Genomic DNA, 72,089 nt, shown 5'->3' with positions numbered 1-72,089 from the left:
GACATGGTAGTTTTTTTTTTGAAGAAGAGCATCCTTGGTTTTGAGAGTTGGACTTAGGCAAATGATGATTGGAAAGGTGTTGATGGCTGGTCCAAGGTGGATATTGGCTATGATGGCTTTGAGGGGGTGTAGGAGGATAATTTGTATAGAATGGATGAATGAATGACACAATATGAGGCGTCATAGCTGGATAGGGTATATTGGAGAGAGGTTGATAGAAGGGTGGTGAGATATGGGGTGGTGAAGGATCTTGCTGCTCCACGGACTTTAAATCATGTGCCTTCTTCAGCTGCTTCAACACGTCTTCCATTCTTGTTTGTCTTTCCGTCATTTGATCTAATTTTCTTTTCAATTCATCCACTTCATGGCTCAAATTCCTTGCATCAGATGCTTTTTGGATTCATGTCTTAGTTTGAGTTTGCAAGAGTTTTGAGATGTAAGATTTGAGGGATTCAAATTTTTCAAGGAAAAATAACAGTTCAAAAGTTTTCTCACTTTGACACACTTGTCATTATGAAACACTTTTTATTTGACAGTGAACTAATGCCATGAAAATCACTATTTTTTTTATTTTTTTTGTATGAAATGAAATCATGATGAATGTTTACTTATGGTATTACTATTTCGTTTTTGAGCTTGTCGGAAAACTGCTGATACGTGTGTTGCATTGATGTGAGTATCATTATTCATTTCAAGACCGTTTCTCAGAACGTCACGTTCGAAAGTACTAGGTCATATAAATATAGGATCACAAGCAAAACATCTTTGTTGAGAACTAAAGCATATTACAATCATTTCATAACAAAATACAAACGTTCTCTAACAAAATACAAGTGGTTATATTCATGCACTGCTTCACATGCCCCCACTAACCAATTGTTTCATTTCCCTAACCAAATCTTTGCAATGATCTATGAAGTCACAAATCTCCATCGGGGTGCTGAGGGGATTTACCATCATGTCGGCCATCTTCAAAAGATCTGGAACATCTATGATTGCCCTATTAGAAATCTTGACCAAATTTGAGAAACGAGTCATCCAGAAAGAAACATCTTCTCTAATCTCAGTAATGACTGCTTCTTGCTCTTGAATATGGTCTCTTAACCTTTGCATGTCTTCCTGCCCTCTCTGGATCACATCCTGATATCCGGCCACTACTTCTTCCATATGTTGTTGTATATGGGCCGCTTGTCTTAATGCATCCTTTTCAGCCGCTTTACTGCTTCTAAGTGACTTCTTGATTTGTTGGTTTTCAGCCAGGGCCTTATCCCTTTCTTGCCCTCGAAGTCCCAATTCCTTGTTTGCTGCTTTTAAGCAATCCTGTGTTTTGAGCTTGAGGTGTTCTTCATTTCTAGCCTTCTTATTAGTCCTTTCAAAACTATGGTCTCTCTCAATGTTTTTTTGTTCCAATGCCCGACATGTTTGCCTTGTTTCATCCAACTCTTGTTCTAGCTTCTTTTTCTCTATCTCGACCTTCATCAACCTAGCCTTCACTTCCTTCACCTCTTCATCTTCAATAGGTTCGAGAATTGGTGTTTTGCTGACCACAGGAGTTTGGAATGGTAACTTGACTTTTTTAACTCGGTCTTTAACCCATTGACGATAGTTTTCTTTGCAATCACAGCTTCTTACCCCCAATTCTTTACCCTTTCGTACTACCTTGTCCCACGCATTTTGAACCCTTCTGATCATTGTGGTATTCTCAGGGCTCAGATCATAAAGGAGGAAAGGAATGGTCATGTCTTCAGTAGGAGCCTCTTTCATAGCATAACCAAGTTGTCGTAATGCCAAAGATGGATTGTAATTTATACATCCACGAGTACCTTGCAGAGGCACATTGGGAAAATCCCCACATTGGTAAACCAAAGCTTCTATTCTTGCCCATTCAGGATACCATCGAACACTTTTTCCCTCAAGCTTGGCTAAAGTTTCCACCCACTCGCGACCACTTTTGGCTTTCAACTGATACATCCGAAAATCAGCGATCGGGCACACCGCTTTGTATCCTCTGTTAAACATGTGAGCAGTGAGCCATATGAACAACACTAGTAAACAACACAAGATTCGCTTCCCTTTCCTTTCATGACAAAAGCTCAAGGTATAGTAAACATCAGCAAGAATGGCTGGGACTGGGTTTTCACGTTTGAATTTGCGTGCTACAAATACATCAATGGCTGCAAAGTCCACAAATTCATCAATATTAGGGAATATGAGAATGCCATATATAGTGAGGGCCAACACATCAATGAAAGTGTCCCATTCCCCTTCTTCTGCTAAGTGGTGAAGATGTTCTTCAAGATACTTTCTCGGAAATCCCTCAGTTTCATTCCGAATTTGCTTCCTTTCTTGTAACTCTCTCACCTGAACTTTCAAGATCTCAGCAACAACGTGCATGGAAGGATAATGCCCAATGTAACGATAGGGTTTCTCCTCTTCTAAAGATAACCCGAAGACTCGCTCAAATTCTTCCAATGTAGGGGCTAACTGAAAATCTTGAAAAGTAAAGCATCGTAGAGGTGAATCATAATACTGTGCAATTGCAGTGATTGCCTCAACTTGAACATCCACCTCCAATAAATCCAGGACATTCCCATAGTTTCTAGCGAGGGTCAACTGTTGCGATTTCTTTAACATGCGGCCCAGAACCTTCAAACTTTCCGTTTCAGGTTTTTTAGCTTTGAGATGCAGAGTTTTCCTCAACATTGATGATTGTGTCTCACGGTGATTTGATCCCATATTTATAATAATGATACTCACGATCAAACTAAAATTCAACAGTTTCGTAACAAACTTTCCTGAAATAGTGTAAGATAGATAATGTGGGTGAGTGAGTACAAAGAATGATGCATGATGTTTTATTTTTGAAATTTTTTTTTTTTAAAAAAAAATGACGAAGATAATATTGAGTGAGTACAAATTTTTTTAAAAAATAAAATTTTAAATTTTTTTTTATGTCATTGTGCATTTGCATGAGTAGTTGAAATATGAATTCATGATGATTAGGAAATATGTAGAAAATAAGAATAAGAGTAAGAAGGAGATATGCTCCCTTCACATCATCAATTTCTTTTGAGTTGCATTACTCTTATTTTGCAGGTCAAAAGGTCTTACTAATGTGTGAGACCTCTCATTTTGGTGGTTCTATAACTACGGGAACCTTGGTCTCTAGAGCTAAGATCTTATTTCGAAAACATAGTCAAACAGGACGTACGTCCAAAACGGCTATAATCCCGAAATAGTCACGCTCTAGATGAGGCTTTCATGATAACCAAACAGGATGTACATCCAAAATGGATACCACTACACAACCTCCTTTCTATCTTAAGTTCACTCAGACCCGGGTATAGGGCCCCACTCGTAAGCGTGTGTGAGTTGTGTGCTAGGAGTATACATACATGTACATCCTAAAATAACTAAAGTCTCAAGGCTGCAAAACAATAACAAGGCCGGATATATACAGAGCAAAAATCGTCTACCCTGAGGTTAAAGTCAAACAAGATACATACTTTATGCAACTATATATACCATCAACACATAATGTTCAATAATGACACTTATTCAAAAGATATAAAAGAATACAAAAAAGATGGGTGAAACAAAATAAATAAAATTTATGAATAATTTGCACAATTAATAAAATAGGCTTGACTCTCTGAAAAGTCCCCAGTGGAGTCGCCAGCTGTCGCAACCGTATCGCGACGTGACGGCGCAAGAATATTGAATGGTTAAATCAATGGAGTCGCCACCAAAGTTTATTTAGGAAAACATTGGAAAAACCTTTTTTAAAGACAACTGGTCTTTGAAAACAAAAGAAATGGATTCGGGAGTCGATTACGAGTAGGGAAGGTATTAGCGCCCTACACCGTCCTTTAAAAACGGTTACCTTATATTAATTGTGCAAATTATTGATAATATTTTAAATATTTATTTCACCCTAAATAAATAAAATTGATCGTTGGAAAAGAAAACTAATTTTGAAATTTTATTTTTGTGCTTGACGGGATGAGTCCTGCTCCGACGTATCCCTCGGTACAATAGGGAACTCAAAGCTACGTCGTTCTGTAGAAAATATTTGTGTGTTGATTGATTTTAATTTTGAAAGTAGTTTTAGAAACAAATAATTTGAAGGTTTTGGATTTGATGGTTTCGGAATATCAAACTGTCGCAGTTAAAATAATCCGAAATGATAATTGCAGGATTAACAAACTGTCTTAACTCAGCTAATCCTTTCTTTTAAAAGAATAATAATATTCATATTATTAATTTTGTTATCGTACATTTTATGATAAATTTGATTTAATTTTGAATCACCAAGCCGTCACGGCAAAAATGAGTCAAAACAAAATGTGTGGGGTTAACAAGTCGTCACGGCTCAGCTGACTCCCATTTCAATTAATAAAAAAAATTAATTTTTATCTTTTTTAATGAAACCAAAATCAATAATTTTAAATAAAAATTATGATTTTTTTTTACTTGTTTATTACTACTAAACGGATTAAAATCACCGGACTGTCCCAGTCGAAATGATTCTAAAAAATATATTGATAACCATCATCAGAGAGAAAAACCATTTACTCTCAATTCAAGAAGGATTTCAGTTTTTTTCCAAATAAAATTATAACAAATGCAATGGTTACTACGTACTAAACCTACAGACATTGGTTTGACAATGCTTTTCATCAAATATTTTTTATTGCTTTTTGCATTTTTTGAACATTATTTTATTCTATTCCAAGAATACACCAAACGTGCTAACAGTGATAATGGTGCCCAATCTTTTTTAGTCTTCATGTAAAGCTACGTACACCTCAAAGTCGTTTACAAATGATAAAGATATAAAACCAAAACCAATGGATTCATGGAAAACGATAATATGTGAGGAGTTTTACCATATGTGCACTTCACTTTACTATTATTTTTATCTTTGTCCAGTCCATTTTATTTTGGTGCACTGATGTATTCGGTCAAAAAATAAAAGATAGTCAATTGAAAGCATAGCGATAAACAGTCATAAGATATTTAAAATCTAAAGTATCAACACAACATAAGCTAAAAGTTAAATTTGCACACTAACCTGGGAGAGTGCACAATAACTAAAGGGAATTATTCCACAAAACTGAGAGGTGCCTTTAACATGGGCGACTCGCGGATTGGGGTTGTGCACGACGGTGGGTGGAGTCTAGGTGGCAGCAAACGGTTGACGACTCACCACGATGGCTGCTGATAGCATGTTATTTTTTGACCAGAATTGGTTTTTTTTATCAAGCTCCAGCTTTCTCTCTTAATCAGTGTGTGTGATTTTGTTGTATTTGTGCCTCACCTAATGCATGTAGTTGATTCCCTCCTTTTTTACTCTCTTAGTATGAACCCTTTTTATACCATGGGTTTGGCGGTGTAACTTTTTCTGCTCTTCAAAAAAATATTTTTTTTTTTAGATGAACCCTGCAACTCACTCTACTCTATCTCTGCTCTTCTGTTTCTCAAAACTGACACAGCTATTGTGTTGCACAACATTGACATCACGTGGGATGATTAACAAAGTAATAATGAGTGATGGGTATGTGGTTTGAGAACCGACCTCCCCTTAAATGTTTCTTTGTCATTAAGAAGCCTATTTTTCTTTTTCTTTTTATATTTTTTTATCTTCCTTTTTACTTTCCTTTTATTTTATATTTATATATATATTTTATATATAAAATAGTAATAATAACAAATATGTCCCAAAATGAATGGTCCATGTTTTATTTTTATTTTCATGTGAGGACAAAATTGAGTGATTACACTACGAAATCCAAGTTGACAAACTGAATTGGTACACAATTTCCCAATTAATTACCTCAATCTACTATAGTACACAATTCTATCTGGTGCTAATATATATCATACAATAAAATAAACACCTCATGGTATGTATCACTTGGATTTGCTCATTTTTTTTCAGTTTGTTGGTCAGTTCTTCTAGTTCTAATTCATCGCTATATTTAGGTGTAAGATAGTTTAACTCTGCTGTCTTAAAAATAACGAAAAGAAAGGTGCAGGTATAAGGAGAGCTCGCTTAACGTGTATCATCAAATAAATGTGACACCAAGAATTTTTAGTAATGCAATTTCACACTATTTTGTTGCCTTATCTTTGGCTTAACTCCTTGTTACTCTCTTTCACCATATTGAACCTTGATAGATAGATGCTCCGCAGAGTGTCTTCAGAAAATTTTAAAGGAAGAACTTAAATTTGGAAACTAGTACAAAAGATAAGAGAATCCATGCAAGATCAAGATGTAATCAGTAATTGTTTTCTAACATGGTAAATTCAAGACCAAATTTAGACTACGAGGGGCACTCGTTTGCCTTTATTTTAGATTTATCTGCCCCATTTGTTTTCTCTATGAGGAGCATTCATTGATGTCTATTTAACCAGTTTTGGATAAATTTTTTTTTTTTGGGTACAGGGGAGGGGCAAAGCCCCAACAAAGGAAGGAGAAAAAACCAAACAAACAATAGCAAGGGAACCTAAAATCAAAGCAATAGAGATAAAAATAGAAGTGCAGAGAAACAAGAGACGAAAGTAATATTGAATAAATCTGTGTGTCAAAATAGCACAACGAAGACTATATTATATATAAAGCTATTGTGTACATACAACTTGAAATATATACATGATGTGGGACTAAGTCCCTTATACTACTTCTATTATATACAACACTCCTCCTTAATCTGGAGCGTATTAATTATAAGCACCGAGATTGTTACATATATACTCTATTTGAGGACCACTCAAAGACTTAGTAAATACATCTCTAATTGATCATTAGAGGTACAAAACTGGCCATAATTTCATAGAAATGACCTTTTCTGAAACAAAGTGACAATCTATCTCAATATGCTTGGTTCTTTCATGAAACACTAGATTGGAAGAAATATGTAGTGTTGCTTGGTTATCACAAATGAGAGTTGCTGGTTCAGTGTCTCCAAACTTGAGCTCTCCAAGAAGTTGCTTTAGCCAAATGAGCTCGCAAATAGTAATAGCCACGGAGCGATACTTTGCTTCTGCACTTGATCTGACAATTACATTATGCTTTTTACTTTTCTAGAAAACCAAGTTGCCTCCAACGAAGACACAATATCCAGTAGTAGATCTCCTATCACTAGGACAACCTGTCCAATCAGCAGCAGAGTATCCGATAACTTTAACATGACCTTTATCTTTATATTCAAGACCTTTTCCTAGAGATGCCTTGATATACTTGAGAATACGAATGACGACATTCCAGTGTTCTTGACATGACGAATTAAGAAACTGACTTACCACACTAATTGCAAATGAAAAGTCAGGCTGAGTGACTGTGGGGTACTTCAGCTTTCTAACCAATCTTCTATACCTTTCAGGATCTGAAAAAGGCTCCCTCTGATTTGGTAGAAGCTTGACATTTGGATCCATAGGGGTATCAACAGACTTAGAATTCAACAAAACAATCTCTTCAAAAAATATTCAGAGCATATTTCCTCTGAGATATCATAATTCCATCTTTAGATTGGGCCACCTCGATTCCCAAGAAATATCGAAGTTTCTCATTATCCTTGGTGTAAAAATGATGACATAAGTGTTGCTTCAACTGAGTAATCCTATGAGTATCACTATCTATGAATACAATATCATCAACATACATCACCAAGTAGATAGACCCGAAAGTTGAATGACGATAAAAGAGGGAATTATTAGCCTCACTCCGAGTCATACCAAATTTTTGAACAACAGTGCTAAATCTGCCAAACCAAGCTTGTGGAGATTGCTTAAGACTATATAGAAACTTACGGAGACGACAAACAAGACCCAACACCCCTTGAGAAACAAACCCAGGAGGTTGCTCCATATAAACTTCCTCAACAATATCACCACGAAGAAAAACATTCTTAATATCAAGTTGATAAAGAGGCCAGTGGTGGATAACAACCATGGCAATGAAGAGGCAAACAGAAGACATCTTCACCACAGGGAAAAAAATGTCACCATAATCCAGTCCAAATACCTAAGTGAATCCCTTCGCCACCAAGCGAGCTTTAAGATGATACACTTTTCCATCAGGACCAACCTTTACAGCATAAATCCACCGACAGCCAACAATCAACTTTCTAGAAGGAAGAGGAACCAGATCCTATATGCCATTATGCTGAAGAGCACATACCTCATCAATCATAGTATGTCTCCAGAATGTGAAGAGCTTCACCTGTAGTCTTAGGAATAAACACAGAAGACAAAGAAGAAAGAAATGCAAAATATAATGGAGAAAGACGATGGTAGCAAATATTAACTGAATACCTGGCCGGAAGGAGGGTATCATGGGTACCTTTACGTAAAGAGATGGAAAAGTCACTAGTCGAAGGTGGGATCGAAGCTGAGGGAGAACATACAGTAGGATGTGAGCCCATAGAAACATATGGAGAAACCGGAAGTAAGGAAACAGGTTTGAACTCAACTGGAGACGAGGTGACCGAAGGAGAGTCAGACACCCGGACCGGTGAAGGAAGAAGGTAGTCAAAGAAGGCAACAAGGAGAGTTAACAAAATAGAACCAGAGTCCTCAAGATCAGAAACAGAGCCAAAAAATGGAACTGATTTAAAGAAGGAAACATCGGCAGAGATAAAATATTGACGTAGAATCAGAGAGTAGCACCAGTACCCCATTTTAGATGAAGGATAGCCCTGAAAAGCGTATTTATGAGACGAGGGAGCTGGTTTATCCAAGCCAGAACTGAGATGATGAACAAAACACGTAGTATCAAAGTCATATGGGGCCAAAGGATATAAAAGTTGATGAGGGAACAAAACAGAGTGAGGCACCTGGTGATGAAGAACAGAAGAAAGAATTCGATTAATGAGATGGCATAAAGTAAAGATAACATCACCCCAAAATTTGTATGGAACATTGCCATCAATTAAAATGCACGAGGAGTCTTAATAAGGTGACGGTTCTTGCGCTCGGGTACACCATTTTGTTGAGGTGTATGAGGACAAGATGTTTGATAAAGAATGCCATGAGAAGAAAATAATTATTGAAATTGATGAGATAAATACTCACGGGCATTATCACTATGAAAAGTACAAATAGGAACATCAAACTGAGTTTTAATTTCATTAAGAATAACTGAAAAACAGAGAATAACTCATAATGATATTTCACTAAAAATAACCAAGTACAGCTAGAATAATCATCAATAAATATAACAAAATACTTAAACCCCAAAGAAGAAGGATGACGACTCGAGCCCCAAACATTAGAATGGACCAAAGAAAAAGAGGACAAAGCTCAATGACTAAAACGACATTGGAACGTACTACGAGTATGTTTTCCAAATTGACATGACTCACAATGTAAACTAGAAAGAGACGATAAATGAGGCATCATCTTCTGAAGCTTGGCAATACTTGGATGACCAAACGAGCATGGATAGTGAGGGTAGAATCCACATTAAAGCAAGTTGAAGAATAAGGGAAAATTTGATAGAGACCGTGAGACTCACATCATCTAGTAATCACCTTTCCCTAATTTCGATCCTATAAAATGACATAAGCTTTAGCGAAGGAAACCACAGAATCAATGGATTTAGTCAAACATCTAATGGAAAGTAAGTTAAAAGGGGAATCAAGAACATAGAGAACATGATCAAGAGATAAAGAGAGGAAGAGAAGAACTGTGTCAATCCCACGGGATTGGACCAAAGACCCATTTGCCATAGTAATAGTAAGGAATGAACCGGTAGTACAAAGAAAGGTGAATAAAGACTTATTACCATAAATGTGATCAGAAGCCCCAGAATCAAGAGTCCAAGGGCCTATAGATTGTAACTGAGAGATCCCAACAAAAGAATTGCCAGATAGAGCAATAGAAGCTGTAGAACTAGATGCTTGCTTCTTAGACCACCAAGTAACAAATTCATTAAGAAGAGCTACATGAGGCTATGCTACAGAAGAAAACCCTGGATTAGGATCAATGGAAGGAGCCTAAGCAACATGATCAATTCGAGGAGGTTGAGGTGACTTGCCATGGAGCTTCCAACAACAGTCAATCGTATGATTGGTTTGATAATGATGTGTGCAAAGTAAATGACCCTTAGAGGGTTTATGTACACAACCAGAGCCTTGGGCAACAAAGGTACAAGAGTCAAAAGAGTCAACCGAAGAGACATAGGACATAACAGTAGAGAGCTTAAGTGGAATCTTAAGCAAAGTAGACAACACAAAATCCAATGTAGGAACAGTAGAAGAACCCAAAATCTAATTCCGATTGGCATACAAATGTGGAGGTAAACCATATAGAATCAACAACATAAAAAGATTATTACGTTGTTCCCACTCCTTAGCAACATCACCAGTAAAAGGCAGTAGTTCATTGGGACCATGAAGTAAACTTTGAGCTTTCCCTAAGTACTCATATATAGGACAATCAGAATTACGAGGAGTAAAGGTAGACATCAGCTTCTGACACACACCATAGAGCCGCTACGTGTCATTGGTGTACAAGGCCTTTGCCTGACGCCAAATAGCCTCACAAGTATTTGCAAGTCGAAATATCTGCTTAATAGAGGGGTGAAGAGTGGACTTGATGAGACTGCACAATTGAGCATCAATCATTTTTCAGCATGTGCGTTCAGCAACCGCAACATATTCAACCTTGGTAGTGAGATGAGATGTATAATTCTGCTTATCCAACTAAAATTGGAGATATGAAGACCAAGAGTCATAATTCGAGCCATCCAACTTATCCACACTTGGCGGAACAAGAATATAATGGATAAATATAGGTGGATCCGACTTGGAGGACGCCAGAGTCTCATGAGAAGTAGCAGAGATAGGAGTATCCATTGGTCACAAAAAATGAAATCAGAAATCAACCAAAATACATCACAAAACTAATCAGAATGGGAGGAGATATGAGCGGAAACCAAAACGAACTCTAAACATCAATATGAGGAAGATCTGGAACTATCGTAGAGAGGGGGGAAAAACTCAAAAAATCGCGATTGGGAATGACCCTCTACATACCGCCACGTGTCGGCAATAGAGGCGGAGGTAGCAAAGCTTTCTCAAGCACACAAGGGCGTGTCCCTGCAGATTTGAACCTGAAACTTGGATAGATGAGACCGCCTTGGTGAAATGGTTCGAACGACACCTGTTTCGTCGGAAAAGGTCATCAAAAAAAGGTTCGGCCGTCGATGAACAACGTCAGTGCTGCAATCGACGACTACAAATCACGAATAACAAAACAAGAACTGTTGGGGCAGAAAAAAGGGGATCTAGAAACTGATAAATGACACAATAACAGTAAAAATTTAGATCGATAAATAATGGGTTTTCGGAGAAAAGATGCAAATTAGTGTTCCTCTTGTTAGGCTTTGTTACCATTTAGAGTAACAAGAGACGAAAGTAACATTGAATAAATTCGTGTGTCAAAATAGCATAACGGAAACTATATTATATATAAACTACTATGTATATACTACCTAAAATACATGACGTGGGATTAAATCCTTTATACTACTTCTACTATATACAACATGAACATGAATAATAACAAGAGAGAGAGAGTAGAAAACCACTTTAATAACAAAGAACAACAAGAAGAATAACAGTTCTATCAAATTACCTATTTGGTCAATAATTTCCCTCTGCAATTATTCCGGTTTAAGAAGATCGTTTGCTTGTTTAAATTAATTTATTTTAGGATAAAAAAGATTAAAAAATGTTTTTTATTTTGTGGAAATAAAAAAAAATTTAAAATAGTCGTCCACAAGACGCCATCTTAAATCTGGAAAAAAATTTCTGTGCACTCGATGCACCTACGTCTTGTCCATAAAAAGAAATTGAGGTTATAGTTTGGTTTTAATATTTCTATATAGAAACTAGATCAGTTACTTTCGCTCTTAAAATAATGTTGTTTTAAGTTAAAAATTAAAAAATTATAATGAAAAGACTATTATAACCTTAAAATAAATTATAATTACAAAAATATATTAATTTCTGTCTTAAAACGATTTCGTTTTAGGCTCAACGTAAATAAATTATTTATATTGATCACAAAAAAAACGAACCCTTATAGTTATTACTTAAATTTTTTTACAATTCTTATTATTAAATTAATTTTTATTAATTTAACAATTATAATTTATTTAAATTTAATAATTAATTGATAAATATAATCTAATAAATTATATTCACTAAAATCAACTATAATTAATTAAAGGTTTGTTTTTTCTAAAGTTATTTTAGATAACTTTATTTAATGTTCATCAAAATCACATCGTTTTGGAACGAAAATCATGGTATTTTTATAATTTTAATTTATTTTAAGGTTATAATAGTCTTTATCATTTTAATTTTTCAACCTCAAAACACGTCGTTTCGATGAACATTGGATAAAGTTGTCTAAAATAACATTATATATATTTTTTTAACATTAATTTAATAGCAAGAGGTAACTTTAACCTCTGCTTTCCCTCGTTATCATACGATGTTGTTCGAATGTACGGAGTTTATTAACGTTACATTGTTTTTTTTGGGGTGAAATCGAAGAAGCTTAGAAGAAGAGAAAGAGAGCATTAAGATGGTAAGGTTGAGATCATCAGCGAGAGCAAAATCTGAGTATGAAGCTCTCAGAGACGCTCGCTTGTTAGAGAATCAGGTATCCCTCTCTCTCTCTCTCTCTCTCTCTCTCTCTTTGATGGGTTCTTTTGTGTTGAGTTGTTGTGAATGAATGAGTGAATGGAATTGTATTGTGCAGGCTCGTTTGGAGTCTCTGGGTGTTCTGAATAGCATTTCTCAGCTTCGACAAGCCTCTGCTCAACGCAAGAAACCTCGCAACAAAAGGGTTTACGGTCTCACCCCCTTGCGCCGCTCCCAGCGAATCACCGCCGCCACCGCCACGGCCACCGCCAACCACCTTCCACCGCCTTGCTCACACCCTTTGAGAGACAGTTCCACCCACCCATTGTCCCCAAAACAAGGTTTTCACCTCAATTTTTTTTTCTTTTTTTTTTCTTCTTTTCTCTCTGTTTGGTAGCCACGAAATAATGGGGGGAAAAATGTATTTAAAAAAAAAAAAGTTTCTCACCATGCCTTATTATTATTATTATTATTAAACACTCATTTTGATTCTCCAATAATATAAATGACATGACATTTGTCTACATTGGTCCTCCATTTAAAAATTAATGTAATGAGTTTTCTCTATAATAAGGATTAATTTGACATCCTTATCTATTTTTTGAATAAGTAACATGATATATTTGTAAATGAAGGAACATATATATGTGTGTGTGTGTGAGAGAGAGAGAGAGAGACTATGCATGTATATTAGTCTTTCTTTCAAGCACTGCTTGTTTTTTGTTGATTTTGGTGTGGATTGTGATGGTTTGCTGCATTTTTGTGACAGAGAAGGTGACTTCATGTGAAGGGGAAGAAGAGAAGAGGGTTTTTGTGACAGAGAAGGTGACTTCATGTGAAGGGGAAGAAGAGAAGAAGAGGCCTGCCAATGCACCGCTTGTTAAATTGAGAGATCTAGAACTTCAGATTTCAGCAGAGAGTTCTGCTCAGCACTGCCAATGCATAGTGTGAGTGTATTTGCCTCATAGCTAATGATACCTATAAGGACAAAAAGAATATGGCTAATTCTTTAACTTATCATTAAGGAATCTTGTCCACCTATTCATACCTCTCTTTAGCCATTAAGGAGATATATTTTACACATCCATTATAGAGCTGATACCCTACTAAATTCTCTCTACACAGAGCCACCATGCCGAACACAATATTTCCCTTGATTCTCAACCTTCTTCCGTGACACTACTCACTATGACTCTTTAGTGAACATAGATTTATACCTTTATTTTGTAAATCAACATCACATTAACATACTACACCCGAAACAACATCATCTCCATCACCCAAACCAAACAGCTAAAGTAACACGTAGTTAAGCTAAAGATAAGGCAACTAAATTGGGTGAAATTGCATTAATAAAAATTCTTGGTGTCACATTTATTTGATGATACACATTAAGTGAACTCTCCTCATACCTGTACTTAGAGATCATATTTGTTATAAAATAGTAGTTTCCTTTCGTTCTTTTTAAGACAGCAAGAATTAATTTATCTTACACCTAAAGTTTGTATCTTCAGAAAATTCTAAAGGTGGAAACAAGTACAAAAGATAGGAGAATCCCAACCAAGATCAAGATGTAATCAGCAAATAATTTCTAACTTGGTAGAATTTGCCTTTATTTTAGATTTGTCTTCCCCATTTGTTTTCTTTATGAGGAACAACTTTCATAGATGTATATGTAACCTGTTCTGGATACTCGAAGCTATACCAGTCTAACTACACTCTTCCCAAATCCCCAAAGGTAGAAAACCACTTTACAGTGGAAAACTCTGCTGATTAAACAGTTTTTAACAGTTCTACCAAATTACCTCTTCGTCAATAATTTCCCTTGGCAATTATTCCTGTTCAAGAAAATCTTCTTGCTTGTTTAGATTAATTTAATTTAGGATAAAAATGTAAAAAAAAGGTTTTATTTTTTGTGGAAATTAAAAAAAAATTAAAATAGTCATTCACAAATAACTGTAAACGTGGTCATCTTTTCTATTTTTACACAAGAAAAAAATATTAATTGATAGTCCTAGTTTAGTTTAAGATTAACATGTGAATTATGTCAGCATTTTTCCCATTATCATAGGATGTTGTTCGAATGTACGAAGTTTATTAATGTTAGATTGTTTTTTGGGGGTGAAATCTAAGAAGTTTAGAAGAAGAGAAAGAGAGCATTAAGATGGTGAGAGTGAGAGCGAGAGCAAAATCTGAGTATGAAGCCCTCAGAAACGCTCGCATGTTAGAGAATCAGGTATCTATCTATCCCCCCTCTCTCTCTCTTTGATGGGTTCTTTTGTGTTGTGTTGATGTGAATGAATGAAATGAATGCAATTGTATTGTGCAGGCTCGTTTGGAGTCTCTGGGTGTTCTGAATAGCATTTCTCAGCTTCGACAAGCCTCTGCTCAACGCAAGAAACCTCGCAACAAAAGGGTCTACGGTCTCACCCCCTTGCGCCGCTCCCAGCGAATCACCGCCACCTCCACCGCCAACCACCTTCCACCGCCTTGCTCACACCCTTTGAGAGACAGTTCCACCCACCCATTGTCCCCAAAACAAGGTTTTCACCTCAATTTTTTTATTTTTCTCCTTGCTCCTCTGTTTGGTAGCCTATAAAAATGGATTTAAAAAAAAAGTTTCTCACCATGCCTTATTATTATTATTATTATTAAATAGTCATTTTGATTCTCGTATAAAATTTATGACATGACATTTGTCTACATTGGGCCTCCATTTAAAAATTAATGTAATGAGTTTTCTCTATTTTAGGTATTAATTTGACATCCCTATCTATTTTTTGAATAACTAACATGATATATTTATAAATGAAGGAACATATGTTTGTGTGTGTGTGTGTGTGAGAGAGAGAGAGAGAGAGAGAGAGAGAGAGACGATGTGAGTATATTTGGAAGACCAAGTGACTTTTTTATTCTTTCTTTCAAGTACTGCTTGTTTTTTGTTGATTTTGGTGTGGATTGTGATGGTTTGCTGCATTTTGTGACAGAGAAGGTGACTTTATGTGAAGGTGAAGAAGAGGAGAAGAGGCCTGCTAATGCACCGCTTGTTAAATTGAGAGGTGTAGATCTTCAGATTTCAGCAGAGAGTTCTGCTCTGCGCTGCAATAGCAAGGGCAGAGGTAGTATCTACAATCCAGTTCTTGGGATATGCTGCCATTTTTGCAGGTCCATTCTCTAGCTCACTCTCCCCCCATTAAAAACCAGAGTTTAATTTAATATTTTAGTTTTTATTAGAGAGATGTAATATAAAACCATTAAAGGCACATCACTTAATGACTTGAACTGTTGGGTGAGATGGTTGCTTATTATGGTATCAGAGCCTCCGTAACCACAGGATCACGAATTCGATCCTTATCGCCACTCACTTTCTAGTGGAATTAAGTCAGTACAAGGTAGAACCAAAAAAATAGGTCTGTGTGATATCCACACTTCAAGCCCAAAGAACTCTTGCTAAGAAGTGTGTTAGAGAGATATAATATAAAACCATTGAAGGCTCATCATTTAATAGCTTGAGTTGTTGGGTAGAAATTGTTGCTTTACAGTTTTGTTTGGTCACAAAGTTTGTTATTGGAGGTAGAAGGTTCGCAGTTTGTGCTTCATAGAAGCTACACTTTCAAAATGATGATAATGTGTTTGGTCATTTCTCTGAAATTTGGCATGTATCATATCTGGTCAATATTATATCAGAAGACGAAAATGGAAGAAAGATGATTTTATTAATGGTATTACAGAAGATATTACAAGAGGAAAACCTCTTCTAAAGAGGCAGTCCCCTCCCTTTAAGAAACTCTGAACCGAATTCAATTTTTATTTTTATTTTTTTTCAAAAAGCCCCCTTCTACAGTTAGAGCATTCCATTTATACATCAGGCTAAACCTCTCCCCTTAAGGCCTAACTAAATAATCACCTAATTACAAGCCTAACTGCCTGATACATTAGTTACGACTAACTTGGGCCACTTATTAATACCCTTAACTAACTACTCCCTAATATAGGTCGTTACAACAAGTGCATTGTATTTGGAATAAGTGGTGTGTGTGTGTGTGATTGTGTTTGGTATAAGTGATGATGACATTGCATTGCAAAACACAAAATGCAGGCAAAAGAAATTGTGTGGCGAAGAAGACTGCAAAAGATGTGGCAATTTTGATGTGAAAGAACCATGCCTGGGTCAGATTTAGAATGGTGTCTTATTTTACATTCTTTCTGCACTAGTTCCACAATGTTTTAACAGTTTCATTCCTAACAGGAAAGACTGATTGTTCAGTCTGTCACTCTAGCACTGGTGTTTTTTGCAGAGCCTGTCTCGAGGTTCGGTACGGCGAAGGTAAGGAGAAATAGTTAAGCCAAAGATAAGGCACTAAACAAATTAAAATTGCATTAATCTTGAGTCAGCTTTTGCATCAATTAAGATCAGCTCCCTCCCCAGGCAATCTTAAGAGCATGGTCTCACATGTATTTGATGTTAGATATATTTAAGTGAAGATATATTTAAGTGATATAATCTTGGTTGTTCCCTGCACCTTGTGGTCAGATTTGTTATAAAACGATGGCTTATTTTTCATTTTTTTAAATACAGCAGAGGTAAACTATCTTATGTTCTAAAATTTGTTTCTTCAGAAAATCATAAATTGTGCTTTGAACTCAATTGTGATATTCTATAATAGAGCAACACTTATTAAAAATTGCTCACATTGATAATTTGAAACTGTTCAATTTGGTCCTGTTTCAGAAATAGAGGAGGTGAGAGAGAACAAGGGATGGATGTGCCCACATTGCATAGAAGAGAAAGGAATAAAACCTTACTGGATATGTAACAGGTAGTGCCATTAAATTTTAGCACCTGCTTAAGTTTTTGGGTTTGGATACTGTAAATAGTCATGCATTGATTGTTTATAGAATTCCTTAAAGAGGATTTTTTAGATCTGATTCAAGATACTATTTTCTTTTTACCTTAATTCATATGTAGCTCAATATGCCTGAGGAAACGAAAGATTCCTCCAACTGGAATAGCAATATATAGAGGTTAGTCTTTCTGTTGTCACTTCATTTTTCTTGTTATGTTGTGATTGCTATTTGATTGCAAATGTCTTTGTAGTGAGTCTTGTACGTTTTTCTTACTTCTTTTCTTTGGCTGAATGAACTGAAGCTCGGGAAATGGGATACAATTCAGTGGCACATCTACTAATGGAAGAACTTAAACGTGCAAACTTGTACAAAAGATATGGGATTCCCATGTAAGATCAAGTTGTAATAAGCAGTAGTAGAGTTTGCCTTATTAATATTCTAGACCAATGTTAGACTTCCAGTGGCACTCATTTGCCTTCATTTTAGATTTGTCTGCTCCATTTATTTTCTTTGAGGAACAACTTTCATTAGTTTATATGTCACCAATATTGGATCTCTATTAGTCTCACTATACTCTGCCCAAATTCCCAGTATTTTTAGATGCAAGTGAACAGGCACTGTCTGTCCCAGCTCTGAAAGATTGTTCCATGAATGATTTCTTGCCATTGACAAATAACACGCAATCAAAGAGTGACCTAATGAAATGAGACCAGATACAAGAGTATATACAATTATATATTGTTTAACCTGTAGTCTTATATATATATATATGTTGGTGGGGTGGGGTACAGGCATGAATAGTGAATACAGCATCTATAGTATAACTTCTGTCTTGAAATATACGATATCCGCGATTCCTATCAATTTTTAATCCATTTTTAATCCAATATACAAATGGATTGGTTCTGTTATGTTAGCTATATGTTGTGTATTATGAACGAGTTCTACAGAAGGTGGTAAAATGATGTCTTGAGCAGTTACATATCCACATCCCAATAGGGGCGGCCATATTTGTTCAATTTATCTCTTTCAACTTGGATACCGTGAGGCGGACCTTGGAGCGTTTTAATATAAGAATTAGGTATTCGCAAATCCTCCAGACGTAAAGCGTGCAGGGCCTTGAACAAGTAAGTGTAATTCCCCCTAAACAATAAAATATATTGACATGAGGAGGAATATATTTACTAGTTATATTGTCGGCAATCGACGACGTTCTTCAAACCAGTCATAGACTTTATTGAGATAGGTAAACCAATGAACCCCCCATAGAGCCGTATACGAGAATTTAGGTGTTCTAACTTTTTTAAAATCTTTTTACACATAGATATTTAAATTTGAATAGCCTAGACAAAGTTGAATTAATGAGTTCAAGTAACACACCTAATCAATTAGATTGACAGTCTTTAACTTATTTTGCAATTTTCAATCAAGTTATCAATCACACAAACATACAAGTGTTACTATTTTACTCAAGGTCCCTATATGTCAAAAATGAATTTCGTAATTATATACGTAGCTACAAACTTTCTTACACAAAAAGTAAAATAACTTACGTCCAATAATCAAAAATCAGTTTGTGTTACAACACTTATATCAGAACAAGTAAACCTATTACGACACTTTTAATACAACATAACAGAATTGTTAAACCTGTTGCAACACAATTATAATACCATAAAACTATTACGACACTTTTTAATTCAATAGTAAACATCTATAGCAGTTTAAATCAGAACCAGTGTTACTTTCAATCTCTATGCAGAAAATTAAGAAATCAAATTAGAGAGAAAGACACACGATATATCCTGGTTCACGCCCCTTAGTGCAATGGGATGCTACGTCCAGACTGAAGTACTTGTAGATATTTTATTGATCACAAAAATAATGTTATACAAATACGCATCTCACACACAATTAATAAAAATACCAAAAACTATCCTAGTGCCTACATTGCTCGAAGCTCCAAGAATCCTCTCAAGCCGAACCTAGGAGTTCACTAACTTCTCTCACACAAGAACTCTATACTCTCTAGTGGATTCTTGATGCTGCAAGTCTTGAGAGACACTCTCAAGCCAAACAAAAGATCACCAACCCTCTTGGTTGCACCCAACACACCTAGGACAGAATTCTCACACACATAGACACACCACTTTAATACATAATACAATATTAAGATTTATCACAAAACATAATATCCAAAATTACAGTGTCCTATCACACTAGACATATACATTAAGCACAAATCAAGCTCTAAAAATATATGTCAAATGCAAAGATTCAAGATAATGATGTATGTATCAAAATCTTTAAAATTAATGCATCAAGGAACTTGGATATCTCACAAGAAAATCACTAAAACAGTACACAAACCAAGAATTATAAGTTTCAAGAATATACCGCTAAAAATCCCAAAAATCATGTTTGAAATGGTTACTCAAGAATCCTCAAAATTTCAAAACAATGAATAATAGAGGAGTTTGAGTTTTTCAGAATATACCATAATAAAGTCCCAAAATTATTGTATCAAAGAATCTCAATTTTCAGCGAAAAAACATATTGGTGTGATAGGGCTCTTCAACTTTTGTACCATGAAACTTGCTTCAAATGCTTCAATCTTGAAGAATGGTGAAATGATTTCATATTGCCCCAAGCACACTAAAAAATCGAGCAAAGGAGCAACAAGAACACCAAGTGTTTAGGGTTCTTGCTAACAAGATTGTTGATGAAAAGATTAGGGGATTTTTTGGGTGGAAGATGATTAGAATAAGAGATTCACTATCACACACTCATAGATCTTAAAAGGAACTTCAATGATTCAATTTTTGGAAGATGAAGATGGTTCTTGAAAGAAGGTTTTTTGGAAACTTTAAAGAGAGAGGCTTTCTTCGAAAAGAGGGAGTGATTTCTAAAAAAGCGAGTGAGGAAAGAACTGAGAAATGTGTTTTAAAAGAGTCACAACCCTACTCGTTATAGTGAGCTGAGCAGCGAGCTAAAAACATCATCTCGCTATAGCGAGGGTTCCAACGAGCTGACCCCTTAAACTTGCTAAAATAACTTGCTATGGCGAGATAAATAACGAGCAACAACTTTCAACTTTTAAATCCAATTTTTAAAATACTCAAAACTCTCAATATGAAATGAATTAAATGTATGTTATGCATTGGAGCTTAGAATGATACTTAGTGGTATAAAAAATGTGTTATAAAGAAATCTAAAAACCTAACCAAATACTTTGCTTCACATCTTCAATTTGAGATCTTCTAAACTTTGGCATCATCAAAACTTTTTTCTTGTTGTTTTTCTACTCTATGAGTAGGAGATCCTTCAATATATAATGGTGGTACTGAGATTTGAAGTTATGATCTCATGCAGATTATCAAAATTCGTTACACTAGACCAATCCTAATGACTTTGCATATGGATATTATTATGCTTTAGCTTTTCCTATGAAAATTTAAGGTAATGCCTTGGAGAATGAATGAATATTAACGAGTCAAGAATGAATGAATGAATGAATTGGAGAATCAATTTTTAATAATTATAGAATGGGGACTTTTTGCATCTTAACATAATTGAGGATGATATTTTATCATAATATCTTAAATATTATATAGGAAGAGTAGAAATAAGAGTAAGTCCCGAGGCTTATGCATTTATAATCTTGCTAGATGTCATGATTTGTTTATTATATAAGCGGTACTAAGGCTTTTAAAAAGAAAATTTTAGTCGTATTTCCATTCTTCTTTCATCACTCCATGTCTGTATAAAGCGACAGAATTGAAGTTTATGTGCATGGATAAAATATTTAATTAAAGAGAAAAGTGTGTATCATTTTAAAGGACATAAAGTTGTGTCATTTTAAACGAGAGAAAGAGATAAATCATGAAAGAGAAAGTGGAGGGAAAAAGTTTTAAAAATATGAGTCTCACCTTTTTGTGATAGTGAAATGATGTAAGGTGTCATTTAAAATGACACATATTTTCCCCTTAATTAAATGAATTATAGTAAATACAAAATGATGTGTATATGTAGTATTATTTAAAAAAGAATTTTATTAATAGAAATTTGGATTCATGATTGTCGCAATCGTCCTTAAATATGTTAAAACTTGTCTCTTTGTAGGAGTGTCCTCGATGGACAATATGTGGAAGTTAAAATTGTCAACATCTGGCAGGCTATTCAATTCTAGAAAAAAATTGAAACAAGAAACAACTTGAGTAGTTATTTATATATAATAAGGAATAAATTACCAATCAGGGTGGCTATTCATGCAAAAATAGAACATCTTAGAACTAGAGAACTGAACAACAAATTGAAACAAAATAAAAACAGGAACAAATCCAAGTAATACATAACATGAGGAGGAGTTATTATTATATGCATATAGACAAATGTAGCATCCTGTATATTAGATAGTATAATGATGTATGGCTTTATATGTACTACTTTGCATATTAAGGTAATCATAGGGTATAAAGGATTTTGTACTAATTAGTAAGAGGCATGTTATATTTACAAATTTTTTTATTTACAAACTCTTACAAACTACACTAAGTACGATCGGTCATACTTTAATCATGCAGTGTACAACCGGTCGTACTTAGTGTAATTTGCAAAAAAAAGTTTGTAAACAGATCCTATCGCAATTAGTAATATCACAAGGGCTGCATTTGATGACATTGAAAGGAGTTGCTGATTTACCATTGGAAATCAAAGGAACTATCAAAGAACACTGCACAATTGGTGGATTAAAACGACTCCTCTTGTACCATCCAAACTTCATTCTCATTGTAAGATCCAAATTTACAGCCAAGTTGTAAATCCCAGCACGTGTCTCCTCAATATACTCACCAAGTTGGCAAGTTGTGAGATTAATCAGAGTGTGTCCTTCAAACACTACAGGCTGAAGGAAGCTAGTGTTCTTGTGGCCTTGGTCAAAGGGTGTCAAGCTCACATAAGCAAAGTCATTATCTTTATACCAAGCAATTGCTCTGATCACTCTGTAGTACACTATGATGTGTTTGTTGGGGTTTCTCACTGTGATGTTGACCTTGAAGTTGTAATATAAGGTGGTGTTGTTGGTGAGGTTGAACTGCATGAGTGAGGCCTCAGTTACATAGAACTTGACCTGTGAAGGGGAGATATCTGAAAAGAAAATGATGGTCATGAACCAAAGGAAAAAGATTGAATTACAACCTATGTTGATCATGCATCCGATGCTGCAGCTGGGTCTGCAACACATCTTGAGAAGCTGATTTGTGATAGTAATGATTGGTAGGAGAAGCTCTAGGCGATTGATGAAATATGGTGCTACATGAATATAATGTCTATGCCTATTTATAGGGTGTATGTATGGTATGTTGCTTGTGGTTATCTAGGATATTTCCTTGCATTATACAAAGTGCAGATTCATTGACTTGTAAGTATAAAGAATACTTTAATTTGGTTCTAGGGATAAAGTATATAGCATTATATTTGAAGATTTTAGAAATTATTATAATCATCACTGCTATGTTGCATCGACATCGATACGGGACACGACATCTCATGACACTCCGATATGTTAATTCTAAAAAACGTTAGATTTTGACATATTAGGACACATTTTGATATTAAATAATATTTTTAATTTATGTAGTGTATATTATATTTAATATTCAATAATTTAACAAAAAAATAAAACTAAACTTATAATACCCATCAATTTTGCAATGAAACATAAGATGTAAATATTTATTATTATATTTTAAATTGAAAATTCTCATACATTCAGTGAGATTTATTCAGTATCTATTTTTAATTTTTATTACATCAGTTTGGTAAAATATCGATCAACTTTTTTATGATATATAATGAAATTTCAAATATTATAGATGTCGGAACGTGTCAGAGTGTCGTATACGACACTTCTAGTTTTTTAAAGTGTCGATGCAACGTAGATCATCAGTACTATATATATATATATATATATATATATATATATATATATATATATATATATATATATATATATATATAGTTAGGATCATTTTACACCGGTATAAGTTATATTTTTAATCTTGATTGTTGATCCTATATATATTTAACAATTTTGATTTATTTGATATTCGAGCTGTTAGATGCAAACAAATCAACGATCATGTAAGATTTATTATTCTTATATAAATTTACAAGTTGAGTATTAAAAGTCTGTAACATTTTTTATGCAATGTAATCGCACCATGTAAAGTTAGACTTTCACATTTTGGGAAAAGGATAAGGACAAAGCAAAAGCAAAACTTATATATTTGCAGAACAAAACTGAGCTGTTCAAGACAAATTTTAGCCATTTTTCTCTCATCAAGAGTAGAGGACAATCCCACCTGACTCAACAGAAGTAACCACTGAGTCTTGGACAATTACCTATGTACTTTCCCAGAAAATGAAATAGCAATGGAAAATGTTCCATTAGAAATTAACAATTAGCATTGCATCATTCAAAACTTGTTCTGCTAGTAGGATATTGTCCTCGGTGGACTATAAATTAATGGAAGTTAAAATTGTCAGCAAGAAACAACTTGAGTAGTTTTTTATATATAAAAAAGAATAAATTATCAATAAGGGTGGCTATTCAGTTTTACTTTTATAATAAACAATTAACAATTTGATGCTTATCGTGTGGAGGGTTCCCTACTTTGTTGACGAAAATGGAACAATAGTTTATTAAAAAATTGAAAAGAATTCATTTGAAATAAAATAAAAAACTCCAAATGCAAAGAAATTAATTATTTCAATTTTTGATTTGCAAAAGCAATAAATCAGTGTCAACATCAATTGTTCCTCTACCTTTGAAAACGATTCATTATGGTACAAGGCTTGTCCTCTAAACATAGATATCAAGCACAAGAACCAGAACTAGAAGAACTGAAATAAGTCAACAAAGGTTGGCAATTGGCTAAGGGTTTGGTCCATATCCTTCAAGGGCGTGAGTTTAAATCTCGTTAGCTGATGTGAGGACTTTGTTGGTGGGTGATATGTAATCCTTTCCAGAAATTCTCAAAGAAGTTGGGAGAGTCTTCCCTGACCCTAGTGGGATACCGGTGTCTAACTCCACTTAAACTTTTTGTTATCCAAAAAAAAAAGAACTGAAATAAAATTAAACATGAACAAATCCAAGTGATCCATAACATGAGATAGTTTTTATTATATGCATATAGCCATATCCATGAAGCACTTTGTGAGAAATTGAGTACAAATCACTTTGTCAACTCAAATTTCTTAAGATTTAAATGATTCATATTAATCTCCTGAATAACGATCTACAAAGAAATAAGGGGTGCTGCATTTTGTAACACTGAAAGGAGATGCTAATGTACCATTTGAAATCAAAGGAACTCTCAAACGACGACACTGAACAATAGGTGGATTGAAACGACTACTTTTGTACCTTCCAACATAATTGAATCTAATTCGAAAATCCAAATCCACATCCAAGTCATTGTAAATCCCAACACGTGTCTCCTCATTATACTCACCTAGTTGTTTAGGTTTGAGATTAAACACACTATTTCCTTCAAACTGCACTTGAAGGAAGCTAGTGTTCTTTTGGCCTTGGTCAAAGGGTGCCAAACTCACATGAGCAAAGTCATTATCTTTGTACCAAGCAATTGCTGTGATCCCTCTATAATCCACTATGACCTTCTTGTTGGGGTTTCTCACTGTGATGTTTACCTTGTAGTTGTAATATAAGTTGTTGTTGTTGGTGAGGTTGAACTGTGTGAGAGAGGCCTCAGTTACATAGAACTTGAGGTTTGAGGGTGAGATGATTGTGAAGAAGATGATCATAAAAAGTATGATCATGAAAATAAAAGCAGAGATTGTCAAACAGCAGCGGGAATTGCAACACATGGTGAGAGGCAATTATGATAGTGTGATATATAATTGGTAGGAGAAGTTTTAGGTGATTGATGAAAATATGGTGTAACAAGTATGTTTATGCCTATTTGACTATTTGTAGGGTGGAATCATTGATGGGTTTGGTGTATGATATGTTGCTTGAGCTTTTCTTAGATTTCCTTGCAATATACAAAGTACATTGGCATTGACTTTTGAAACCGTGTGAAGAACTATTCAATGGTTTGAGTAAAAGGAAACTCAAATTTGGTTGTACGTAGAGATAAAGAATAAAAAAATTGGATTTGAAGATTTTAGAAATTATTATAATCATGGTACCTCCCTTTAAAAAACTATCATAGCTTCTTTTAAAAAATAATAATTTATAGGTTGAGTAATAAGGGTGAGAATGGTTTTGGAGAGTTTTACAAAAATCCCCAATATTCCCTTCCCCTATTTTTTTAAAAGGAAAAATTATTCTCATGCAACATAAGATAAGTTTTCTCTCCTACACAGTTTTCGGTAATTGTGTCACTTTTTTTTCTTTTTTCTTTTATTTTTTATTTTTTCAGGTGGTGAAACTCACAAATTTATCTCTATGACATGAGATAACTTCTCTCCTTTCAAATAAGATTAATAAAACCCTTTTTTAAATTCACAAATTAGGGAAAGGCACAAGTAAACCCTCATATTCCTTTCCGTCCTCTCCAAATAATGACTCCCAAACAAAGTCTAAGGCTAAGTCCTTATTGGAATAGGATGCATTAGACCACTGTCACCGGAGAAAGAGTGCGACTAATTCCCCTTCGAGCGAAAGGCAAGAATTTCATTATGATAGATTTATTTATACATTAGGATTCAATGGTACATCTGAAAATGCTAACAAATCAAATCCAGGATGCTCCTACAAGCTAAATAATTATAATAAAAGTAAGGAATGTCTACAAATGTTTTGAAGTAGCATGTAATAATCCTTTCTTACATTTTTTGCTTCTTCCATTTCTGTAGAGGAGTTAAATATGTATGGCAGCTTAATTTAGTAAGAGTGAAAGCAGAAAGAGAAAGAAATGCCACAAGCTTACTTGCCTTGGACAAAAGGGATGCTACTTAACCACATTGATGCCATTTAATTTTAATCCCAAATCATATTATTGTTCAATAACTTCATTGCTGGAGGCAGAAGCAAAGAAAGTCACTCTCTGCACTGTCCCACATGCATTTCCAGTAAAGTCAAATTTGTTCTTATTGCATTTATTGTTCTATGAAACTCATATCCACCAATTTATGAGATCTTCATTTAATTTTCCCCTCTTATAAGGATTGGTGAATCTGATATCCTCCTTGCTACTTTCTTGTTTGAATGCATGGAATCCAATTAGTGTGCCTATTAGTCCCATTTGGAACGTGTTATTGACATCAGTAGAAAACATCACATGATTCCATTCATTCTCTGAAAGTAATTCATCCTCATCATCTACAAATTTTATCTGTTTATCATCCAATAAAAATATATGACCAGCAACTGGCAAGAACCGGAAGTAGTTCCTTTATCCAATAAAAACATCTTGTCTCTAGCTCCCTCGTGGAATTCCCGTCAGTTGCTAGTTTAGGGACAAATTTTCCATACTCGTTAGGGAAAATGTTTTGTGGTAAACTAGCCTTGCAAAGAACCAGCATTTAATTAATATTTAAAAGTAGTATAAAGCTGTGTCACACAACTAGTAAATTAACAACAAAAAGAATTCAAAAAACCTATAAACAAATTATTTAAGCACAGGGCAGTAATCATTTGAGTTATTGTTTTTTGTTCCTCAAAGATATATCTTTCCTTCTCTTGTGAGTCATGTTCTTCTCTGATTGAGAAGCAGTATAGCATTGATTTGCTTTTCCATACAGTCGAACTTTTGAAGCAGCTCTTTTTGTAAGGCAACAACTTCCCTGAAGTGGTTCATGTTTATTTCCATATCAGTTTCTAATTTATCAGCTCCTGGAACTCAGATGCAGTGGACTCAATCTTGAGAAGAAGATTCTCCTGAAGCATGACAATTTAGAGTATGAGTTTTAATTCAAGCAGCAAGATGGTGTAGTTATAGCCAATTAAAAATAATAAATTAGTAAAAAAGCAGAAGAATTAGTAATGGTGAACTTAACAATAAAAACTTATTCAGATGGTGAGATATTCAATTTATAAGTTTGACCAATCACATGCTGAATATATATAAGTCAGTAAGTCTGTAATGTTCATTTTAGTAATTTGCTTTTATTTGACCAATAGTCAGTGCACTAAAATTGGCCCAAGGAATAAATTCCACAACACAACAAATTGAGTTAGGTAATCTAGGGAGAGGTACTGTCAAGAGACAGAAAACTTTTGTGGAATTGACCTCGCTTGTTGGTTTAAACTGTAATTTTGGTAAAATAAATAAATATGAATCTGAATCATAATAATCTCTTGAGAAATCAATGCCCCACTATTGTTTACCTTCTTCACCAGCGGCACCACTAGCAAAGCTTGACACTGCTGAATTGAAAACAACTTTTGAAGGTGCAGGAGAACAAGGTTCACTGGCTCCATTGTTCAAGTCCAAATTTAACATACCTATTTTCCTCTCTCTGGACACAATTTCACAGCCTGTTGAGATGATAAAGTTGAGTAACTTTTTCCAAATTAAGAAGCCAAAATACTTATAAAGTTCAATCAAAATTTATAAATTTTATTTTCTTATATTTCCATACACTACTTAAACAACTAATTGAAATTATTTATACTTTCTTCTAGAAAAAAATTAACAATGCACCTCATGAGCATTCTAGCCCTGGTTCTCGTTGAGATAGTGAAAGCATACCGAGAAAGGAATGCAACAAATGTATTCTATTTACCTTGGAAATTAGGAGTGCTACTTCTCAGCCTTGATAACATTAAATTTGAATGCCAAATCACATTATCATTCAATGCTGGAGGTGGAAGCAATGAAAGCAACCCTCTACCCTTTCCCAAATTTATTGTTTCCAAAAAAGGCAATGGAGCCAAATTATTTTGGTGCTGCACAAAATGTTTCTGAGAATCTTCCATGTCCACCAATCTATGCTCTTCTTCCAGCAACAGTGGATCAGTGAATTGAATGTCCGCCATGCTCCTTCCTTCTTCGAATACATGGATTCCACTTTGTTTGACAAACACTGGGTCTGTTCTGTTTGATATAGTACACACCACACAATTCCATGTATTTTCTTCTAGAAGAACAACATCATCAAGTAAGAATATTTCCTGTTTTATATCAAAAAGAACTGTATAATCCCCTGCTTTGCAACCCAAAGAGAAATCATCTCCTGTAACTTTTGAAATGCCATTGACTTCAATATTGAGCTTAAAACGGGGCCAATACTCACTACCAGTGCCAGATTTTACATTATTGAGTCGAATAGCAAAACATATAGATATCGCAGGGAAGTCCATGTTACGGAACCTGAAAGAAATTGACGGTCCATTGAAACAATTCTCAAACCACTCTGGAATCTTTGTTTCTGGCAAGAGAAACACTTTGTCTCCACCTTCCTTGTGCAATTCCTGCTAGTCATAATTTATTCACACATTTAGCAACACCTGTATAGTTTGAGTCAATATGAAATATCAAATTAAATACATAAGAAAACAAGAACCTCATTCAGTAACATGTTTCTACACTCGGAAGTCAAGGATGGGCATTCTGATGTATCCAAAGTTCTTATGTTGGGTGAAATCCCTCTAATTTCTTGAAGATTCTCGCAATTATACAACTCAAGTGTCGTCAAACATTCAGGGAATAGTGTGAGGTCTAAATCTTTCAAGGATTTGCACTCCCTTGCAGTGAATTTTTTTAAGTTGGGTGGAATCCCTCCAATCTCACAAAAATTCTTGCAACGATATAACATAATTTCTGTCAAAAAGAGACATTCTCTCATGCATACCGGAAGAATTGTGAAATTACTATCGGTTAGGGTTAACTCATTGACAAACAAAGGGAGACCTTTTCGAATGAATTCATCTGATAAATTGCATTCCCAAAAGCTAATTTCAAACTCCAATGAGCTCACTTGTGCATCATCACCTTCCTCCTGTTTAGATATAAGCAACCCCTCACAATTCCAAACATTCAACTCATCAAACTCTCGCAACATCAAAATGCTCCTTGGTAAATGAAACATTCCTCCACAAGGCTTCAGATCTATTCTTTCAAGCTGAGTGAGGTTTTGAATTGAAAATGGCAGTTCTTTTATCCGAGTGTCAAAGACATGAATAAGTTTTATTTTTTCCATCTTTCCTAATATTTCTGGAAAATTCTCAAGACTAGGACAATATGAAAGCTTGAGTTTTTCAAGTGAGGTCAACTTGATGGGTGGAAAACTCCTAAACTTCTTGCAACCTTCAGCGTTCAAGATTTTAAGTTCATTCAAGAATCCAACCGATTCATGAATTTTAATTAAATTCTCACAGTCTCCAAATGATAATTCTTCTAAATTTGGGACTCCAGACACATCAGGTATCTCTGTTATATATTGACAATGATTAAAATTCAAAACTTTCATATTCACAAACACCTGCAACGAGAAAAAGAAAAAAATAATAATAAAGGAATCAAATGATTTATCTCAAATTTCTTATATTGATATAAAAGACCAGGAAAAAGAACTTATTATACTTACCTTATTTGACATGAGCAAATCAATTGACACTAAGCGACTTTGGGGTAACTCCAGTATCACAAGTTTCTTTGGATTAAAATTAGATGGTAAAGATGGTGAAGGATATTCCCACCATTCCAGTACTCTCAAACTACTTGGAAGATGTTTGGGGCCTTCAGAAAAACGAGCATTTCTTATAATGAGTGTTTTCAGGTTTCTCATCTGCTTGAAGCCGTTTCCATCCCATTCTACTACTTCTTCAAATTTGAGGAAATCCAGAATTATGATTTGAATACTACTAGTTCCCTATCAAGAGAAAAGCACAGGTCAACCGAAATACATATATATATATATATGGAGAACAACTGACAGTAAAATAACACTGTCAACAAAAGATTGTACACAGAGGTATAAATATAGTAACCTAGGTGTCTAGCACATAATAATCAAAAGAGATAAGGTAAAATTTGGATTCCAAACCATCTATATTAGTCTTACCGTATTATCTTCTAAAACTTGAACTATATCATCAGGGAACCATAATCTACTACGTTGGCCAGGCTCTTTTGGTGCTTCTTGTCGGACAATTTCTTTACCCATGTCCTCTATCAGGTCATGCAATGTTACTTGACCATACACAATCTTTATGAGAGATTTTTCAATTAGCACTCCAATACCATATTCTGGGCAGAAACCATGATGAGCATAAAGTAATTTTTTGACATATGCTAGATGATTTCCTTTGAAGTAACAAGCAATATGAATAAAAATTTCCTGCTCATATTCCCCCAAAGAATGAAAACTTATTTCAAGTATCTTTTGGATCTCTTTATTAGGAATTCTCTCATACTGATCTAATGCCGATTCCCATTCTTGTATCCCTTTCCCAAACAAGTAGGAACCTATCACCTCCAATGCTAGTGGAAGGCCAGAAGAAAAAGTTATTGCACGCTTTAAAATATCCACATAACTCGAATCAACTTTGTCAGTTTTAAAAGCATTCCAACAAAGTAACTCAAGAGCTTCTTTATTATTCAACCCATCTACCTCATAAGTTTTCTCAACCCCATGTCTTGTTAGCAAATGCCTGTCCCGAGTTGTAATGATGATTTTGCTGCCACAACCAAACCAATCAAGCCCTCCAACAGTTGCCCGCAACTGCTCCAGTCTGTCAACATCATCAAGAACCAAAAGAACTTTCTTTTGGTGGAGCCTATGCTCTATTATTGAAATTCCTTCATTGACACTTGCTAACTTAATATCCTTCTCTCCGAATACTTTAGAAATAAGTGTCTCTTGGATATGTTCTAATCCATATTTAATTGAATTTTCTCTTACATTATCAAGAAAACACAAAGCTTCAAATGATTCGGCAATCAAATTATAAATTGCTCGAGCAACGGTTGTCTTCCCTATGCCACCAATTCCATGGATCCCTATCATATGGACTCCATCAGATCCAACATTGAGAAGTGAGATTACTTGTAGCACTTTAGACTCCAATCCAACTGGATAATCCGCAACATGTAAAGGAACCCGATTAATCTTGTTGGAGACCACTTTAGCAATTTTCCCAATAAACTCATATTCATTTTCATTCCTGCCCAATTATTGAGTGAAGTCATACTAAATGAAACATATTAACATTAAATCAAATCATTAGACAAATGAAAATTAAAGAAACATTAAAAAAAAGAAAAAAAAAGGAAGATAAAACAGTACCCTTGTTGTTTGAAATGAAAGCCAGACAAGTCAGCTGCTTGACGCAGAGCCACCCTCCATTTCTGCACCTTCTCCATGTCATCCTTAAACCTCTTCTCATGAGTAGAGAGTGCTTCTTCATAGCTATCTCTCTGATGTCGCACGTGAGAAGGATCAACGTCATAAAAAACTGGCAAAACCAACCGACCTTTTTCCTTGATGCAGTGAAGGATATGGACTAGTTCATCCAAGCAAAATGAAGAAGAAGCATAGTTCTTAGAGAGCACAATGATGGCAATCCTGGATTCCTCAATAGCCTTGAGAAGTGCTGGTGTGATTCCCTCTCCCCTTTGAAGCTCTTCATCATCAATGAAGGTGTGGATTCCCCTGTCATGAAGAGTTTTGTAGAGATGGCCAGTGAAACCGTGACGAGTATCTTCTCCTCTAAAGCTGAGAAACACATCGTATTTCCATCGATAGCTAAAGGAAGAAGAGGGCAACGATGGTTCTTGGCTTGCCATGATTGATTGCTCACTTTACTCAAATCAATTAGCTCAAAATCAACAACGCACAAATACAGAAACTACGAAAACACACTGTATTTGTTAAACAGAACAGAACAGAACGGAACGCGGAGTTGACTTGACTTGTCTGCCTTCTCTGATGTTTCTTTTTTTAACTTTTTTATTTTTTATTTTATTTTATAAGGATAAGAATATGAGATATTATAAACTTGTAATAATATGAGATATTTTTTTATTTTTTATTTTGTTTGCCTTCCTGTGTTGAAGGTGCTGAAGAACAATGCACTAATCAAGAACATTTTCATCATCAACAACAATAAAAAAGAAAGGACACCATCAGCTCAATTCACCCAAATTTCGCAGAATCTGAAGTAAAAAAACACATCAGAACTTGATAACATTACATGCTGAGAATGAAACAGGAACATGGGCATCAAAATTCAGAAAGAAAGCATGGATTTTTACCTTTAAAGTAAAGGGCGAATAGAGAAACCTTTACTGAGGGCAAGGGCAGTGCGAGCCATTCCCAAGTCAACTCCAAGGCTGAAGCCTCCTCTCCATTGAGGGTCTTTTTTCCTGCGAAGAGCGTTTGGGGGAACTTCATCCAAAGTTGTTGCCTTTACTCTCCTATAATAACTTTTACCATTCTGGGTCCAACAATGTTCCACAAAAGATTGTTTTTTTGTACCATTTGGAGGTGAAGAACAGAAGAAGATTTTCCGGGGTGGAAAATAGAGAGACTGAGAGAGGGAGGGAGAGAGGACAAAGGGCGGCGCGGCCGCCGGGGAGGGGTTGTTGTTTCCAAAGAGAGTAGAGAGTATAATAAAAAAAAATGTAACTCGAACTTAGAAACCGATTTGCTTTGTTGTTGCATCACAAGAAGATTGAGAGAATAATTTAAAGAAAAAAAATATTGATGCGTACAGTTTTCTACATAAGATTTTCTCTGTTATGCAATAATATAAGGGGTTCACTTTTCTGCAGATAAGTCCCAGCTAACTTATAACTACAGAAATATTTTTCCCTAATATAAGATTAATTTTATCCATATTTTTAAGTTATTTTTGTTAAGATAAAAGTGATTAAAAAATTTTCTGAAGTAAATTATAAATTCTCTAGTTATAAATTAAAAGTTGTTTAAAGAAAGTATAGCTACACCACCTAGCCAGTTTAGTTTCTTTAATTAGGCATACTAAACTCATTGTTCATGTATAGGGTCGGTAATGTAAGGGAAAGGGGAAATTTTAACTAGTGAGACTTTAAGACTTATCATAAGATATACTTTCTAGATATGAAAATTTGATGGTAGGTCTAATAATACATAATATATAATAAATAGTTGTTTTTTTTTTTCCTTTTGCAGGATGTCCTAACATGATATCTGATGGACTCTTTTACAAATTATTATAATCATCGTACTTCCTTTAAAAAAAAACTATCATAGTTAGCTTCTTTTAAAAAACAAAAAACAAATTAGGGTTGAGTAATAAAGTTACAAATTTAATAATAAAAGTTATAAATTGAATAATACAAATATGTAACTTTTATTATTTAATTTGTAGTATTTGATATAAAGTTTAAAACATAAATAATAAGATTTTTTTTGGGTACAGATAATAAGATTTTAACATTGCATTTGTGGATTGGACACATGTCAACATCTGAATGGTCAACCATTCTCGCTGAGCTGCCCAGCTAGAATAACAGAATGCTGACACGTGGCAAAAGTACAGACAATGATGTACCTACGACGGTACTACTGAAGATTCACTCCTCGTTGATTGCCCGAGAAACCATTTAAAACCAGAAAAAAGAGAGACTTATTCCCGTATTCTACCTAGCCAAAAAATAAAAAAATCATTCCTATAATTAGTGGTGTTTGTGAATTGTGATGAGACAAACTATCTTAGGTGTATCTGGACACAATTTGTCAAATTTGATTCAATATTTTGATTGAGTTAATTTATTAAATTCGAACCTAACTTGGTCAAGATCTGATTAATGATAGGACTTTGATATTTAGTCAATATATACAAATTAATTTAGATATTATACACAATTAGCTCGTTGAATTGCGCGTTGGAGTTCGAGTGTTGGAGAATGAAATATTAAATAGTGTTGGATATGACATTTCAAAATCCCTCAAGGCTTAGCGCGGCTGTGCAATGCGGACTGGACTCCCTTCCAATTGCAGGGTCGTTTTCTAGTTTAATTTTGTCATAGTTTTTTTGTTTTGGGCCTAATGGCCCCCCAATTAATCAAAAAAAAAAACATAATAAAATACTAGGGGCTATGCATGTGAACCTTATAAAATTTTGGGCTTTAATTCAGCGCAAACATTAAAGAAATGCTTCTAGTCAAGTCTCAAGCCCATTACGCTCACCACATTAAGGGTGTGCATGACAACCATTCTATTCCCGAGCACTGTTTCTGAAAAGAAGCAATTATTTTCTATTTCTGTGCCTTGGAACAGTTTCTGAGAAAAAAAAATGTGTTTGATAACATGTTCCATTTTTATTCCGAGAATGAGAATTGTGTTTGATAACACAACAAATAATATAATAAAAAATAATTCCTATTAAATATAAAAAAATTTCGGATCAACTCTTTCATTTCCATATGGTGTGGTTGTGGTGGTGGCGGCAGTACGGTAGTGATGGTGGCAGTGACGTGGTGAAGATAGTGGTGGTTGTGACGGCAGTGGCTGCAACGATAGCGATGATGATGGTGGCAGCGACGGTGGTAGTGGTGGGGATGGTGGTGGTGGAGGTGAAGGCATCATGGGGGTGGTGGTGGTGGTGGTGGTGGCAGTGGTTGCGGCAGTGGTGGTAGGTGACAGTGGTGGTGGTGATGGTGGCGGCGGTGTGGCGATGGCTTGGTGATGGTAGTGGTGGCGTTGGTGTAATGGTGGCGATGGTGGTGGTGATGACGGTAATGGCTGTGACGATGGTGGTGGTGATTAGTGGCGGTGGCGGCGGCGGCGGTGAAGACGGTAGTGGTTGCTGCAATGGTAGTGGTGGTTGGTGACAGTGGTGGTGATGGTAGTGGCGGCGTCATGGTGGTGGTAGTGATGGCGATGAGGGTGGTGGCACTGGCATGTGATGGCGATGGTGGCGGTGACGGCAATGGTTGCGATGATGGTGGTGGTGGTTGATGGCAGTGATAGTGATGGTGGTGGTGTTGGTGGCGGTGGCGGCGATGGTAGTTGTGGTGGTGGTGGCATGATGGTAGAGTGATTGAGAGAGATAAGTGTTTCTCATTTTGAGCCCGGGAACAAAAAAAAAGAAATTTTTTTATTCTTTTTTCTGTTCCCCAGCACAAAAATTAAACCTGTTCATCCCGGAAACAAAAAAATAAACCGGTTTTACCAAACGAGTTTCCTATCCATTTCTGTTCCCGGGAACAGAAATTAAAAAAGAATTGATTCCGGGAAGGTTGTCATGCGCACCCTAAACGTGTACAGAACACTTTCACCTATTTCAATCACACTACATTTCATTTCAGGATGGACCCAGAATTTTTTATAATAGAACATGAAAATAAAATTTTAAAATTATAAATAGTATTAAAATTAATAGAAGATCCTAACTATTACTAATAGTATATTATTATTAAAAAGAATTATTTTATATATAAAATAAAATAAATTAAAATTTAGGGAGAAGTGGCCCCAATGCTATCCCTCCCTAGGTCCGCCCCTGTTTCACAAAGCAATTTTTTTTCGGTACAGATATAAAGTTTAAATGATAGGAATTACATTTTTTTTTCCCTATCTGTTCGGTTACTCGATCAGTGTGGTCAGATAAGGCAGAATTATAAAAGTGACAAAATCTTGTCTACCAAATTTTTAACATAATTATATATCCATGATCACTGATGAAAATGGAACAAACTTTTTTTTTTTTTGGATATCAAATGGAACAAACTTTACTTCAGCCTAGAATATCCTAATGATTATGTTGTTGTTTTTTTAAAATGCTATTCAAGCTTTGCTCCCGTATAACAGATAAGAGTATCAAATTCATAAGCTCACAGAACATAAAAACTCAGTTTTGTAAATATGGCATGTATTTTGGTCAAACATGCTTCCGATGGAATTCAAATCCTTTCTCTACCGAGCCTTTTCTCTAAGTAAAATATTGTCAACTAAAGTTTTATTATTTAATTTTTGTGCTTAAGTTCTATTCATCTTACATTTTTTTATAAATTTAAAAAAGAAATTAGATTAAGTTATAAATACCCAATAGTTTTAGATGCAAGTGAATTACAGGCACTGATCTGTCGGGAGTGGATTTTCTCATGTGGAAAAATGATCATGTAGTCATGTTATTTGATCACAACAACTCATTGATGATGAGATAAAAGAAAAAAATATATATAATTTTTAAATAAGTGGTTGTGATCAAATAACATGACCACATTTTTACATGAGAGATCCACTCCCCTTTCTGTCACAGCTCTGAGTGATTTGATCATGAATGATTTCTTGCCACTGAAAAATAACACGCAAGCAAAGAGTAACCAAATGAAATGAGACCAGATACAAGAGTATATACAATTCTATATTCTTTAACAATTAGCATTGCATCATTTAAAGCTTGTTCTCCAAGAGGATATTGTCCTCGATCAGTGGACAATATATGGAAGTTAAAATTGTCAACAAGAAACAACTTGAGTAGTATTTTATATATAAAAAAGAATAAATTATCAATAAGGGTGGCTATTCAGTTTTACTTTTATAATAAACAATAAACAATTTGATCCTTATCGTGTGGAGGGTTCTCTATATTGTTGACGAAAATGAAACAATAATTTATTAAAAAAATTGAAAAGAATTCATTTAAAATAAAATTAAAAAACTCCAAATGCAAAGAAATTAATTATTTCAATTTTTGACTTCGCAAAAGCAATAAATCAATGTCAACATCAATTGTTCCTCTACCTTTGAAAACGATTCATAGTGGTACAAGGCTTGTCCTCTAAACATAGCTATCAAGCACAAGAACCAGAACTAGCTAGAAGAACTGAAAAGCAAACTGAAATAAAATTAAATTTGAACAATACATAACATGAGAGGTTGATTTTATTATATGCATATAGCCATATCCATGTAGCACTTTGTGAGAAATTGTGTACAAATTCACTTTGTCAACTCAAATTTCTTAAGATTTAAATGATTCATATTAATCTCCTGAATCACGATCTACAAAGAAATAAGGGGTGCTGCATTTTGTAACACTGAAAGGAGATTCTAATGTACCATTTGAAATCAAAGGAACTCTCAAACGACGACACTGAACAATAGGTGGATTGAAACGACTACTTTTGTACCTTCCAACATAATTGAATCTAATTCGAAAATCCAAATCCACATCCAAGTCATTGTAAATCCCAACACGTGTCTCCTCATTATACTCACCTAGTTGTTTAGGTTTGAGACTACACACACTATTTCCTTCAAACTGCACTTGAAGGAAGCTAGTGTTCTTTTGGCCTTGGTCAAAGGGTGCCAAACTCAAATAAGCAAAGTCATTATCTTTGTACCAAGCAATTGCTGTGATCCCTCTATAATCCACTATGACCTTCTTGTTGGGGTTTCTCACTGTGATGTTTACTTTGAAGTTGTAATATAAGTTGTTGTTGTTGGTGAGGTTGAACTGTGTGAGAGAGGCCTCAGTTACATAGAACTTGAGGTTTGTGGGTGAGATGATTGTGAAGAAGATGATCATAAAAAGTATGATCATGAAAATAAAAGCAAAGATTGTCAAACAGATGCAGCAGAAGCTGCAGCGGAATTTGCAACACATGGTGAGAGGCAATTATGATAGTGTGATATATGATTGGTAGGAGAAGTTTTAGGTGATTGATGAAAATATGGTGTAACAAGTATGTTTATGCCTATTTGACTATTTGTAGGGTGTAATCGTTGATGGGTTTGGTGTATGATATGTTGATTGATCTTTTCTTAGGAGATTTCCTTGCAATATGCAAAGTACATTGGCATTGACTTTTGAAGCCGTGTGAAGAACTATTCAATGATTTGAGTAACAAGGAAACTCAAATTTGGTTGTACGTAGAGATAAAGAATAAAAATATTGGATTTGAAGATTTTAGAAATTATTATAATCATGGTACCTCCCTTTAAAATACTATCATGATTATTATTATTATTTTTTAAAATTATCGGTTGAGTAATAAAAGTTATAAATTGAGTAATAAAAATATGTAACTTTTATCATTTAATTTGTAGTATTTGATATAAAGTTTAAAGTTTAAGACAAAAATAATAAGATTTTTTAAGAAAGTAATTTATTTTTACTTCTCCATCGGATATCCAACTAGTCCAATTGAACTAGACAGGATAACAAAGCGATACAACTCTCTCTATCAAATTTTTAACAAAGTTACCTACCCAAAATTCAAATTCATGACCATTGATTAAGATGAAACAAATTATACTCAAGTTATTTTGTTGTTTTACTTTTTAATAAAATGTTATTCAAGCTTTGCTCACATATGACAGATAAGAGTATCAAATCCACATGCTCAAAGAACATAGAATTCAGTATTGTAATAGCATGTATTTTGGTCAAGCATACTTAATTCCAATGGAATTCAAATCCTCTCTCTACGGAAATTCTTCTCTAAATAAAATAGGATTTATTGTTTCTCTTGTTGTAGGAGATAAATTGATCTCATATACACGTATAAAAGTGTGTGAGATCTCACTACGCCAAAACCGGGGATTAAAGTCGGTTTCTTCACGTCGTTTTGAAAAAGGGCCAGCGATCATTGGTCTATATTTTTTCTTTCTCTCTATTCTTCTCACATTGGTCGACATGGGCCTCACATTTTTATGTGTGCGTAAGAGATAGATTTATCTTCTACAATATGAGAAACATTAAATCCAATAAAATATTGTCAACTAAACTTCTATTATTTTATTTTTGTGCTCAAGTTCTATTAATCTTTTATTTATATAAAGTTTTAAAAGAAAATTAAGCTATAAATTCCTATACTTTGTAAGATTTTTTAAATAAAAATTTATTTGAAAAAATTAAGAACAATTCCCGATATGATTAGGAACGATTAAAATAAATATGTTTGATGAAGTGGTTTGTACTTTGAGTGGTGTGATTTATATTCCAATGGGACGTGGAAACCTTATTTTAATTAGCTTTTTGGACTCCAAAAGTTTTAAAGACTACAATTTCTCGTAGGGTTGTAAAAGTCACACGAGGCTGTATGGTTCTAGCAAAAGGAAGGAAGGGCATAAATTTATATCATTTGGAAAGGAGTGCACTCTGTAGTCCCAGAATCACAAAGGAAAATCAAAAGTCGAGTACAAATCGCAAGCGCTTGCGTAGTGTCTCTTTTGTAGTTAGTGCAGCGCTAACAATGGCAAGAAAAAGGTACTTTGCAGTGGAGATGACTTTTAGATCCCTCTAGGTGGTAAGTTGGCTCGTAATCTTCCAAAAATGAGCCGGGTTGAGTTGACAAAAATAAGCTGACAACCAGAGTTAGCTCGACCCGACTCAGCTCGGAAAAAAACGAGCCAACCAGCGAGTTAAACGGGTCAGCTCGCGGGTTAAGTTTTTTTTTTTAATTAAACAAATATCAAAAAGACAAAGAACTACGTTGCCATCACTTTCTTTCTTCTTTGTCACTTCTCGCAGCTAAAACTTTGTTCGCTTTTCCATGAATTCAGTTTCTTTAGGTTCGTTCTTCTTTACATCCCCACCAGTATGCAAGTTCCGCCTCTGTCTTCAAACGAAACACCAACCCATTTTTCACCATTTATATGACAGTGGTGTGAATCTATCTCCCATTTCTCTGACATCAAAATCCACTAAGCACACTTTGATGCAAGCCACTGGCTCAAATATTGATGCCCAATTTCTTTCCCTGAACGGGCTGCATCTTTTGTTCACATTGAAGAAATTATTAAGAAGGATTGATCTCTGCTTGATTATGATGAAACCAGTTCTGAACCGGGAATTTAAAGGAAGCATTAAACGCACTATATCTGCTGGAACGGTTGAAGAGAGTTCAAGGGTTTTGGTTTCAGTGACTCATCTTTTCGGGCCAACCCGCGAGTCATGTTTTCGAGTCAACCCGCGAGCCAACCCTAACCCGGATCGGGTCAGGTTGGGTTGGATTTTCTAACTCGTTTTTTTTTTCGAGCCAACTCTAACCCAGCTCGTTTTTTTCGGGTTGGAAGCGGGTCGGGCCGGGTTGAGTCGTGTAGGCCCGTTTTGTCAACCCTACCCAGATCCAGTTCAAGTCAATAGAGTCTGGTAAGATTAGAGAGCTCAGAATAATCCTCCAAGAAATCATAACAATGCTCTTGGGGATACTTTCAACTCTAAATGGAAGACTTATCTAGGTTTTAATTGGAGATCACAACAGCAGTTGCAACCCACACTTCTTCCACAAAGCAATACCTCTGAATTGGAAAAAGCATTAATGCAACCAACCAAGACCACCACAAACTATATGCAAAGAACTGATGTTTTTAGGAGTGATACAAGTGCATTCATTCAAAAGGCAAGGACTTCCTTCAAGAATCAAGATGCATCTATCAGAAACTTGGAGAGTCAAATTTGGCAGCTTTCAAGGCAACTAGCTGAGAAAAATCAAGACATTTTCCTTAGTAACAATATGGTTAACCTGCGAGAGCATTGCAACACAATTACCACTTGAAGGGGAAGATGATTGAACCTCAAGAAAAATCAAAGGTGGTGCAGAAAAAGCTAGATTATGAGCTCAACAATGAAGAGGAGCAAGATAAGGAGAAAGTCCAAGCTTCTAAAATCAAGAATGAGCACACTCAAGAAGAAAGGGAAGAAGCAAAAATGCAGTCTCCTATAGTTTAAAAGAAGCAATAAGATTTCTCATGTTTTGAGAAACCTCCATACCCTATGAGGCTCAAGCAACAAGCTCAGAAGCAATAATACATTATTGGCACTGTGTTGAAATACATATTCTGATGCATGCATATATTTTTATACTATGGTTATACCTAGAGTGAGCTTAGGGGTGTATGAGCCCTCTAAGGACCCCTGGTTTATCGAGATAATTATATTATCTCACCCCGCATTATTAGGCTAACCATTTCAGGTACAGTAGTTGATGGCGCTGAGGCATCGCAGGGCAGGAGGTCGGAGGAGAGATACTATCTAACATGATAGTCATGATTTGATTGATATATGATGCGATTACGGCAAGTATACCGATCATTTCAAGTAATAAAGTGGTGAGAAGAGTATCGTCCCACAAGGATTAAAGCACCAATTACTATCCTAATTGTTCTCTTTAATTTGGACAAATCAATTTGTTTTAGAGAAGAATTTTTGAATTAAAATAAAATTAAAAGAACAAAAAGTAATTGCAAGAACAATTCAAGAACATACAAGAACGCAAGAATTAAGAATGAAGTTTAGAATATCAAAGACGGAAACTGCAGTTAGGAATTATTTCACCTCAGATGCTTTTAGAGTTGTTTAATTTAATTTCAATATTAAATTACCTCAGATATTTCAGACAATTCATCTTCTAAAAATAGTTGGTTAAATCCTAATGTCTTAGTGACTTTAACCCTTTACTCTAATTAGAATCTTAATGTCTTAGTGATTCCTCTTAAAATAAGCATTAGACACAATGAATTACGAAGTCTACAACTCAAGCAAGCCTATGTCTAGATCATGCAAGAATTGGTATTTTACCCCTGTCAGGATTAAAACACCAATATGTCTATTGTGAGCCCTAACTCTCAAATCCCTATAAGAGTGATCAATTCATACAAGGATATAGAAATTTATGCAAGGTAAAACACAAATAACTAAAACAATGTATTAAAGAAACCAAATTAAACCGCAACTAGGATTCACATCAGATCCATAATCCTAACTACAAAAGAAAATTAGCTAGACATATCTGACTTAAACAAAACAAAGAAATAAAAAAAGAAGAAGAAGAAAAAGAATTAATGTTGCTCAGTCTCCTTCAAGCTCCTCTCTCTGGAATATCTAACTCTGGTATCCGGTGTTCTCCTTCTCTCTCTCAATGTTCTTGCCTCTGTCAAATTCCGTATTTGTGTTTCCAAGATATGCCTTTTTATATGGATGAAATCATATTTTTTAATTTTCCATAATATCTTCAATGGAATCTTCACTAGAATCTCTAATCATATCTTCGATCCAATCCTTCAAATCTTCCCCTTTTTATTTAATGGAAAACTTTCCTTAAAAATATTCAAACGAAGATTTGATAAGATCTTGAATGATTCAGAAATCCAAAGCAACACTACTTGATATCTCCAATTTATCTCTTTATTGAGCTGAAATTTACTGTAAAATATAAGAAATCTTATGAGAATATTATTGAGAATAAAATAACAATTTAATCATAATTCTCATAACTTTTAATTACTTTTAAATCAATTTCATGTTTATATTGACCCTTAGTACATAGTAATTTGGAGACTCGTCAAATAATTCCCAGATTTAGACTTTGTTGTCCTCAACAATAAACTAGAATAAACACTATGAAGCAGGAACTTAACCTTGTGAGAAGAGACACGTAAAATTCAAGCGTAATATTGCATCAAAATAAACAATTTATAATAGAAGCCCATGATTGGAATATTGGATATAAGCCAACCAAGATATCTGTCTATTGGATATCTCTGAGCGCATACTAACGGCATAATTCTACGGTTCTCTAGGACCGAACATTGGCGCCATCTGTGGGGAACGATAAAATTTGATTCCTATTCCATGATGACGAACACTCGTGCGACATCCAACAATACTCAACCCCAACCACTGCATCAATCTGCTATCGAGCATCTCCAAGACCTCGAAAATCCGATCTTGGTGGAGGTGCAGGTCGGCACTGAGTCATTGCCTATCACGACCCGAAGAAATACTACGACGGAGTCAGCCACTGCCAGATGAACGACCTGGAGCAGATGACCATATAGCTAACACTACCCAGAATGCAATCCTTCAAAGGATGCAGGACATGGAGAACCAATTTCTGGCTCAACGACGATTAAATGTTCAAAGAATTGAAGCACTAGAAGTCGAGCTACGAAATCAGAATGCTGAAGGTTGAGCTGAAAGAGAAGGCCGAGCTGAAATAGAAGGGTGGGAACGCCGAAATCCAGCAACTAATCATGGTCGAGGTACTCAAAACAAAACCATAACGAAGACGGAGGTCTGGACAACGAACAAAGAGATCATTACCTCCATGATGAAGATGCCAATGATAGTCCATTCATTGAAAGGCTCGTGAACTTAGCAATTCTGCCGAGATTCAAAAGCGCCAAAATTACCTCCTTGTGACGGAAGTCAGGATCCCGATGCCCATTTAGAGGCTTTCAAAACCGAAATGATCTTCAACGGGATAACTGGCATCAAGGTCATAATCTTTGCGACGACCTTAACAGGTCAGGCAATGGCGTGGATCACCAGGCTGCTTAGGAACTCAATTAATTCATTTGAGCACCTAGCTCGCACTTTTCGCCTGAACTTCGCCACTAGTAAAGCACATCTCATGTCCACCTACGCATTAGGACAAATTCAGTATAGGGAGAACGAGTTGCTGCGAAAATACCTGGATTATTTCAAAGAAGTCGCCCTCAAGGTGTGAAATTTAACTGAACCAGTTCATCTGCACTTAATTATCTCGGGACTGGATGATGAGTTCCCATTGGCCAGATCCATCTATAAGAACCCGGTCAACGACTTGGAGGAATTTAGCCAGAGGTCGGAAATGTACATTGGCGTCGAAGACATACAACATGTATATGGCGAATCTCGAGGCCAAAGCCCAAACCGCCAAAGTCTAAACAAGAAGAACAAGGATAGAGATCAGCAGGGATCCAAGAAGGCATCTGATTCTCACCACAAAAGGTCAGACGAACGCTCCTCGAAAACTAAGTTTGACAATTATGCTCCTCTCAATGTCTTCAGGTCTCGGATCTGGAAAGAGGTTGCCCAAATCGAGTTGCATAATGTCGAAAGACCTTGGCCCAAGACCGGGCGGTATACACATTGAACAGGAAAAAGAATAAACAAACTGTACACGGAAGGTTGAGTGATGTGCCTCTGGCAAGTGTGGTTTTTCCATATTAAAATTGATAAGAATTGAGTCATTAAAGAGCAATTTCAATACATATTTGCTATTTATATTGATTCTTTCTATGTCAATAATATTTACCTATTAATTGTATTTTTGCAGGAAAAAGAATTGAAAATTATAAAAAGCCTGTTGATGCAATTCCACACAGAGGAAAGTGCCAAGTTGCGCTTTGCTGCACAGGCCAAATACCAGAGAATTGGCGCTAGTTGGCGCCAGAGTGGCGCAAACTAGCGCCACACACATTCATGACCAGGATTTGGCCCTGATCGTGCGGGTGCCATGAATGCAGTCCTTGATTTGTGGAGTCACGGATTTGGCGTTGATCGTGTGGGCGTCATGAATGCAATCCTTGAATTGTGGAATTATGAGAAAAATAGAAATTTAATCAGAATTAATGCAAGGATTATGACCTGATTGAGTAGCTGGCTATATAAAGGAAGCAGAAACTCTAAAAGAAAATCATCTTTTGGCAAGGAGAAATTGGAGAGGAAGCTCTTGGTGACTGAAGATTCAAGACTTCTTCTTCTTCTTCCGGTTTTACATTTTCATGAACTCTTTTTCATTATTTAAATTGTCTGACATGAATATGTCTGGCTAATTTCTTTTATTGTAGTTAGGGTCACAAACCCTATGTGAACCCTTGTTATGACGGATTGATTTAAATTATTTTACTCGTTTATATAAATTTCTTTATCTTACCTTGTGCGTATTTGATATTTTCTTTATTAAACCTGATCAATTTGATAGTTGAAAATAGTTTGAGGGTTAGAACCTTAAATAGGGATATTGGGGTTTCTGATCTTGAAAGGAGATAAGATAACTATTGGTATGCATACTAGGGATAGATGTATATTTAATTGCAGATGTAGGAATTATTGTGTTCATTGCTTAATTCTCATGAGGGGTTACTAAGGGATTAGGATTCTAAGTGAGGTTAAAGGGTTAAGTTACCAAGGGATTGGGATTTAATTATTAATATATTGAGATCATAATTATCTGAGAAATTATATAAATAAGTATTTTGTATCAATCCAAAGTAATAAGTGGGGATCATAGGGAGAGTGTTCCCTAACTGCAATTCTTTCTCATATTTTCAAAACCAACTCCATTATTATTCTTCTTTTCTTTCTTGAAAATACAAAAACTCAAAAATAAGTCTTTACTTTTATGGTTACTAAGATTCAATTTAATTTTCCCAACAAGAGATCAAGTTTTTCAACTTAAAGTGACTGATTATTTTAGTACTTGGTTTTCAATCCCTGAGGAGACGATCTTTCTTACTACTTTACTACTTATGGAAAATGGTATACTTGCCGGATAGCATCATTGAGATATCCACACACTTGCTCGAAACCTCGAACAAAGGCTCATGAATTGGGATGAAGTTGTGTATGAGCAACCCGAAACATGCGGAGTATAACAATCTGGAAGTCGAAAAGGGGGAACCGAAGTCCCACCTTGGTAATTAAATCTTGATAGAAAAATAAATAATGAGGATTATTCTCATCAGGACCCGTGCACACCAGATTGTCACCTGCTGGAAGGATATCAACCCCAGAAGGGTTTCCAATAGGAATTTGGGTTATCTCGGTAGCCGACGTGATAGACCACATGTTAAGAATCTCTAACAAAACCTACTCCTGATCATCAAGATCATCCATGATTGAAGATCTGGAACACGAAGGACAAGGGTCAGTACAAAAATGGACTAAATCCAACCCCGGACTACTGAGATCGGATTGCAACAAACAGGGATCTAAGGAAAAAGAAAGGGAGGAACTACTGTCAAGATCAATAATAGGTATTTGACCTGAGGTCGAACAACAGAGTGAGGTAGAAGTAGTCCGAGACCTCAGAAAACTTAACTCAGACGAGGAGGAAGTAGAAGAACTCTTAATCGACTCGAACTGAGAATCCGATCTAAAATCGATATGGAACCCAGAACAACATGAGTTGAAGGTAAACTTTGTGATGTTATAGGAATAGGATTATAAGAGGAGCTCAGTGCAGGATGAACCGCAGGAGCTGAGACCAAAGAAGGTTAACCCCCACCAGAAGCATTACCTATGCTAAGGGACTGACGCCCTCCTCTTCCTCTCCTACCTCGTCCCCTTCTACCACGTCCACCTCGAGGACCTCGGCGTCCCCCTCGGTGACCTCGAAGAAGTTGAAGCATCTCCTCCTCGGTGTACTCCTTACCAAAGAGCCAGTACTGAACTGACCGCGACAATTATTTCAAAAACTCCTCATCAACAACCTCGTCCCCATTGCCTCAGCCAGAAACTGAACCAGAAGATGGACCAGGAATACTCATAAAACGTCCCAGTGAAGAAGATCCCTTGTAAAAACTAACTCCTAGAAACAGAGAGGAAATATCCAGAAGGAAATGAAAGTTGCAAATGAAGCGAGAAGGGAAATTTAAAGAAAAAGTACATCCTAGGCACGAAGATGAAAAAGTTGTAAATGGCTGAGTAGTCAGGGGCAAAAGGGTGAATTCACCCCACACGTATTAAGTGAAATCATCATAACCTGCACAAATTCAAGACGGCACACACTTCATGATGCACGAACTACCAATAGAGGTAGAACACCTAGATCTTCATAACTGTCAAGACACACAGGAAAGGAAAGATCACGCTGACATTACAGAGGTCAGATTTGATCTTATCTCTGACATTATAACTGAGTTTAGTACCACGGCCAAATACAACAAGGTGAAACCTCGGCAGAAAGAAAAAGAAAAAGAAAAACTTCACATGTCGGATTCATAATTCAATCGACACTTTTACATGTCGGATTCATATCCCAATCATCATGGTCAACACGCAGCTATAAAGGAGCATATAAACTCCAGATGAACAACCTCGGCAAGACCAAGTTCGAGATAACACTTCATCATCCCGGCATTTCGAGCTTCGCAATACCGAGCTTGGGGGAAACTGTTATGGAATATATCTATATCCTAACTACCCACCCATAAATCCCTTAATGGATAATGACACAATTATCCTAACAGCATAAAATGATAAAGATCACGAAGATAAAACCCTTATCCCTACAAATAAGATGTTGAATCCTACATCAAATGGGAGATATACAAGGCCCGAGCCCAAGAGGTAATCCCTATAAATAAAAGGATAAAAACCCTCAGGTACACATTCTAAACTCATTTACTACTACTGTCAACACTGTGCACACACCCACGTCTTGGCTATAAGCCCATTGCTTATGCGCAGTGATTGAGATATTGGCTATAAGTCAACCAAGATATTTGTCTGTTGGATATCTCTGAGTGCATACCTTACGGTATAATTCTACGATTCTTTAGGATCGAACAAAGTCCATCACAGGATTTTATGTGTTTGGCTCATCGTTGAAAGCAAGGAGATCTAAGAAATAGAACACCATCTCTTGTTCCTCATCCGAAGCTGAGTACCGGGCTTTAGCGAGTCTTGTATATAAGTTGCACTGGGTGCAATATTTGCTGACAGACTTACGTATTCCATGGAGTAAACCAGCATCAATATTTTGTGGCAATCAATCAGCGATATATCTCATCCATAATATCACATTTCACGAGAGATCTAAACACATTGAGATAAATTCTCATGTTACATGTGATAAGATTGTTTCTAGGTTGGTTCAATTACTCCATGTGAGCTCTGCTTCTCAGCTCGCAGACATTTTCACATAGGCATTAGCTGCACCATCATTCCTCTCCATTATGTCCAAGATGGGTCTTGCGAATATTATGCTCCCATCCTGCGGGGGGATGTTACAGAAGCAATGCAATACAGATACGTGTGCCGATAAAGGTGACGTCGATGGAAGAAATAGAAATGATAAAACTGATGTCGTGGATAATATGCATGCAGATGTTGACGTGTCTTTCATAGCCACACTAACCATGACAGATAGATAATAACATATTGCAGTTTTGAGTTTGTTAGATTTGTTAGACTCTCTATCTTATCATGTTTAGTTAGTTCAATGCTAGATAGGCTTCTTCTTGATGTATAAATATGATACTTTTTTGTAACTTTATTCATTCATTGAGAAAGAGCAAATTTTTTTTTTCTATTCAAATTGTTCAGTCAATTATACTATAACACCGCCTATGAATATAATATTCTACATCACTTTTTCTACATGCTATCAATATCACGCCATTCATGCTGCCATTCACAAGTATTAATTCCAAATTTTCTGAAACAAACTTGAAAGTTATTGAATAATAGAAGTAAAGGGAAGAAGAACGTCCAGATTAATAACTACAATACTATATATATATATATATATATATATATATATATATATATATATATATATATATAGAGTTTTTGATGAGTGTAGTGACCGGATATATAAGTTTTTGTCCCGCTACTAAAAAAACAGATATTAGGGACGAAACAATTCCGTTCATATAAGGCAAAAATTCGTCTCTAAATAAATTAGGAACGGAAAAAATTTCATTCCTAAATCGCTCCTCGCTAATGTTTAGGGACGAAACTTTAGTTCCATCTCTAATAGGGACCGAATAAAATCCGTCTCTAATATGTATTTTTCGTCTCTAAAGTTATGAACATTTTTTAGTTGTAGAAGGCTAGAATCCATCCCTAATAGGGACGAAATTAGGGACAGATTTTTTCCGTATCAAATAGGGACATAATATGTCTGTCCCTAATAGGAACGAAATCAGAGAAGAATTTTTTCCATCCCTAATTGGGACAGAATTTTTCCGTCCCTAATTGGGACAAAAAATTTCCATCCCTATTAGGAACAAAAATTTTCTATCCCTAATTCCATCCCTACTTTCAAAATTTCTTAATATAATATTGAAATTTTTTTGTATCAAAACTTATACATGAAAATTGTCATAATATAAATCATCAAAGTCATATAACCAATGAGCTAGTTTGAAACTTATAATAATTTTAACCATACAAACCACCATAGTAATAACCAAATAGCTAAGAAGTCTTAATGATGAAGAGTGTTGTAAAAACAAAAATAACAAATGTATCAAATTACAATATCAACTAATAAATATTGTTCACAAAATGTATAACTAGATCATAAATTGTTTATCAACTATCCTCGTGTAACTAGATATCACTGACATCATCTTCTGGATCATCACCAACTTTAGGCTATCAACTAGATAATGAATCATGATGATCAATCATCCCATTGATTCACCGTGGGCAAAATTTCAACTTCATTCATATACTCCTCCAACTGGGCGTAAAAAGTGTTACAAGTAGCCACCTGTTAACATTATTAGCAAGATAGTTTTCATATGGGACGTATAAATACATGACAAGGCTAAGATTATGACTTGAGAAAAAAAAGGATGCACATGTATATGGGAGAAAAAACAGAGAATGAGCAGCACTTTATATTCTTCAAGTCCTAGTATTTTTTTAAAAAGAAAAAAGAAAAAAAAGAGACTGGGTATCCCGAAAAAGAAATAAAGAATTGTTCCAATGGAACTTCTATTTCCTTATACTCATGAGTATCTTGGCAATGCATGAATAAATGGAAGGAAAAAAATAAATTTCAAAATAATGTCATGTTGTCAAACAACGGCAACTACAACCACCATAAGTATTTGTTGTTATAGTATTCTACAATAATTTATCATATTCCAGGTTACATTAATAAGACAATAACTAATAGAAAGAGATAGTTCCATTCCCATTACCTACTAGAACCTTAATCCTAAGAAAGTCTCATTCACTTGAAACCCACTGGGCATTTATCATATCAGTATCACCTTGCTTGTAAGTCACTTAACCATTTAAAATGATAACATATTATTGATTCCCACATTCCAGAAGGAAAACAAATTCCATAATTGTTTCTTTTATATGTATAGACTCATTATGCTCCTTTTAAAAACAAGAGCATAATTCAAAGAAAAAGATAATGTAGAGCCACTATAATTCAAAGACTTCATTCTAATCACTTAAATTCATAAATTTACAAGTCTTAAAGCACATTGAAAACGTAGTAACTACTTTCAAAAGTAAACACCTTACTAGATCCTTTATACCTTACTAGATCCTTTATATTTTGACAAATCAAGCTATGTTAGCAAACACCATTCTCAGGCTTCGGATGCCAGCTCCAGATTTTGAGTTTACCATCATCTGTAATAGGCTTAACACACAAACACAAGCTTAATCCCAACAATTGGGTCAGAATAAAAACATTAATTTTTAGATAAAAGGTTAATTTGGATGGCCTATATTCACATCCTTAATTTGCATAGCATGGTGCCATGTAAATTGGGAAAACTATATGTCTTAGTTAATACTATTTGGTATTTAGTTTTTATCTGCAAATTGACATCACCCATCAAATATATTTAGGCACATGACACACCCCATTTAGAATTTTTATGTTCACAATATAAGCTACATTTATATTTGTAACTTGCCAAAGGAAAAGAAAAAAAAAAGAACAAATGTGCACGATTCCAATTGCCCCTGAATGGTGCATCTCAAATTTTGCATTATTTAACAAAGAAAGAGGGGAAGACAAAATGTAACTATGAATTGCAGGTTTTCATTATTAGATTTAAGTTACAGGCACAAGAAACAGACAATTCTGTTGTGTTAATTAAAAATAATTAGAGATAAGAAAGGCATAAAATTCCATGATAAACCACTTGAACTTAAATAACGTAAATAAAACTTAAATAACCACTGACAGAGAAGAAACAATAGAGATCCACTGCAGATTAGGCGCAGACAGAGATGTAAGTTATTCATCAGCAATTCAATAATCATGTTCATCATTCTACATGCAAGAACATGATACAGGATCTTTAGAGATCATGATTTTCACATAAGAGCGTACCTTTCTCCATTAGTGCGGAAGAACTTTGATGATGGAAGATTGTTTCTCAGAGTCTTTACCCTCTGCGTTCCTTGTATCGTCTATGACAGGGATCTGATACAACTTTTATGGGCAGACCATGAAAGAGAGAATTCTGAGAGATAATCATAATCAGAGACTCACCATTTTTCTCTTTATACAACTGAACCATGTCACCAATTACGGAGTTTCAAATAACTCTTGTAACTTTCCATTAATGTGAAACGTCAAAACGTCAATTACCATTAATGCGAAACGTCAATTACCATAAAGCCTCTTTTATTATTAATTAAATCAATTGACACACGTTACACATGAGACACAAATAGTTTTACATTCTCCCACTTGGCTCATGTCATAAGGTGTCCCTTCATGATTTAATTAACATTCACTATAATGCGCATTTACTATGCTAAAGGTTCCATACATTGACGTCATCATAATTAATTATTAGAAATAAAATCAACATGAGTCTTGGCGGTTGTATGCTATCAAGTCGGCATAGTCCCTTCCATGTACTACTATATTGACTCTTCTTCCTAACATGATACTTTAATAGGAAGTATACATTATGTCCAACAATAATGTCTTCATTATGGACCACAAATGTTTTCAATATCATCACATATACTTGCATGCATACATAAATTGAAAACAAGACAATAACAGAAACATATATTCATCAATGAGCTCAGAGTGTCAACACTTAATACATAACAATAATTATCATCATTCACTAGCTGACATAATGCCCATTCTACATACATGACCAGTAAATGTCTTGGGCGGTAATCCCTTCGTCAAGGGATCAGCTATCATAAGATCGGTGCTAATATGCTCTATAGACACTCTTTGTTTCTGAACCTCTTCTTTAACGGCAAAATACCTTAATTCCATATGTTTAGCACCTTTGGAATATTTGTCATTTTTAGAAAAGAAGACTGCTGCGGAATTATCACAATAAATTTTCAGCGGCTTTTCAATATTGTCGACCAATCCAAGCCCTGAAATAAAGTTTCGCAGCCATTTAGCCTGAATCGTGGCATCAAAGCATGCCACAAATTCAGCTTCCATAGTGGACGCAGCAATTACAGTCTGCTTCGCATTTTTCCATGATATAGCTCCTTCAGCTAAAAAATACTGGTAACCACATGTAGACTTTCTTGTGTCTACGCATCCTGCAAAATCCGAATTTGTGTATCCAATCACTTCAAGGTTGTTAGACCTTCTATAAGTAAGCATGTGACCTTTAGTTCCTTGCAAATATCTCAAAACTTTCTTTGCAGCTTTCCAATGATCCATACCGGGATTACTTTGGTATCTACCCAACATCCCAACTGCAAAGCTAATATCTGGTCTCGTACAAGTCTGAGCATACATTAAACTCCCAACTAATGATGCATACAAAATTGCTTCCATTTCTTTTCGTTCCAATTCACTTTTAGGACATTGCATGAGACTAAATTTATCTCCTTCAGAACTTTATTAATATATGCTTTCTGAGACAAACCTAACAGTCCTTGTGATCTATCACAGAATATTTCTATTCCTTTCACATAAGCTGCCTCACCCATATCTTTCATTTCGAAAGTACTAGAGAGAAACTAGAAACTTCTTAGTCTCACTTAAAAGACCAAGATCGTTAGTTGCAAGCAAAATATCATCAACATACAAAATCAATAAGATAAACTTGCTCCCACTGATCTTCAGATATATACATCAATCAACGATGTTTTCTTTAAATTCAAAGGAAACGACAGTATCATTAAACTTAAGATACCATTGTCGTGAAGCTTGTTTAAGTCCGTATATTGACTTCTTAAGTTTGCACACCATGTGCTCTTTACCCTTTTCTATGAACCCCATTAGTTGGTCCATGTACACATCTTCATCTAAATTCCCATTTAGAAAGGCAGTTTTCACATCCATTTGATGTAACTCTAGATCATAATGAGCCACCAATGCCATAATAATTCTTATAGATTCCTTCTTTGAAACTGGTGAAAAAGTTTCTTTATAGTCAATGCCATTTTTCTGAGTGAATCCCTTTGCAACTAGTCTGGCCTTGTAACGTTCTAAGTTACCATGAGAGTCACGTTTGGTCTTAAAGACCCATTTACAACCAACTCTCTTGCACCCTTCTGGTAACTCAACAAGATCCCAGACCTTATTTTGTTCCATAGATTTTAACTCATCTTTCATAGCATCTAACCACTTATCACCATTTTCTCCATTCATGGCTTGTGAAAACGTTACTGAATCATCCTGAACACCTATGTCAAATTCAGACTCTTGTAGATATACCACATAATCATTAGAAATAGCAGGTCTCCTTTCTCTTTGAGATCTTTTTAATGTTATTTGTTATAGTTCTTCTACTATGGGTTCATTCGGTTCATCAACAATGATTTCTTCATGAATAGTGGGATCATTAACTCGTCCTTCATTATTATTGATTGGTTCAATAGCATAAGGAACAACAACTTTGCTAGAGCTACAAGTCAATGGAACTTGTATTCTCACTTCATGAATATCCACTTTACGTGGTGTTTCACTCCCACTAACTTTACCATTCTCAATGAATCTTGCATTTCCAGATTCAATAATCCTTGTAGTATGATAAGGACAGTAAAATGTATACCCTTTCGATTTTCTGGATAACCAATGAAATAACCACTAATTGTCCGTGCATCTAGTTTCTTTTCTTGCGGATTGTAGTATCTGATCTCTGCCTGACAACCCCAAACATGCAGGTGTCTTATACTAGGTTTCCTTCCAGTCCAAAGTTCAAAAAGAGTCTTTGGAACTGACTTACTAGGAACCCTATTCAATACATACATGGCAATTTTTAGAGCATAAGTCTACAATGAAACAGGTAAAGAAGAATTACTTAACATACTCCTAACCATATCCAGTAAGGTTCTATTATGCCTTTCTGATACACCATTCTGTTGCGGTGTACCGGGCTTTGTGTATTGAGCACAAATACCACGCTTTTCCAGAAATTTAGCAAATAGGCCTGAATGCTGTCCACTTTCATCATACCTTCCATAATATTCACCACCCCTATCAGACCTGACAATCTTCACTTTTTTGTCTAATTTCCTTTCAACTTCATTAATATAAATCTCCAAAGCATTTGCAGCTTGAGACTTATAATGCAGCAAATAGACATAACCATAACGTGAATAATCATCAATGAAAGTGATAAAATATTTTTCTTTATTGAAGGCATTAACATCAAACGGACCACATACATCAGTGTGTATAATTTCAAGAAGCTGAGTGCTCCTTGTGGCTCCTTTCTTTGTGTGTTTTGTTTGTTTTCCTTTAATACAATCCACACAAACATTTAAATCAGTAAAGTCTAAATCCGAAAGGATTTCATTATTTACCAATCTTTTCATCCTTTCTTTGGAAATGTGTCTCAAACGTTTGTGCCACAAGTAAGCGGAACACTCATTAATTAAGGTACGTTTAGTACCAACGTTATGATGCAGAGTCATAAGCGTTTCAGCATAAAGATTATCAAGACATAATTTGTATAATCCATCACATAAAGTACCATTACCAATCAAATGATTGTGTTTGTACAAACTGAAACTACCACTACCAAATTTAAAAGAGTATCCAGCAACATCAAGTTTGGAAATTGAAACTAAATTCCTAGATATACTAGGGACATAAAGAGTTTCACATAAATCCAAATAAAATCCACTGTCGAGAATCAAACGGTAAGTCCCAACAGCTTCCACCGGAACTTTCATTCTATTGCCCATGAGGACAAACTTTTCATTTGGCTTTGTGGTTTGGATCATAAGAAATCCCTGCATTGTATTAGGAACATGAGTAGTACAACCAGAATCAATCCACCAAGTATTATAAGGAACTTCAGCCAGGTTTGATTCATAACATACATAAGCACTAGACTTACCTTTCTTTTTGAACCAAGCCTTACGTTTCAGGCAATCCCTTTTGAAATGCCCTTCCATTTTACAAAAATGGGATCTCATCTTTGCATTACTTTCCTTTTTGTGGATTTTAGAAGAAGAGGCCTCATTAAAGGGTCATCTTCCTCCTCCTTTCATCTAATGTTTCTTACATTTATACTTTTCAGCTTCTTGATGCTTTACATAATTGACAGAATGAGTTTCCTGATTCTTAAGTCTGGTTTCCTTCTGAACTAACATATTGTGCAATTCATGCACATTCCATTTGTCTTTCATGGTATTTGTTAGAATATTAGATAGGATATGATTAGATTTGATTAGATATGATTGGATTCTGTCTTATCCGTAAATAGTCTGACTGTATTAGGATTAGGTTTGGGCCTTACACTTAAGCCCATTAGGGTCTCTATATATTGTAACTCATTGACACAGATCAATACACAACGTATTCTTTTACATTTAACTTGGTATCAGAGCTCTTTCATTCTAGGAACCCTCGCTTCCGCTCAGAAACCTTGTTTTTTTTTTTTGCTTTAAAAACCTAAGCCCACTGCTTAGGAGTCCTCTTTCTTGTCGTGCGTCCTTCCGGCAAGCCTTCTAGGGTTGTAAACAGCCTCTGAGTGATTTTTCCAAACGCGTCAGCACCTCCGACGGCCACCGGAACCACCGCCCGCCGTCAGAATCACTGTTCAGGCAACCGGAGACTTTTTCCGGCGACTTTTCCGACCAAACTTCACGCGATCAGGACCCTTTCTTCCCGACGACCAGGTCTGTGGTGGTCCGGTCAGCAACGCATCTCCCACGCGCCGTCACGCGCCACCTGTCTTCACTGCGCGTGGGCTTCACGCGCCACCTTCTGCCGGCGTGTGAGCACTATTCCGGCGACTTTTTCCGGCCAGTCTTGGACAGAGAAGCTCGTCTTCTCCTCCCCTTTCTGGATCTGTGATTGTTTCTCTGTGGGTCTGACCTTAGACGCGTGGTTCTTCTTGATTGGATATCGTTTGCCTTCGTTTACGGCTTTTATATTTTATCTTTAAATGGCAGCAGCATCTCCTGATCTCTCGGAGGTTAACTCTCCTTCTATTGTTGCAAATATAGCTCAGTCAGACAAAGCATCATTTGGTTCAGGTTCGGACTGTGCTGCACTCCAAACCCCTCTCAGGAAGGCTTCTCCTCAGTCTCAGCCTTATACTGGTAATCTCGTTGCTTGTGTTTCTCATTCTACATCACTTGGCACTTAGATATTTGACTCTGGTGCTACTGATCATCTCTGTGGTAATAAGGAACTCTTTACATCTTTTACTTATTCTGATCATTTACCGTCTTTTACCCTTGCGGATGGAACCAAAGCCTCAGTTTGTGGGATTGGACAAGCTCGTCCGACCTCTACCTTGGCCCTGACATCTGTCTATTACATTCCTGGCATCCCTTATAACTTAATTTCTATTAGTAAGTTGATCCACTCCCTCACTTGCACCATTACTTTCTCTAACCATGCTGTTTCTGTGCAGGATCCGGGTACGGGGAAAATGATTGGAGTGGGTCGTGAGTCACGGGGGCTTTATTATCTGGATGTGTCTCGTCCTTCAGTAGCATGCTCTCTCACAGAATCTCCACAACTTATCCACAGTCGCCTTGGTCATCCAAGTCTTTCAAAGTTGCAGAAAATGGTTCCTCTTTTGTCCGGTCTTCAGTCTTTAGATTGTGTGTCATGTCAACAAGGGAAGCATACACGCTCCTCTTCTGCCAGTCGAGTCAATAAACGAGCTGATGCCCCTTTCTCTCTTGTTCATTCAGATATCTGGGGTCCAAGTCGTACCTTGTCTGTCTTAGGTTTTCGGTATTTCGTTACCTTTATTGATGATTTTTCCCGTTGCACTTGGACCTATTTAATGAAAAATCGTTCTGAGTTATTTTCCATTTATAAAAAGTTTTCTACTAAGATCCATACTCAATTTGGTGTTTCTATTCGTATTCTACGTAGTGATAATGCTAAGGAATATGTTTCTATTGATTTTTCTAATTTCTTGGCCACACAAGGTACTTTACATCAAACTACTTGTCCTCACACTCCACAACAAAATGGGGTGGCTGAACGTAAAAACAGACATCTCATTGAAACTGCCCGTACCCTTCTTATTCATATGCAGGTTCCTCTTCACTTCTGGGCAGATGTTGTACTCATCTCTTGTTTTCTCATCAATCGCATGCCTTCATCTGTGCTCCACAATGACATTCCTCATAATCTATTGCTTCCAGATGTTCCTCTTTATCCTCTAACTCCACATGTCTTTGGTTGTACTTGTTTTGTTCATGATCTCACTCCTGGTAAGGATAAGTTAACATCCAAAGCCTTTCAGTGTATCTTTCTTGGTTATTCTCGTCTTCAAAAGGGTTATCGTTGTTATTCTCCCGACCTTAAGTGTTACTTAGTTTCCGCTGATGTCACTTTTCTTGATCAACAACCCTTTAATTCTATCCCATCTCAGATGTCACAGGTTGATCATGTACTTCCTGTCCCTTTTCTTGACTTGTCTTTGCCAGCTGCAGGTGCTTCTATTCCAGATGAGCAACCTATTGCTTCTATACCTGAGGACCGTCCACTTCTCACCTATCTGCGTCGCAAAACTGTGCCTCCTGTCGACTCGACTCTTGCTGACTCATCGCCCACTGCTGTTGCTTCTTCCCCTCCGGATCCTTCATCAGAGACTCTTCCCATTGCTCAAAGAAAAGGTACACGTACTACTCGTAACCCTTATCCTCTTTATACCTTTTTGAGTTATGACCGTCTTTATTCACCTCATTTCACCTTTGTTTCTAGTCTTTCTTCTATTTCTATTCCTAAGACCACAGGTGAAGCACTTTCCTATCCAGGGTGGCGCCAAGCAATGCTTGATGAGATGACTGCACTTCATTCCAATGGCACTTAGGACCTTGTTTCTGCTCCTCCAGAGAAGTCTATAGTTGGTTGTCGCTGGGTTTTTACTGTGAAAGTTGGACCTGATGGCCATATTGATCGTCTCAAGGCACGTTTAGTTGCCAAGGGTTTTACTCAAATCTTTGGCCTTGATTATAGCGATACATTTTCTCCGGTCGCTAAGATGGCGTCAGTCCGCCTCTTTCTTGCCCTTGCTGCTGTTCGTCACTGGCCACTCCTTCAACTTGACATCAAAAATGCCTTTCTTCATGGTGATTTACAAGAAGAAGTTTACATAGAGCAACCACCTGGTTTTGTTGCTCAGGGGGAGTCTGGAAAAGTGTGTCGTCTTCGGAAATCCTTATATGGTCTCAAGCAGTCTCCTCGAGCATGGTTCAGTCGTTTCAGTTCTGCTGTTTAGGCGTTTGGCTTAATCCGCAGTAAAGTTGACCATTCTGTGTTTTATAGGATTACATCTCCTGATAAGTGTATCTATTTGTTAGTCTATGTTGACGACATCATTCTCACCGGAAGTGATCAAGACGGAATTCGTCAGTTAAAACAGCATTTGTTTAGTACATTTCAAACAAAGGACCTTGGGAAGCTGCGTTACTTCTTGGGAATTGAGGTGGCGCAATCAAGACAGGGCATTTCTATCTGTCAAAGGAAATATGCCTTGGATATCCTAGAAGAAACTGGTATGTTGGGGAGTAAACCAGTTGATACACTTATGGATCCTAATGTCAAGTTATTACCCGGACAGGGGGAGCCGTTATCTGATCCTGGACGTTATCGGAGGCTAATTGGGAAGCTCAATTATCTTACTGTGACTAGGCCAGATATTTCTTTTGCTGTCAGTACGGCCAGTCAGTTCCTTGATTCCCCTTGTGATTCACATTGGGATGCTGCTGTGAGGATCCTCCGATACATTAAAGGAGCACCAGGAAAAGGTTTGTTGTATTCGGATCAGGGAAATACAGAAATTTGTGGTTACTCAGATACCGATTGGGCAGGATCACCCTCGGACAGACGCTCTACTTCTGGTTATTGTGTCTTCTTCGGAGGAAACTTAATCTCATGGAAAAGCAAGAAACAACCTGTTGTTTCCCGATCTAGTGCAGAAGCTGAGTATCGTGCAATGGCAAATACTACCTGTGAGTTGATCTGGTTAAAGCAGTTGATTCAGGAGCTTCATCTTTGTGAACAGAAACAACCCATGACACTCATCTGTGATAATCAAGCTGCGCTACATATATCCTCTAATCCTGTTTTTCATGAGAGGACCAAACATATAGAGATTGATTGTCACTTCATTCGGGAAAAGATTCAGTCAGGAGAAATCAAGACAGCTTTTGTCAACTCGTCTAATCAACTAGCAGATGTTTTCACTAAAGCTCTTAGAGGTCCTCGGGTTGAATACATTTGTAACAAGCTTGGTGCTCATAATATATACGCACCAGCTTGAGGGGGAGTGTTAGAATATTAGATAGGATATGATTAGATTTGATTAGATATGATTGGATTCTGTCTTATCCGTAAATAGTCTGACTGTATTCTGACTGTATTAGGATTAGGTTTGGATTAGGTTTGGGCCTTACACGTAAGCCCATTAGGGTCTCTATATATTGTAACTCCGTGACACAGATCAATACACAACGTATTCTTTTACATTTAACTGTATTATAGTTCATTTGGAAAGGACCATACTCAGACGGTAATGAGTTCAATACGAACTGCACCAGGAAGTTCTCATCCACAACCATTCCCAATGCTTTTAATTTTGCTGCAATGCTTGTCATTTCAATAACATGCTCATGCATAGTACGCGAACCATCAAACTTCATGGTGGTCAGTGTACTCATAAGTGTCCCAGCAAGAGACTTATCAGCGATTTAGGAGTGCTCTTCCACAAGTTTCATCATTTCGATGGCACTTTCAGTTTGTAGAAGAGCTGACTTAATGTTGCTTGATATGCTCATTTTCATGTACATCAAACTTAATCTGTTGGATCTTTCCCAGTTCTTAAAATGGTTCATTTCATCCTCAGTGCTTTCAGGAGTAATAGCACTAGGTTCCTCTTCTCTTAGAACTAAATCCATATCCATTACCCCAAGATAAAAATTGATTTGCTCTTTCCATTCAGAGAAGTTCAGCCCATTAAAAACTGCAACAATTGAGAACATGGAATGTGTGGCAACAGGTACTGCAAGGAATAATATTTAAACATTAATGTTTTGAGTCATACATGTAACATACTTCACATATTCAATTATACTAACTTCAATGTATATCAATGTTCGACTTTGGGGATCCATTAACATACAACATTAACTATGATGATGCTATATAAATTTCACATAATTTGGCAATGATGCATACCCCTATCATAAATATTTGTCATCTTTGGATGTCCAAATGCAAGGAAATATGCCAACAATACCAACATCCATGTTCATTTTATAAAACAAATAATCAACCTTTGAGTTGATCCCTAACTGTTCTATAATAATGAACTTCAATATACCACAACATAAATAATTATATCATACTATTCACAGCATCATAGTCATGGTAATTGAATAAAATTCATAATATTTGAAATTAAAATAACTCTTCAAGATTTGGCCACTTTGGTGACTAACAAATCTACTATAATTAATTCCAAAACTTTAATAATTCATAAACAATAATAGGATAAATTTTTTTTTTTTTTATTCAATTGGAGCTGATAACAAATACTCCAAAAATCATGCCCACCATAACAAATAAACTTGTAATCGTGGAAAATTAAATAATAAAAAATTGATAAACCAAATCGCAAATCGTGCCCACTGTGAAACCATTCAAAGCGTGAAACCAAGCGGCATTTTCAAATCTACGTGAAATTCTATTCAAAACTTAATGTGGACACGAAAATCGAGAATGTCAAATTGACATTATAATTCACAATTCACAAAGAGTTTTATAAGAGTTATGTGGTAGGAAAAGTGATTGTGTTATGTTATAGAGATTCGTTTTGCGTGCCAAAGTTTTTTTTTTTGCTGCGGGCCCCACAAAATATTGTGTGTGTAGGAAATTTTTTGTGATCATGTTAAATGATAGATGATAAATCCATTCACAAAAGGACAAAACAAAATTGTCAAACCGTAATATGCAATTCGAAATTGTGAAACCGTAATTGACTTTATAACTATTTCGTCCTTTTGTGAAATACAAAGTAATTCGAAATTGTTTTCTTCATAACTCACGATCACCACATCATAAAATGCAGTATTTGAAATATGCATTTCAAATCAATATGCAAACCGTAATATGAACGTAAAATTCAAATGATGATCGCAAAAATCGAATAATTTATATCGATTGACTTTTATTTTATTTTCAACGATGATCATCAATTTTCTCAAAAAACCCTAACTTTTCATGTTATCAAAAAAATAAAAAATAAAAAGAGATCATGCATAATTGTTTACGGAAAATCATAAATTCTTAAACACATGCTCTGATACCACATGTAAGTTATTCATCAGCAATTCAATAATTCATGTTCAATATTCTACATGCAAGAACATGATACAGGATCATGATTTTCACATAAGAGCGTACCTTCTCCATTAGTGCGGAAGAACTTTGATGATGGAAGATTGTTTCTCAGAGTCTTTACCCTCTGCATTCCTTGTATCGTCTATGACAGGGATCTGATACAACTTTTATGGGCAGACCATGAAGGAGAGAATTCTGAGAGATAATCATAATCAGAGACTCACCATTATTCTCTTTATATAATTGAATCATGTCATCAGTTACAGAGATTCAAATAACTCCTGTAACTTTCCATTAATGCGAAACGTCAAAACGTCAATTACCATAAAGCCTCTTTTATTATTAATTAAACCAATGGACACACGACACAAATAGTTTTACAAGAGAAGCTGCGTAGCAACGCACACGAATCCTCCTTGTGTTTCTGTTGTTGGTCTTCGACTTCACGATGCTTCCAATTCCATCAATTATGACCATAAATTAATAAAATCTCCAAACAAAATCAGAAAGAAGAGGAATGAGTGAGAATGTTACCGTTACCTTAGAGGATTGAAGGTGTAGGAGAGAGATGACGATGATGAGCGAGAGAAAGAGAGAGAAGGAGACCGTAGAGAGTGGAAGAGACGGAAATTGGTTCATTCAGTTCCAGTTGCACTTGAAGAAAGAAAAATCGATGACATCTCTGCTTACTTGTTTCTCCTCTTTCTTTCTTTTTTTCTACTCTAGCTTTAATTTTTGCTCCAAACAGCTCTTGATGCGAAGCATATAAACTACACCCACCGTTAAATTGTATAGAAACAAATTTATAAATATAACAAATAACAAATAAAATGGCCAAAAAAAATAAAAAATGTCTCACCTTTAACTCTGCTTTAGGAGGCATTCCATCGGTGATAAACTTATACATCATTTCCTCGATGATGAGGCACACCACTGGCAGGATCGATTACAGTTCGTCTACTGTTATTGAGGGAACACCGGTTTGGAGCAAGAAGCTTCTAAACGAAATCGGAGATTCGAGGGTAGAAGTTGAAAGAGGATTGAGAGAGAAATAGAGAGTTGGTTTGGGTGTAGGTGATTTAGAGATAGTGAGATCTGAGAGAGAAGGTGGGAATTTGTAAGCTAATACAGGAAGCGTAAAATTTTGCGGAATGGGAAGAACGTGAAATTTGTGAAATTTTCCTGAAAAATTAGAGAAAAGGGAAAGTTTTGGAAAGGAGGGAGTGTGAAATTTTTGTTTTATAAAAGGGCACTAAAAATTCAGCGGGAAGAGCGATAAATTTTTTTCATTTTTTTTCAAAACCCTTCTCTCTTTTTTTGGCAGAAGATAACCTCTCTCTGTTGTCATGGTTGATTATGTATTTTTGTATTATTATTATTTTCGTTATGTCTTAATTATTTTTTGAGATAATTAAACTGTATAATAAAAATGATTAATATATTAATATCAAGATATAATGATAACTAATTTAAAAATTCTAATAATTATGGTAATTATTCACTTTTAATATGATTATTAATTATAAATTTTATAATATGTGCTAATTATAAATTTGTGATTTTTTAAATAATAATAAGTGATTGTGAAAAGTTAGAGAGGAGGGGAAATTTTGAAAATATAGAAAATATAATTTTGGAAAGTAGTAAAATGTAAACAATTTTAGTGAAATAGAAGGAATATTTCATAAAATCACAATTCAGTACATAAAGTTGTCACAATTAGGGATAAGTTATTTTGCAATATGTCATGCCGCATGACTCATGCGGGCAAGTTCGCTACAGTGCCCAACAAACTTTGTAGCCAATGATTTCGTTACACGTGGCACACTTTCGAAGGAAAAGCGTATCAAACTTTGTAGCCAATAATTTTGTGACATGTGGCACATTTTCGCAGGAAAAGCTGACTGGACGAAGGGGTAGCGAAATTGGTGTGCTATGTGGCACAATCTTATTGCCCGGTCAGAATCAATCTACCAATCACAATAAAAAAACGAAAGAAAATGACAATTAATTGTAATTAATGTACCAATCAAAATTAATGTATTAATCACCAATCAAAATTAATGTATTAATCACCAATCATAATTAATGTACCAATCACAATTAATTTTGATCATAATTAATGTACCAATCACCAATCACAGTTAATGTACCAATCACAATAAAAAAAGATAACGAAAAAAATGACTATTTAATTAATGTACCATTCAAAATTAATGTACTAATCATCAATCACAATTAATGTACCAATCACCAATCACAATTCTCATACCAATGCGATTAACTTTTGACTGTATCAATCACCAATCACTTCAGAGGTCCCTAACTTTTAATTCGGATATCCAAATCAGATATTTTTTATTTTATTTCACATAATTTTTCGAGATCTATCCAATGACACCTCATTTGGTATATTTTATCTATCACAAACATCATTCGAATTTGCAACAATAGTATCACAAACAATTAATGTACCGATCGTCAATCACAATTAATGTATCAATCAAAATTAATTGTGATAGGTACATTAATTGCGATCAAAATTAATTATGAATGGTGATTGATACATTAATTGTGATTGGTGATTGGTACGTTAATTGTGAGTAATACATTAATGATAATTAATTGTCATTTTCCTTCATTTTCTATTTTTTTATTGTGATTCGTACATTAATTCTGATCGGGCAACGAGATTGTGCCACGTAGAGCACCAAGTTCGCTACCCCTGAACTTCTTTCAGTCAGCGAAAATGTGCCACGTTTCACGAAATTATTGGCTACAAAGTTCACTACCAGTCGTAGCGAAATTGGACATGTGGCAGTCAGCTTTTCCTGCGAAAGTATACCATGTGTAACGAAATCATTGGCTACCAAGTTCGCTGGGCACTGTAGCAAACTTGCTCGCGTGGCATATTGGGAAATAATACTGTTCGCGTGGCATTTAGGTAAAACACTTAATGAACAGTGGCATTTTGGTCACTATTCCTTATTTTTCGTCTCTAAAATATGGACAAAAATTTTCCGTTATAAAATCTGTCTCTATTAGGGACAGATTTTTTTCGTCCCTGTTAGAGACGGAATTTATCCATCCCTAATAGAGATGGATTATTTTCCGTCCCTATTAGAGACGGATTTTGGAAATGGTACGTTAATTCTACCCAAGTTGGGACGGACAATATTCCGTTCCTATTAGGGACGGATTGCAGAAATTAAAAATATTCCATCCCTAATTTCGTCCCAAACAGGGACGAAATATTTTTCCATCTCAAAATCTGTCCCTACTAGAGACAGAACTTATTTCATCACTAATTCCGTCCCAAGTAGGGACAGGTTATTTTTTCGTCTCTAAATCCGTCCCAATTAGACACGGAATATTATCCGTCTCTAAAATCCTTCCCTAATTCATATTTTTTTAGTACAATCATTAAATCATAAGCGTACAAAGATAAATCAACAGTAATAAAAGAAGAGAGAGAAAAAGAGAATCAAAATCATTCAAAAGTGAATCAATTAATATAAGAAAATGAATAAATAAAACGACATCGTTTGATACTGACTTGACCATCCAGTGACTGAACAAACAATAAACCTATATATATATATATATATATAGGGAAGATTACATTTACAAACTTTTTGTTTACAAACTCTTACAAATTACATTATGTCTCTGACCGGACATACACTAATCAGGAGTGTATGACCGGTCATACTTAGTGTAATTTGTAAAAAAAAAATTGTAAACAGATTCTTCCCATATGATTTAATTCAAAAGATAAAAAATTTAATTCCCAGGGTTATAGAAAAAGTGATAAATTATAAGATATTTGTAAATAAGAAAAAATATACTCAAAGATCCTCTGAAAATACTGTTTAGCTTAATTAAATCCCAAAGTGTCATTCTATTGAACATGGTTACTCAACCTTTTGGGTGATGTAGATCTGGGTGTTGATGACTATTTAACCATAGAAGTTACAAGAATAAAATAGGGGAAAAAGTATCTAATGTTACTCTAGATAACTTTATCTAATGTTCATCAAAACGACGTCGTTTTGGGGTTGAAAAATTAAAAAATTAGAATGATAAAGACTATTATAACCCTGAAATAAATTAAAATTACAAAAACACCATGATTTCCGCCCCAAAACAACGTTGTTTTGATGAATATTAGATAAAGTTATCTAAAGTAACTTTAGAAAACACAAACCCAATAAAATATGTATTGATACTTTGATATGATATTTTATGATGCATGTCATCTTTTTTTTTATTTGTAAATATGATGTCATCTTTAATTATATGAATATTAACGAAATTAATGATCAAATAATAATTTTTACCAAAACAAAATGATCAAATAATAATTTTTACCAAAAAAATGATCAAATAATAATAAAATTGTTCTTAAGGGATTATGTAAGATGCTCTAAATTATTCTAAAATATAATTAAGATATTATGAGATTATTTTCATATATTTTAACATTAATTATTCGCAAGTATATTTTAAAAATTGAACAAAAGGGGTGATTACAAATTTACAATCAATATTAATGCATAAATATGTATTACTTTTAAGAGCAAGGTTATAGTTACAACCTTTTTTTTTTTACAATCTCTTACAACCATATCTTATCACTATTGATTTCCGCCAATCAACGGTTATCATTTTAGCAAATTAAACTCATTAATTAATTATTAATTCACAATAAATGATAATCGTTGATTGGCGGAAATCAACGGTGATAAGATATGGTTGTAAGAGGTTGTAAAAAAAAATGTTGTAAGTATAACCTTTCTCTACTTTTAAATATATTAATAAGGGTGCAAATTGAGTAAAATATCATTTTTCTAATAATTAAGTGAATACTAAAAAATAAGTTTTTTTTTATTTAACAAAATCAAATAAAGGTTTTAAGCCCATTGACATCTACAACAATTTTTTTTTTTCTAATTTAATACACGGATATGATTAATTTACATCGATATAAGAATAATAAATTTTACACTCAACTTTTATTTTCAAATATTCATGTATCAAACGATTGTAATTGATAGAGTTATTCTCATTAATTATACTCGATTAATAATTGGATTATTCTCGTTAATAATAAGAATAATCCAATCAATTATTTGATAGAAATCAATGGTTAGAATTAAGTATAAGAGTAATTATATTTTTTACATTGATATGTCACGTATATAACCGGAAGTTATTTTCCTAATTTCATTCCATATACAAACAGTAGGAGTAAGTGAGTCACAGACATCATATAGCTTTGTTTTCGTTCAAATTCAAAAAACCAAAAAAAAAAAAATTTGTCAATTCTAAATTGTAAAAGCCTTCTTGTTCCACTATAAACATTATTATATATAGGAGTTCTGCTCTGTGGTTGTTTTTTGGGTTGTCTCCTTCCTTCATGGAGATTTGAGGTACTTTTTTTTCTTAATTAATTATTTTCTTATTATTTATATTTTCTCCATTAAAATCATATTTGCAATTTGCAAGGTTTTTCTTTCTTGTATTTTTTTGGTCAAATTTGATTTTAATTTTTCTTTGCACTCTACAACTTATTTTCCATGTTTTTTTCCTAATTTAATATAGGAATTAAATCAATTTATGAATAATAAATTTTGTATTCAATTTTAGTCATTGATTTTGGTATATCACACATCTGTAATTGATTGGGTTATGTTTGATATTATTCTTGTACCCATAGAAATTGATCCAGTCACAGATATATATATATATATATATATATATAACAGGAAGTTAATTATTTCCCTAATATAACTCAAGATACAAACCGTAGGAGTCACAGATATCACAAAGGTTTGTTTTCGTTCAAATTCAAATAACCTAACAAAGAATGTCACTCCTAATCTGAAGAAGCCTTCTTGTTCCACTCTGAAGAACATTCTAGGTGTTCTGCGCTGCGGTTGTTTTTCACAGCTTTGAGTGATTGTGGACTTGGAGGTATTTGGTTTTACATTTAATCTTTCTCTATTTTTGGTGTTGTTGATCAATTCTAACAAAGTTCTTAAGACAAAGATACAATATTTTTTTTGGCACAGCTTGATGTCTTTTCCCTTCGGAGAGATGCTATCAAATCAATATTATTCATCCCTCGTTCAACTATTCTTTCAACTATTCTGCTTTGATAGCATATGGAACACGCCAAAAGTAAGCTTGTTAAAGAGTAGAACAAGTGCTAATAAAACATTATTGAGTGGAAAAGAAGAGAAGAAGCATGAGTGCACGTGGACAAGTCTCCCAGATGATATCATGGAACTGATTATGAAGCGTCTGTGCCTCAAAGATTTCCTTGGATTGCGTGAAATATGCACCCCCTGGAGGGATACCGTTGCTAATGCCATTGCAAACAAGCATTGCCACCCATTGCCTGAACTGCCAGTAATTGTCCTCTTCAAATATCAGGAATCATCCACAGTTTTCAGCTTGCGGACAGAAAGTCTAGTTTATCCCAAAAGACCACTATTTGAGAAATTGCAGATTCTAGGCTCAGTGGAAGGATGGATGATTGTGAGTGAATATTGTAAAGTTAGTAGTCGTAGTGTAACCATTTTCTTCATTAATCCAGTAACTAATGCTAGAGTCTTTGTCCCATCAGTGTTAAATTTCCCAACCAACTCTCCCCTTCCAGCTGCTAATAAGAAGTTGATTCAAAAAATGGTAGCTTCCTCCAAACCCGATTGCTTGGATTGTTTTTTGGTTTGTCTCTTCTGTGACGAATGTCACATTAGATTTTGTAGACTTTCTGACAAATCATGGACTACAATTGAAGCGGATAAGGATGCAGGGGTTCATTTTATGGATGTGGAAATTATTGATACGAAATTGTATGCTAGAACTTTCAATTCCATATTGGTTTGGGATTTGCAAGATTCGAGTGATTACCCCTCAAAGCCTAAAGTATTAGCTATGCTTCCACCAAGGCCACCATTAGTATTAACTGTAACCGGTAACCAACGTTTTGTCAGGGGTAAAGTCCTCACCTGCCTAGCCAAAGATGATGCATCAGGAGATTTATTCCTCATTCACAGGTTCTGTAACTTAGCTTATGAAACACAAAATGTTGGGTATTTGAACACGATCACTAAATTTGTTACCCCGCCTGAGATGACCAGAGTTGAAGTATTCAAGTTGAACACAATTAGTACTGAAACTAATAATCAGTGGATCAAGGTTGATAATATGGGTGACTGCGTGTTGTTTGTTAGCCATTTCAAGTGCATGGTAATGTCAAGGGCTGCCCTTAATAGTTCTGAAGAGTTAATTAAAGAAAATAGTATTTATTTTGCTTTTAGTTATCCATGTGCTGGAGACACATGGGCGGGCATTCAATTGGGGATGATTTGCTTGACTGATAACAACATCAAATATTTTACTCTTGAGAAATCAAGTCCTCGCCCTTTTCCTTTTTGGTTTGTACCAAGTGTTTGATAATTCACTTCATATGTGTAATGCTATGAAGATTGATTACTATTTATTTTTATGACATGTATTTACTATTTTCTGTTTTCTTTTCATGACATTTTTATGTTTCGGATCACTTATGCTACTTAGTATGTTATCGTTTAGAAGTGTTTCAGCCGAAGCATGCAACATTTAAAATAAGAGCAATGATTGTCCAATTGTGTGTTGCTGGTGAGGTTGAGTTGTGTGAGGGAGGCCTCGGTTATATAAAACTTGATGTTTGAGGGTGAGATGATTATGAAGAAGATGATCATAAAAAGCATGCTCGTGAAAATAAGAGCAATGATTGTCCAATAGATGCAGCAGAAGTTGCATCAGAATTTGCAAAGCATGGTGAAAGGCTTTATTTGTCAAAATTATTACGAACGATGCTCCAGGAGCACCATTCACTCAGAGAGCCAATCAAAATCGAACAAAAAGTGTGATGTGTGTACGGAGGAGAATGAAAAAAAAAAAGTAATCCAAGTGTCATATTTTTAATGGAAGGAGCATGTGCTCGTGGAGCATTGAAAGTTCTCTCCTATTTGTGATAGATATATTATTGGTAGGAGAAGCTCAAAATATTTGATAGAATATGGTGTAACATGTATGTTTATATGGCTATTAATTTGTAGGTTGTAACCGTTGATGGGTTTGGTGTATGGTATCTTTCTTGAGCTTTTGTAGGACATTTCCTTGAGGCATTGACTTTTGAAGCCAAGTGAAGAACTATTAATGGTTTGAGTGACATGGAATTACTCAAATTTGGTTTGTAGAGCTATAGTGTAAAATATTAGGTTTGAAGATTTTAGAAATTATTCTAATCATGGTACTCCCTTTGAAAAACTATTATACTTTTCTTTAAAAATATATATATAGGTTGAGTAATAAAAGTGACAAAAAAAAAATTGGTAGAAAAAGTGGAAAACTTTATTTAATGATAAAAGTCATAAATTGAGTAATAAAAGTCTGGAATTTTTATTCTTTAATTTGTAGTATTTGACATAGAATTTGAAGTTTAAAACAAAAAAAAAATAAGATATGTTTTTGTAAAAGGAATTACGTACCTTATTACTTCCCGATTATTTTGTGTTGTTTTACTTCTTTCTTAAAATGCTATTCAAGCTTTGCTCACATATGACAGATGAGAGTATCAAATTCACATGCTTAAAGAACATAAAAATTCAGTTTTGTTATAAAATATAGCATGTATATTGGTGAAACATGTTTCCAATGGAATTCAAATCCTCAATCTACCGAGCCTCTTCTTTAAATAAAATATTGTCATCTAAATTTCTATTATTTTATTTTTATGCTCAAGTTCTATTACTCTTAAAATTATATAAATTTTATAAGAAATTAATTAAGTTATAAATTCCTATACTTTGTAAGATTTTAAATAAATTTTCAATTTTAAAAAATTATGAACAAATCCCGATAAATTTAAAAACTTTCTTGATTAATTCTATGCAAGGAGATAAATACATTAAACTAAAATTTTAAATTATATAATTCATTAATAATAAATTTTAGATCACAAAATTTATGTAAAAAATATAATGCCTACATATTATGATGTTTCTTCTATATTTCATATTTCAAACCTTTTCATAGACTAAGAATTTGATTTTAATTAATATGCAAAACGCTATATGGTCATAATTTCTGGCACAACGCGGCACAATAACTTGATCTAATATTATTTAAGCTGGAACATGAAATTGTGTATTTTTAGTCAGATTTGAGTCATGTTCTGGATTGGCTCACTTTTCTTTTCTTTTTTTTTCTTTTTTTTTGATAAATGGTTAGCCCACTTAATTCGATGTTAAATGATATTTTAAAACATTTTTAAAAAATTAGTGACTACTTATAATTTTTCTTAACTTAAATTAATATATTTTACATAGCATATAGATTATATTTTAAAATATAATTTGTTTCGAAATGTATGTTATAAAATATTTTTTAGTTTTAATTTTTATATAATAAAATATATAAGTTAATTATGTTTTATGATTTTATATATTTATTAATTTAAACATCAAATTTATTCGGTCTTGTATAATTAGTGGAGTTTGTCTCTTTTGGGGCCTTGTATTATTGAGAATAACAATTTACCAAAAAAACAGTAAAGTTAAGTAGTATTCACTCATTTGACCGGAAAATAAAACGAGGTCTGAATCTTTGTCAATGATATTTTTTAGGAAATCGTTTACCAATACGCTACGCTTGTGATTTGTTTTCAAATTTGTTTATCATATTTGTCCATGTATTTTGTAAAAAGTAAAAAATCACATGGGTATATATAATAAAAAAACATTCCTTTTTGCAAATCACAAGAGCATATGTGATAAAAAAATTCACAAGAACATAGATGATTCTGGAGTAAACCACAAGGACATTGGTGAAATTTTTCTTATTTTTTAATATGTATAAATATTAGGATTAAATTCAAGGAAAATTTCGTTTACAAATTTTTTTTACAAATTACACTAAGTATAACCGGTCATACACTCTTGATTAAAGTATGACCGGTTATACTTAGTATAGTTTGTAAACAAAAAATTTGTAAACATAATCTTCCCCTAAATTCAAAATGGAATGTTTAAGGACCCGAACATTTTTTATTCATATTATTATACGTTGGTAAATGTTTCAATTTTAGAATAAAATAATTTTCACTCTTTTTAAACTTTTTCTTTTAATAATAAAACAAAGTTAATGATGTTGTATTATTTGTTTAAAGTTTTCTAGTACTGAAATAATGAGGAATATTAATTTTTAAAGAGTCAAGAATGAATAGGTTGGACTCTCAATTTTTAATAATTGTAGAAGGGGGACTTTTTGCATCTTGACATAACTTAGGATGATATTTTATCATAATTTCTTTAATATTATATAGGAAGAGTAG

General features: G+C 34.9%; 8 protein-coding genes across 9 annotated transcripts; 2 read left to right on the top strand and 6 right to left on the bottom strand.

Annotated features, from left to right (window-relative positions):
- Positions 1 to 855: 855 nt before the first annotated feature.
- Positions 856 to 2,736, bottom strand: LOC133289770 (uncharacterized). Its single transcript, XM_061487768.1, has one exon. The coding sequence runs from the start codon at positions 2,734 to 2,736 to the stop codon at positions 856 to 858; it is 1,881 nt and encodes a 626-aa protein (XP_061343752.1).
- A 4,350-nt stretch (positions 2,737 to 7,086) lies between these two features.
- Positions 7,087 to 7,437, bottom strand: LOC133289769 (uncharacterized mitochondrial protein AtMg00810-like). The gene has a single exon (XM_061487767.1). The coding sequence runs from the start codon at positions 7,435 to 7,437 to the stop codon at positions 7,087 to 7,089; it is 351 nt and encodes a 116-aa protein (XP_061343751.1).
- A 5,105-nt stretch (positions 7,438 to 12,542) lies between these two features.
- On the top strand, positions 12,543 to 18,072 carry LOC133289771 (uncharacterized). The gene is made up of 11 exons (XM_061487769.1): positions 12,543 to 12,675; positions 12,775 to 12,997; positions 13,426 to 13,603; positions 14,793 to 14,892; positions 14,986 to 15,199; positions 15,644 to 15,821; positions 16,756 to 16,826; positions 16,906 to 16,983; positions 17,389 to 17,476; positions 17,626 to 17,681; positions 17,806 to 18,072. Exons 1-11 carry the CDS (start codon positions 12,598 to 12,600, stop codon positions 17,895 to 17,897), a joined length of 1,356 nt encoding a protein of 451 aa, XP_061343753.1. The 5' UTR covers positions 12,543 to 12,597; the 3' UTR covers positions 17,898 to 18,072.
- Positions 18,073 to 21,750: 3,678 nt separating this feature from the next.
- On the bottom strand, positions 21,751 to 22,671 carry LOC133289768 (NDR1/HIN1-like protein 10). Its single transcript, XM_061487766.1, has 2 exons — positions 22,183 to 22,671; positions 21,751 to 21,804 (listed from the first exon to the last, which is right to left on the bottom strand). The coding sequence occupies exons 1-2, from the start codon at positions 22,669 to 22,671 to the stop codon at positions 21,751 to 21,753; spliced, it is 543 nt and encodes a 180-aa protein (XP_061343750.1).
- A 2,111-nt stretch (positions 22,672 to 24,782) lies between these two features.
- On the bottom strand, positions 24,783 to 25,328 carry LOC133289767 (NDR1/HIN1-like protein 10). Its single transcript, XM_061487765.1, has one exon. The coding sequence runs from the start codon at positions 25,326 to 25,328 to the stop codon at positions 24,783 to 24,785; it is 546 nt and encodes a 181-aa protein (XP_061343749.1).
- A 1,758-nt stretch (positions 25,329 to 27,086) lies between these two features.
- LOC133289764 (TMV resistance protein N-like) lies at positions 27,087 to 33,114 on the bottom strand. 2 transcript variants are annotated; one of them, XM_061487760.1, is made up of 8 exons: positions 32,729 to 33,114; positions 31,761 to 32,629; positions 30,537 to 31,638; positions 30,060 to 30,344; positions 29,037 to 29,954; positions 28,257 to 28,944; positions 27,859 to 28,008; positions 27,087 to 27,408 (listed from the first exon to the last, which is right to left on the bottom strand). In XM_061487760.1, the coding sequence occupies exons 2-8, from the start codon at positions 32,258 to 32,260 to the stop codon at positions 27,386 to 27,388; spliced, it is 3,666 nt and encodes a 1,221-aa protein (XP_061343744.1). In that variant the 5' UTR covers positions 32,261 to 32,629; positions 32,729 to 33,114; the 3' UTR covers positions 27,087 to 27,385. The 2 variants fall into 2 exon arrangements, with proteins under 2 accessions (XP_061343744.1, XP_061343745.1); XM_061487761.1 differs by having other exon boundaries at positions 31,761 to 32,273.
- Positions 33,115 to 37,446: 4,332 nt separating this feature from the next.
- Positions 37,447 to 38,070, bottom strand: LOC133289766 (NDR1/HIN1-like protein 3). Its single transcript, XM_061487764.1, has one exon. It carries the CDS (start codon positions 38,068 to 38,070, stop codon positions 37,447 to 37,449), a length of 624 nt encoding a protein of 207 aa, XP_061343748.1.
- Positions 38,071 to 67,801: 29,731 nt separating this feature from the next.
- Positions 67,802 to 69,166, top strand: LOC133289765 (uncharacterized). The gene has a single exon (XM_061487763.1). The coding sequence runs from the start codon at positions 67,802 to 67,804 to the stop codon at positions 69,164 to 69,166; it is 1,365 nt and encodes a 454-aa protein (XP_061343747.1).
- The last annotated feature ends 2,923 nt before the right edge of the window (positions 69,167 to 72,089 follow it).

The sequence above is a fragment of the Gastrolobium bilobum genome, unplaced genomic scaffold (genome assembly GCF_033153095.1).
Source record: "Gastrolobium bilobum isolate Gb01-03AN ecotype WA unplaced genomic scaffold, APGP_CSIRO_Gbil_v1 utg29939, whole genome shotgun sequence".
Taxonomy (NCBI): domain Eukaryota; kingdom Viridiplantae; phylum Streptophyta; class Magnoliopsida; order Fabales; family Fabaceae; genus Gastrolobium; species Gastrolobium bilobum.
Note: the sequence above shows the minus strand (reverse complement) of the source record. Positions and strands in the feature narration are given on the sequence as shown.

Excerpts from the sequence above, each read along its gene's own strand:
- LOC133289769 (XM_061487767.1), bottom strand. The coding sequence starts at position 7,437 with ATGGATCCAAATGTCAAGCTTCTACCAAATCAGAGGGAGCCTTTTTCA.
- LOC133289764 (XM_061487760.1), bottom strand. The coding sequence starts at position 32,260 with ATGGCAAGCCAAGAACCATCGTTGCCCTCTTCTTCCTTTAGCTATCGA. Across the intron at positions 31,639-31,760 it reads TTTCATTTCAAACAACAAGG|GAATGAAAATGAATATGAGT; the intron begins GTACTGTTTTAT and ends ATAATTGGGCAG. Across the intron at positions 29,955-30,059 it reads ATTTGCTCATGTCAAATAAG|GTGTTTGTGAATATGAAAGT; the intron begins GTAAGTATAATA and ends TTCTCGTTGCAG.
- LOC133289770 (XM_061487768.1), bottom strand. The coding sequence starts at position 2,736 with ATGGGATCAAATCACCGTGAGACACAATCATCAATGTTGAGGAAAACT.
- LOC133289766 (XM_061487764.1), bottom strand. The coding sequence starts at position 38,070 with ATGTGTTGCAAATTCCGCTGCAGCTTCTGCTGCATCTGTTTGACAATC.
- LOC133289771 (XM_061487769.1), top strand. The coding sequence starts at position 12,598 with ATGGTAAGGTTGAGATCATCAGCGAGAGCAAAATCTGAGTATGAAGCT. Across the intron at positions 16,827-16,905 it reads TGTGAAAGAACCATGCCTGG|GAAAGACTGATTGTTCAGTC; the intron begins GTCAGATTTAGA and ends CATTCCTAACAG. Across the intron at positions 17,477-17,625 it reads CCTTACTGGATATGTAACAG|CTCAATATGCCTGAGGAAAC; the intron begins GTAGTGCCATTA and ends ATTCATATGTAG.
- LOC133289767 (XM_061487765.1), bottom strand. The coding sequence starts at position 25,328 with ATGATCATCTTCTTCACAATCATCTCACCCTCAAACCTCAAGTTCTAT.
- LOC133289765 (XM_061487763.1), top strand. The coding sequence starts at position 67,802 with ATGCTATCAAATCAATATTATTCATCCCTCGTTCAACTATTCTTTCAA.
- LOC133289768 (XM_061487766.1), bottom strand. The coding sequence starts at position 22,671 with ATGACCATCATTTTCTTTTCAGATATCTCCCCTTCACAGGTCAAGTTC. Across the intron at positions 21,805-22,182 it reads AATCAGCAACTCCTTTCAAT|TTCTCTAGTTCTAAGATGTT; the intron begins GTCATCAAATGC and ends TTTGTTGTTCAG.